Genomic DNA, 72,089 nt, shown 5'->3' with positions numbered 1-72,089 from the left:
TGTAACTGCTTCTTTACCTAGTTTGCCACAAAATATCCATGCCCAGCATGGATTTAGCACATAGTAGGAACCCAATGACCGTTTCTGAGTAAAGATATCAATCCTAGTTTATCTCAATTTAAATAACCCATACATAGTTTTCATTCTGAAATTTTTCTAAATCACAAGTTTTTCATTGGAAATTTGAGAAAGGTAAATACAACCTTGAGATTCAATATCTGTTCTACAGGCACTGTTACAATATAATATATTCACCTACTAATTGACTTCATAGAGTCCTACTAACTCAAAAGGGATTTTTCTGCATGCACACAATGCACATTTCATTATGTCTTTTCCTGTACTTTGAAAGTGTGCACTATTTTTTCTTAATAGCTTAGATTTCCTCTTTTAAAATGCCACAGGAAATCTTGAATAAGGAAATTACATATTTTTATGTTGAATACAAAAAAATGTTTCCGAATTTTATTCTCTGCAATTTGGAATATGTTATTCCTAAAGGCAAACAAGGTCAAGCTTATAATTTTCATAAATTTGATTTTGCAAATCTCATAAAAACTAAAACTCTTTTTACTTAATGTAATGAACAGGTGACATGCATAATGCAATTTTCACAAATGAAGGTAAATGCGAGTTCATATTTCTGTATTCAAGAAAATATGAACTAACTCAATAAAGATGAGCAATATTAACCTTAAGGAGTTAATCACCAGAGTGAATGCGGGAAAATAGTATAATTAGCAATATATAAAGGTAGTCATTAAGGTGAACCAAGGCACATAATATAGTTTGCAAAATAATGTAAACAAAAGCCAAAGTTCCCATAGCAACACAAACTTTTCTCCACTGTATACATACTGTATCTTGGATTACAGGTTACAGTTCTAAATTTATGATTTCTTAAGTATATGTGCAATAAAGGTAAATTAGCATGGCTTTAGAACAAAAAGATTTATATATTCAGATTCAGGCAAGTTTACATTTGTAAGCTTCACACTTAATTTTCTATATAATGGACATCACGTAACATTTCACTGGCATTTCAGGTCGATGCCCTGAAATTATATTTATCGTATTTGTGGCAATGTTTGTAAGCATCTTTATTGTTTTAAGCTTGTATGTTTTAGTATGCATATATTACATCCTGGGCAAAATTCAGTTTAGGAAAACTTTGATGATTAAACCTAGTGGTGTTAAAATTTAAGGCTATCTAAAGATTAGGAAATCTAATAGCCACTCCTAAATTATTTCACATAAGCTGTAAAATAGTAGCTACCATAAAATGGCATTCCTTGCTCAACATGGATGATTGCATTGAGTTATTGTTTCCGCCAGGAAAAATTTGTTTCATCTACAATTTTAGCTCAAAGAATCCACCTCATTATAACTATATTTTTACTCTGGATTTCTCCTTTATAAAATAAAACAGGACCGTTTAAATGTTTACATGTAAAATATGCTTTACATTCATTTGTTCTCCTAAGATTGTTGTGAATGTGCCAGGTGCGTGATAACAATTACTTCTATTTTACATATGGAAAAAGAGGCAAACACTCAAGGACATAAAACAGTGACAAATTGGCAATGCAGTAGTTCCTCAGAACACCAATTTTAAAGTCTTACATTATTTATAGTAGGTGGGGAAACCAAGGGGAAAATATCTTGCATTTTATTTCATATTCACATATTTTATTCATCTACATATAAACCCTTATTCATTTTGATTAAGAATCAACAATGGAACGTTTAGTATATCCTAGAGAATCCTGTTGGCTCTCTATTTCAAAGAGAATTTAAATTTTTAGAGGTTGAAATAATTGGCAGATTTTGTTCATTGTAAAACAGAGAAAGGTTAAAAAGAGGCCTTCATTTTATTAATCTTTCCATCCTCAATTTCAATTCCCTAAAATATTTATCTCTTTTGGAATTATCATAATGAAAGAATCATCAATCTTTAAGTAAAGTTAGTGTGAAGTTTCAAAATTAAACCATTTAAGAATTTAAATTCTCAATGCCATGTAACAGAACATCTGATATATGGGAGATAATAGTATTTTCTTATAATTTGAAAAGGCAGAAGAAAAATGTAAAATGTATTATAAAAATATAAAATATACTTATTTGATAAGAACATATATAAGTCAGAGAAGCTAAAAATTAGGCTAGAGGTTGAAATTCCTCTTCAATTAAAAATAAGCAAAATAAATCATGATAGAACAAATTGAGATGATATTAATATTTTAGAATTTTTTGCACCTAGAGATGTTCTCATTTTGGTATGAATATAAATGGCTTCATTCATGTTGCTATTAAAATGAAAAATACATATGTCAGGATATAAATTTTAAAACAAAGATGTCCAATTTCAGGGGGAAAAAAATCACCCCTTTTGAAAATAATGATAAATATTAAAGTTTTTCTCCATGAAGGTAATATTTTTTGTCTAAATCAACATACTTTACCATTTTTAAACTTTTCTCATCATATTTTTGACAGCAGGTTTTCCAATTTTGACAGCTCTTTAAAAGTAATTTTAACAGCCGAGTGATTTCTCTTCTAAGCAAAGTCAGATTATGTGAAATGTCAATGTAAAAACTATACACTCTGACACATAATCATTTTTAGTTGAATTTACTTATTAATTTTGCTTGCTATTACTAATAAAACATAAGTGCTTAGCTAATTGTATTGCTTTTTGAAATCTTTTTAAGGTATTTAAAACTGCATCCTTTTTACTACAAAATGTCTCACTTTATCACATTAGTTGCCCTTCCAAAAATGGAAAGGAGGGGGGAGTAGCAGTGCTAGATAGATAAAAATCAATTGGGAGACTGAGTAAAATGGCTACTGTAAAGCAAAAGTACAGACCTGCATTGGCCAAAACTAAGATGAAGACATAGCTGTTGCCCTGGGGAACTCTTGAAAATATATGCATGTCTGTTATCCTCTTAAACACACAGCCCTATCCTCTCCTCTCCAATCTCTGAGATTCTGATATACTTTCAGGATAGGAGGATAATCTCTCTTACCTACCCAACCTGGTTGAAAACCACTAGAAGCAATTTAAATAAAATCTGACAATTTTGTCTCACTTAATCCATTTAATTTCCTCAAACCTTTACTTCACAAACAAAGGAGGTGAAGTAATTATCTCATAAATATAAATAAATAGGTTATCAGTTCAAAAATTATCTTCTTTTTATAATACTTTACTTGGGAGTTGAAAGCTTGTTTCTGCCATAGAGCGACTATAATAATTTTGAAGAGGAAAAAATGTTTCACAGAGAAGGGTTTTATTTTAGTTGTTGATCTACCATCTGACTACTATTCTAAGTAGCATAAAAATTCCAGTAAACCTAGCAAAATTTAGAAAAGTCAGATTAGTTTTATTGGGTAAATTCATTCAGTAATATACATTGTCTAGATAATTATATTGGATTCTTAAATTATCCTTTTTCCAATCATTGTAGAAATACTGCATTTTACTTTGAATTAATAGACTTGCCCTAGGGGAACATTAATTACACTTTGCAGTATAAACTAGTAAATTAAAAAGTCAAAATAACAAAATTAAGGAATTGGAAGTTCATTTAAGCCAATTAGTCCAACTTCTAGTACACAACATCCCTGAGAGGTTGTGTCCCATCTTCTATTGATTCCTTCTACTGATGGGGATGAGATTACAACCATCCAAGGTAACACATTCAATTTTTCTGTGCACCTCTTTGTTTTAGAAAATTCTTCTTTATATTACAGAACTACCACTTACAACCAAACCATTTCCATGGTTCAAGTACCAGTCCTGCCATTCACTTTCTGTGTTACTCTGTTCAAGCCTTTTTGCTTCTCTGGGTTCATTCTTCATTCTTGAAGTCGATATTTCTGGCCCCAGTCTCTTAGCACTCTAACTTATCCTGAAACCTATATTATCTTGCTTCCCTCTTCAGAAACCTTTAATGCCTCCCCATTTTCTAAATGAATTAAGTATGAACTCCTCAATTTAAGAGAAAGTTCTTTATAGATGAAACTGGTAACACTGCTTGTCTCTGATGAGGGAAACTGGTGGCTTGGTAGTAGTAGGGGAAGATATTTTCAGTGTATTCTAAGTCTCAAACTATTTGGTAGATTTCTGAAAAGCTTGGAAGCCCTAGGTCCTGTGCCTTATAAGACTAATATAGTTTTAAAATGTTTTGCTCAAGTTATTCTGGTTTAAACAACCAGCTCTGTCCTCTACCCTACCTACCACTCTAATGTAATGTCTTTAGTTAGGTCACCCATGACATCCAAAACACTAAATCACTAGACTACACCACTCTTGACCTCTCTAAGGTCGAGCTACTTACTACTCTTGAAATTCTTCACTGACCTCAAGATATAGAACTTTTCTGGTTTTGCTCCTACTATTCTGACTTCTTTCCTAGTCTCCTTCATAATCTCTTCTTTGCCTTCCTGCAAAGTGCTTCCCAAATTCCATCTCCTTATAACTCTATACACTCTCCTCTTGTGTCTTAAGTTAGGTTTCACCAGAGCAGTCTCTAAGTCAAGTGCTTAAATGTAGGATAATTTATTTTGTAGGTAATCCCAGGAAGCCAAAGTGAGGAAGTGGAAAAAGTGAAACATGAAAGAGTATGTTAATGTATAACCTACCATTGGGGAAGAGTGAAGCTGAATATATTGGAAACCCTTTGAGATATCATGTAGAATGTGCCTCACAATTATTAAACTGGGAGATAGGGAACATGGATATTTTTCCCCTGACTCCCTCTCATCTTAATGGCTGCCCCTAAGAACATTAAATCCATGCTACCCTATACACTGGCTGAGCAAGCTCTTATGGCATTGTAGAAAGTTCTCAGGCACTGAAGCAGAGAGTCTCAGGAGCTTGAGGCAGAAACTCACCAGGGATAAGAGCTATCTACTGTGGATGCCAGTGAACTGCAAAATGGGATTAGAGATTATGGGTTGGGCATTACAGAGTCTGCCTACTGAAAGACCTTATCCACACTCCCTGTATGCTAAGAGCTACCAAATATTCATTGCCAGTCATCACCTCTCTTTTGAGTCCAATTGCTTATTGGACTTCTAAATCTGAATGCCATACAAGCTTCTCAAAATCAACATAACAAAGCGGAGTTCATCATACTTCACTCAAAATATTTAACCTCTCTAAAATAACCTAGAAATCATCCAGGATTTCTTCCTCTCCTTTACTCCCTATGTCTAAAATCATACACGTCATTAGGTCAACTCCAAAAAAAAATTTAAAGTACTTTCCAACATCTCCATTGCCAGTGACTCAGTTTGGGTCCTCATAAAAATGTTCAGCCTAGACTATTACAATAACTATGTAGCTTGTCTCCCTTCTTTGAATCACTTCCAAGCAAATACCCTCACGATCACCAGATCATTTGTGTTTCTAGCGTGCAAGTTTGATGGTGTCATTTCAAGTCAAAATACTTTAGTAGCTCATCATCCCTCCCAGGAAGTCCAAACCCTTTATAATGGTCCTTATTGCTCTTCATTATGTTGCCTTTGCCAACTTCTCCAGCTTCATCTCTTGTCAAAAGCTCCTACATTCTGTAACTTTGTATGTGCAAGGACATATATCTGGAGGCTTCTTAGCCACCTTGCTCACCTTACTAACTTCTAAACTCAGATTTTAAGAATGTATTCATGTCATTTTCTCTAGGAAGCATTCCTTGATTCTACCAAGTAGAATAAAGTATATTAAGCATTAGGGCAAAAGTTGCATGTTAAGGATATTTGAATGGAAAATCCCAAAATAATCTGTTTTTAGTACCCAGCACTATTTCCACATTCCAGGCAAGAAAAAGGGGAAGGGAAAGGGAAGGGAAAGGGAAGGGAAGAGTGTGCATGTCAGCTGGTCCTTCCTGCTTTAACAAACTTTTCTAGAAGTCCCACCCAATGTCTTAAACTCAAGGTTTATTGGCCAAAACTATCACATGAGACCAGACAAGGTTTTTTAGTGTGCACATTTCCATACAGAAGAAAATCAGGATTCTATTTGTAAGAAGAAGATGATGGATATTTTGTAGTCAACTATCAGTGTCTTCTGTAATAAGCGGCATTATATTATTACATTCTCATGATAAATTAGGAAATTGAGACTTGGAGAGCTTAAACAATTTGTCCAAGATCTCATAATTAATAATCAAAGATTTAGTCCAGTCAGTCTGTCTCTAGTATCACTGCTTATAGCACTCACCATATATTTACTTTTTATATATATTTAGGTTCCAGCCCTTTAGTCGCCCTAACCTCCCATAAGACAGGGATGATATATTATGCTTCTTGGTATCATCACATTGTGTAGCATAGGATTTTACTCACAGAAAATTTTTCAAACTTAGTTTTGGATGATAATGGTGCTGTTGAAGATTGTTCCATTTTTTAAAATAATTGAAAACTTCCAGATAAACACATACATGTTTCTTTGAATGCATATGTGTATCTTACTCCCTCCAAAAATTCTATTAAAATGACAGTTAAGGACATGTGTGTGTGTGTATCTGTGGCATGCACATAAAGGGACTGCATAAGAACAAGAATAATAGAGTAGGAAATAAATTAGGTAAAAGATGTTTCGGTTTGCTGAAGCTGCTGTAATTCAATACATCAGAAATGGATTGGCTTTTAAAATGGGGTTTATAGTTCACAAATTTACTGTTCTAAGGTCATGAAAATGTCCCAGTTAAGGCATCAACAGGACAATATTCTCTGAAGAAAGGCTGATGGCATCCAGGATTCCTCTGTCACATGGGAAGGTGTGTGGTATCTGCTGATCCATCTCTCCCAGCTTCTGGTTTCAATGGCTATCTCCAAAGGTCTCCGAGCATTTCTTTCTCAGCTGGTCTGGGTCCTTCTTGCTTCTCCCAGGGTTGTCTCCAAAGGTCTCTGGGTGTTTCTCTCTCAGCTGGTCTGGGTCCTTCTTGCTTCTCCTGGGGCGTTTTCTTTCTAAGCTCTCTCTCTCTCCGTGAGCTCTCTTAAAAGACTCCAGTAAAGGATCAAGACTCACCTTGAATAGGCTGGGTCACATCTCCGTGGAAACCTAATCAAAAAGTCCCACCCAATGACAATGGGATTGGGAAAGCCATAAGGACCACACTCCCCTTTGTCTAGTTTAGGGATGGATGAGTAGAAAAATAGGGGAAGGAAACAAACAAACAAACAGACAAAGACACCCAGTGTTCTTTTTTACTTTAATTGCTCTTTTTCACTTTAATTATTATTCTTGTTATTTTTGTGTGTGTGGTAATGAAGGTGTCAGGGATTGATATTGGTGATGAATGTACAACTATGTAATGGTACTGTGAGCAATCGAATGTATGATTTGTTTTGTATGACTGCATGGTATGTGAATATATCTCAATAAAATGAATATTAAAAAAAAAAAAGTTCCACCCAACAATAGGTTTTCCCCCTAAAAGAATGGATTAAAGCAACATTGTCTTTTCTGGGGGACACAACCGCTCCAAATCAGCACAGATGTCAACAAAATTTGGAAACTGCAGAGAATAGGTAATAGCCCTGACTTACTAGACTGTATGCAAGGATACCAGAGCCAAAGGCAGGGATGAGTTACTGTACTCAAAAGTGAATGATCCCTCCCCTCTACTAGGGACAGGACTCCCAAGGGTGTAAGTCTCCCTAGCAATGTCGGACATAACTCCTGGGGATGAGCCTGGCTCTGGCATCATGGGATTGAGAAAGCCTTCTTGACCAAAAGGGGCAAGAGAAATGAAACAAAATAAAGTATCAGTGGCTGAGAGATTCCAAATGGAGTCAAGGTGTCATTCTGGAGGGCATTCTTATGTGCTATACAGATATCCCTTTTAATTTTTAGTGTATTGGAATAACTAGAGGGAAATACCTGAAACAGTTGAACTGCAACCCAGTAGCCTTGATTTTTAAGATGATCGTAGAACTATGTAGCCTGCATGGTGTGACTATGTGACTGTGAAAACCTTGTGTCTCACACTCCCTTTATCTAGTGTATAGACAGATGAGTAGAAAAATGGGAGAGAAGTAAATGAATAATAGGGGGATGGGATATTTTGGGTGTTCTTCTTTACTTTTATTTTTATTCTTTTTTATATTTTCTCTATTTTTTTGGAGTAATGAAAATGTTCAAAAATTGATTTTGGTGATGAATGCACAACTATTTGATGGTACTGTGAACAACTGATTGTACACTGTGGATGATTGTAGGGTATGTGAATATATTTCAATAAAACTGAATTTTAAAAAGAGAGAGAAAATGTTTAATAAAACTTCGCATATATGCTTCCTCTTGTCTGCTCTCAGAATACTCGTAATCTGAATTATCCCCTCCTTGTAAGAGATTGCAAAATTCCTCCATGGGGAATACTAAAACTTGGGGATCTTCCCAACCCTGGTCTCTATAATCTCACCTTACAGAGAAACCCACTACAAACCCCACCCAAACAGATAATTCCCAAACAGCTTTTTGGTGCTGTTAGTTGTTATATATGAATGCAAAGCCCCTAATAGTAAACAAAGTCAATGCAGGGAGCTGAATATCTCACAATAGCTGTAATTAATATCTTGGGAAGATAAGAGAGGGTATGTGCACCCATGAAAGAAGATCACAACATTCAAGAAAGAGTTCTTGGAAAATTTAAGTATGAGAGCCAAAATAGGCTAACATAAATTAAAGTTGGACTGTATGCTGAAGTTGAAGTAATCTCTTAGAAAGTAGACAAAAAAGGTAGAGAGAGAAAAGTGTAAAAAAAAAAAAATTGAGAGCCACAAAATTAGGAAGTCAATCCAGGAAGGTCAAAAGCAAATAACATGAATTCCAAAAAAGGAGAACAGAAAAAAATGTGAGGGAGAAATTTATCAAAGCTATATTGTAAGTATATTAACACTTAGGATTCCAGATTGAAAGGCACAATGAAGCACCCAGAAAAATTAATGAAAAGACCCACACCAAAGCACATCATCATGGAATTTCAAAACGGGGATTAAGATACAATCCTAAAAAGGAAAAAGAGAGACAGAAAGAGAGAGAGAGAGAGAGAAAGGTCACAGACAAAGGATCAAGAATCAGAATAGGATCTGACATCTCAAAAGCATCACTCTTGGTAGAAAGTGGAAAACAATGGAGCAATACCTTTAAAAATTCTGAGAGGAAATTATTTCTAACCAGGCTATCAATCAAGTGTGAGAGTTGAATAGAATCATTATTAGGTAGGCAATACCTAAAATAATTTATCTTCTAAGTAACCTTTATTGGGAAGCTATTAAAAGATGTATTCCACTAACTCGAAGTAGTAAATCAATAAAATAAGATCCAGCAAATAGGGAATATAACCCAGAAAAGAGACAAAGGTAATCTCCAGAAAGATGAAAACATGTTTGAAAAAATACAGCTAAGCAGTAGGCTTAAAGTCTGGACAATGCCTTCTGGATCAGATGAAAAGACATACCCAAGGAAAAAATAAGAGGAAATTAATAGGATATGTTTCAATATACAGAAATGAGTTTTACCGTTTTGGTGGAAAGTTGGCTCTGAAATAACAATGGCCACATAAAATAACCAAACAAATAGTAAAGCAATTTATGAACCAAACTCTAGGAAAGACAAAAAGTTTCATAAGAAAGGAAATGTAATCACAGGAAATATATGCCTTGGCTGTGAACAATATTTATATAGTCAAAAACATATAATCAAAGATCATGTTTTTAATAGCTTTATTGAGATATAATTCACATGCCATTGAATTCACCCTTTTAAAGTGTACCATTCAGTGGTTTTTTTAGCATACTCACAGTTATCCAAACACCACCACAATTTAAACAGTCATTCTCTAACCCCCCAACCCCTAACTCCTGTATCCACGACTCTGTTTGGTGCCTATATAGATTTGCCTATTCTGAACATTACGTATAAATGGAAACATATAATATATGAATTTCTGTAACTGACTTCTTTAACTTAGCACAATGTCTTCATGGTTCATCCATGTTGTAGCATATACTCCATTCCGTTCTGTGGCCAAATAAAAGTCCATTGTCTGGATATACCACATTTTATTTATCCATTTATCAGTTGATGGACATGTGGGTTGTTTCCACCTTTTGGCTATTATGAATAATGCTGCTCTAAATATTCATGTGCATGCTTTTGTGTGAATGTATGTTTTTATTTCTCTTGCATATATACCTAGAAATGAAATTGCTGGATTATATAGTAACTCTATTTTTAACATTTTGAGGAACTCCCAAACTCTTTTACAAAGTGGCTGCACTATTTTACAATCCAGCTAGCAATGTATGAGTGTTCCAATTTCTCCACATCCTTAACAACATTTATTATTGTCTGTCTTTTCTATTTTAGCCATCCTAGTGGCTATGAAGTGCTATCTCAGTATGGTTTTGATTTCCATAATGACTAATGATGTTGAATATCTTTTCTTGTGCTTACTGGCCATTTGTGTATCTTCTTTGGAGAAATGGCTATTTAAAACTTTTAACCATATTTTAATAGTCCTTTTATTTTTGAGTTGTAAGAGATCATTACATATTCTGGACACAAGTCCCCTATCAGATAAGTGATTTACAAATATTTTCTCCCATTCTGTGGGTCATAATGCTGTTTTAACTTTAAATTTTAATACAATTATATTTTCAAGATAGAAATATGGGAAGTGGTGTGTGTGTGTGTTTATGTGTTTGAAGAAGGAAATTGATTCACCCAGCAATTATCTAGAACTTGAGAATAGAACAACAGTAAATCCAGTTCCTGCCATTGAGTAATATAGATTATTTTCATACCATGCAAATAATATGCAGTTGGTGAAATGAATTTTTAATGCCCCTCAGTTTCTCCACTGTCTCTACTTTGTCTCCACCACTCTCTACCCCTTAGTCTGAAGTTTTTTTTTGCATAGCAGAGAGCTGGATAGAGAGAAACTGAACTTTTCTTAAAATACTATAATAATGACAAAATAAAAACTCATCCCCTAAAACTAAAAAATTAAAAGAAATGAGTAAATATGGCAGACATATCAGTCCTCTTCAAATTGGTTTTTGGGAAAAGGAACTTCCTTAAAATGTCTTAGAAGAGAATAACTTCATCAGGAAAGACAATCTCAGGCTTTTAGAAAGAAACAAGAATTTAGAAAAAATTAAAGATTTTTGTGAAAGAAACTATCAAAAACCTAGCTCAGTGCGATATTGTGTGTTCTGTGTCAACAGAATGCATTTATTAGGTCATGATTTGTTCTTAAAATCCCTTTGGATTTCACCATTACAGCCAGCAGTAAGCCAAGTATGTATTAACATGTGCCTACATTCATTCTTAATTTTACTATATAGAATTGCATTCATTTAACATCCATGTATTAAATACTTACTATGCAGCAGATGCAAGGAATGCGGCAATGAACAAAGCAGACACAGCCCCAGTTCCATTCTCTAAAGTGTTCCATCCCGTTCCTGGAATGCAGAAGTATCTAGCATACCAGACCTTTATTACATGTTTGTTCATATTTTGGGGACCGATTATATGATGTATATACAAATCTCCATAAGACAAAAGCCCTGCGGTCAGTAAGTTTAAATTGTAGTTATTATAAGTTGAAAAACAAACAGACATTTTCACCAAAGTGTGATGTATTATAATAGGGCTAAGTAGGGCACTAATCCAGTCTGCAGGGATGGAAGTGGTAAAGAGCAGACTTCATCAAAGACACTGAGGTCTAAACTGGGAACACAAGGACAGATGCTGGAAAGTTGAAAATGGAGTAAGAGTACCTAGGGCCAAGAAAAAGGTAAGTACCAAGGCCCAGAAAGGACAGAGGTCATCACACATTCCTTCTGATTTTAATTTTAAAAATTTTAAACTAGGTAATTTAAAATGACTCTCATTATCCACAATGAATTTTTCAAGTTGCCACTACCTAGCTTCCTTATTCAACTGGGAAGTCTAGCATATAAATTAAGTTATTAAATGCATGACATCAGAACTTTTAAATTAACTACCATATATAGCTGAGCTGGCAGACCAGGCCAGAAGAATCAGAGATGGAAAATACATTGTTAACAATCGTTTCCTTAGTCCATCAGACACAATATAGTTTGTATACAATTACAAAAAAATTAAAATCTAATAAAATGTTTTCTTTTAGACAGCCTTCCCAATATCTTTGATTTCTTTCTTCATTCATTCAACCATCTATTAATTAGATATCTATCAACTTATCTTAAATAGTATTATGGGCACTGGAGATTTATCACTGAACAAAACAAAATGAAAAAGACAAAATTGCTGCCATATGGAGCTTGCATTCTAGAGGAGTAGCCAGAAATAAGCAAGATAAGTAAAATATGTAGTATATATTATTTAGTTAAATGTTGTGGAGAAAAATTAATCAGAGGAGGGTGATAGGAAGCAAAGGGGTTAACATTTTTGAAATGTATGGCCAGAAAAGGACTTATTGACATGTGAGTAAAGGAAGTAAGGAATGAGAGATGTGTGTATATGTGTGCAGAGGAAGGGGAAGATTTCCAAACAGAGGGTGCAGGAAGTACAAAGATTCTGGCACAAGAGCAGTTTGTGTGTCTTGGAGAAGCACTGAGGCCGAAGTAGCTGGACAGAGTGATGGAGAAGAGTAAATGGATATGAAGTCAGAAAGGTAAGGAGGGATACAGCTCAAGTAGGGCCTTGTATGCCTTTATAAAGATTTTGGCTTTTAGTCTTATTGAGATAAGAAAATAGTAGGAGATTGGGCAGAAAATCAATTACTTGAATTAGATTTGAACAGGATTTCCTTGCTACTTTTTGAAGAAAGACTAAAGAAAGACAAGAGCAGAAACAGAAGCTGTTGTGATCATCAGGGTGACGTGGCCTGAGTTGTGGTGAGGGTGATGAGAAATGAATAAATTTTGAATACATTTTGAAAGTATTACCAATACAAGTTGCTGATAAAATGAATGTTGGAAGTGCAAGAAAGGTAACAGTGAAAGACAACTCCAAGGAATTTTGGTCTATGCAACTATAAGAATGGAGTTACCTTTCCCTGCCAAGGAAAAAGACTGGGAGAAAGCAGGTTGTGGGAGAATGCCAGAAGTTTGGTTTGGGCCTGTTGAATTTAAGATACATATTAGATATCCAAGTGAAGATGTCTTGTGGGCAGTTGTAAATAATGGAATTCAGAAAAGAAGTATGAGTCAATGATTTATATTTGGCAGTCATCAGCATTTCAATGGCAATTAAAGCCTTGGGATTGGATGAGTTCATAAAGTGAATACTAAAGCCTCAGAGCACTGCGATATTTAGAAGTCAGAAAGATTTAGAAGGAAACAAAAAGAAATCTGAGCTAGAGCATCCAGAGAGGTAGGAAAAACAAACTAAAAAAACCATCACTGTAAGTTTGGGGTCCTTGAAGCCAAGTGAAGGAGAGAGTGACCATTTTGTCAAATGCTAGTGAGCAGTCAGGTGAGATGAGTCCTAAAAATTGACCATTGGATTTGGCAGTTTCAGCACAGCTCTGGTGTTGAAAATCTGCTTAGAATGGGTTCAAGAAAGAATAGGAGGAGAGAATTTGGAAACAACATATGTAGAAAAACAGCTCCTTCAAGGAGATTTGTTGTAAAATAAACAAGAGAAGAGGAAAGATTTTTAAGGGAATGAGCCAGAACGGAAAGTGGAATCAAAAGCGAGTTTTTTTCTACATGCAAGAAATAGCAGCATGTTTGTGCGCTGATGTGAACGATCCAACAGAGAGGGAAATATTGATGGTGCAGAAAAGAAAGGAGAGAATTGCTAGAGCCATGTCTTAGAGTTAATGAGAGGGATAGACCCTAGTACGCAAGTAGAGGGCTGGCCTTTTCTAAAAAGCAATAAAAGTTTAATAAATTAAAGTAAAAATAACTTTGCACACATTTAGTTAGGTTAGTATATGCAGAGGTAGGTGCTCATGAAAAGTATCTTCTGTTTGTTTCAGTCTTCTTAGCAAGTTAGAAATCATGATAAACAGTTTAGGATGATGATGGGGAAAGAGGTGTTGGAGATTTAAGATTTGAGATTTGAGGGAAGAAGTATAAAATAATCATCTAAGTCTTGGTGAATGAACTAGAAAAACGCAGTATGATTGCCAGATAGCATTAAGAGCCTTCTTAAGCTAAGTGGTTTAAGCTAGATCAGTCAGCATCATCTTATATTTTTCCTCTCCAGCCACATTCACTTGCGGTGGGGGGGGGGGGGTGGTGAGGGGAGGCAGATGCAGAGTAGGTAGGAGATTTGATTTAACAAAAGTTATGCTTTATACAACTGAGCAGGAGGAAGTAAGAGTGGGCAAAGGAGTGGGTGATGTTTGCAGGGGAGTGATACAGTTGAACATAGGATTCAAGTGAGGACATGAGGGAGTGGAGGCCACAGAAAAGGTGGTAGGATCAATGGCTTGAAGGTTTGTTGGATATGATGTGCTGGAGGGAATGAGCTGCAGTGACAAAAGATGAGGATTGGAAAGTGAAATATTTGAAATTTGGTTTGTGGATGTGTTGCAGTTATCCAGGATGGAAGAAGAAGGGCATGAACAAGAGGAAACGTGTCTAAAGTGGTTTTTTCCTCTGTAAATCAAGAGAGTCATATATCAGGTATTTCCCTGATATATGGACTTTAGAAAGTCATACCAGTGTAAAGCCAAGACATATTTTAAGGATTTTTGGATTTCATCAATTGTTAAGTTTTATGGTATTCCTTGACAGTACCAAAAAAAAACCCACAAAGTTTTATGTCAAACTTCTCACCTTGGGGTTCTAGAAAAGTTGCTGTTTTTCTCCACTAGTATTAAACACTGTCATTTGAAAACTAGAGTCCTACGTCATCAACAGAAGCATTATAAGATGGGCTGCTCCAAAACAGCAGAAAGTTAAAAAATAAATAAATAAAGCAAATAACCAGTAATGCTAAATTATCCCTAAGACTGAACATAATTTAGTTCCTCGTTAACTTAATTGTTTTCCAGTAAAAGTGAAATGTGCAATATGCAAATTAAATAATATTACGTGTCAGAGTTTGAAAGAAATATTCATTTAACATTGAAAGAGGGTTGTTTTTTTCCCAGGAAATCTTGTTCATTTATTTTGCAAGAATTTTTGTTTGTCGCTATTTGTTCAAAACATAATACAATTGTGAGACCCAGTGCCTGCTGGCAAAGTTGGAATAGCTGTCAGCAGGAAATGGCAAACTAATAATAAGTGCTGGTAAAATATTTATATTATAGTTTACTGGGAAGCTGAATGTAGTTTTGTGTTTCATTAGTGCTTGAGGCAGTACATAGCAACATATTTGTGCTCCTAAATAAGTGGATAGAATTCTAAATATATAGTAACTTATCTTTCAACTATCTGCTAGGGGAAAAAAAGAATTAATAATAATAAAGCCTTTTACTAGATGAAATTCAAGAAATTTTAAACAAGGTTCATAGGGCAGTAATTCGCATCATCTCACGTTCAGTGTTATTGGACACTAGAATGCTGGATCAACCACTTCTGTATGTGGCCTAGTAATTTAGCTCTGGTTTATAATTTTCAATAACAGAGCTATTCAGGAGGGAGGGGTGCTCTTAAACCACCAGAAGACTCAGAAGTATGGTGATGTTCAAGTACAACACTGTGTTTATGTACTCCCCAAAGTGTATCAAAGCTCAGATCCAGAGAAATAAAAGAAAAGTCAAACAAAACAAGCATTAGACTGCTTAAAATAAGGTATGGACAAGGCAAACAGGTGAGGCATTGTTTAGGTGGCTAAGGTAGATCGATATCTATTCTTGCAAGCCAGGAATCCTGCCTGCTTTCCTCTGGTGCTCTGCAGATCATCTTACAGCTTGCAGACAGACTGTCGCCTAAACCCAACTGACAGGCAACCTATTTCACCCCTGTAAAAATCATACCCATCTTCTTTCTTTGTGGTTCACTGAGGGGAGAAAAAAATTTAACTGCCAAAATAAAATAACACCAGACTGGTCTAACCACACAGTAACATCATTTTTCATTAACTTAATTATAAAATACTGAGTCCATTTTGTTTTCGTATATAACTTCACTCAATAAAATGCAAGTATATTAGAAGCACAGCAATGTGTTTGTGTGTGTTGGGTGTATGGAAATATGACCAAATTTATCAAAACAGTAAACATATGTAAAGCACATATTAATTACTCAATAAATATTAACTAATGTCAATATTCTTATTATAATGATTTTTAAAACCTAACAAGGAGGTGACAAAGAAACCGAGACTGAGGAAATAGGTATTTATACCCATATTATAATTCATAGAATAGAGAAGCAATATTTCAACAACTTTGAAAACATATGTAACAAGCACATAATAGCTGAACTTTGAATAAATGACAAAAAGTCTGATTGTTTATGTTTTATGAAATAGTAACATCAATTTGCCTTGTGTGTTCTGATAAACTGCAAGTTCATGTATAACTTCTAGCAATTTTTATTTTAACTTATAATGTTTTATTCCAATGGGAAAATCAAAACCAGGAATTCTTCCCTGAAAACAAAGCATAGTAATTTAATTATATCAGAAATAACTGAAGTATAAAGCTTGTCTTCTTAGTTCTGTAGTACATTAGATGATTGGTTATTCAAACTTCCAAGCAAATTGAGCAATATGTAAATTTTTACTTCATGTATATAATTTTTATTGTTGCATTTCCACTTCATAAATTTAACTAAAAATTAGGAGACTACCTTTTAGTGTAATAAAAGCAATGGTAACTGCTATAACAACAAAAGCTCTGTATAAAGGAGAAATTACAACAAAAGCCACTTAACAAAATATAAACTATAAATTGGAAGACACAATCCTTCTTATTCTGCTTTGGCAAATGGGAATCATATCACAGTTTTTATTCTTGAGGCTTATCATTTTTCATATCTGTATGATGAGTAATAGGTTTCATTTCATCCAGATTTTTATATCAAAGGACATCCTGCTATATTTTCACCCTCTGAATTGACTAATAAAAGGAATGACAATTATAATGTAATGCTTAAAACACCAAGTCAGGATTGAAAATCATTATTTTAGTGGTTGTAGAGATTTTGCCTTAATCTTGAAAGTGGAAAGGTCATATTTTGCAGACTGATGCATATCATATCTCTAAGCAATAAATATATGTATTGTAGTCACTGCTACACTTTCCTGCTACCTCTTTATGGCAAAGGAAATGTAATTTACTTGTCAGATTCAAATATTTGATATAAATCCTTATCCTAGCTTTTGAACCAGTATTTCTGAACACTACATTATCAACAAATGGCATGTTTAATTAAACAACTACTTTACTCCTAACTGAACAAGAGGGTATGATTATATTAATTTAATAGCAAGCCATGTGACTAGAATTTAAAGAAAATATTTTCAACTCAGCAAGGAGATATGATTATACTAATTTAAAATCAAGACACATGATCCTAATGTAAACAAAATGTTTCAAGTTCCTGTCTTCACAATACTAAAAATAGTTTTCTCTTAAGAGTTAAAATTAATCTGATTCAGAAAATAATTAATCTACATTAAAATTTCATTTCCAAATTAATAATTGACATGCCAAGGCAAATTTAAAAGTCAATTAATGATTTACCATGATGCTTAGAATTTGGTTTAAATATCAACAATTATGATTTTACACAATTGAATTGTGAATTCATTTTACTTGTGTGTGTCTGACCGATTTTCACAGCTACTGGTTAGCAATTCTGAAATATGTTGCAACCTCTATTCTAATAAGAATGAAAACATGGTGAGGTAAATCCAGTTGAAGAATTAGGTATACTAGAATGTACGTTATATATTTGTGTGTATATGTATAAGATAGTATATATCATTATTTAAAAGCCAAAGATCAATTTTATTTTCAAATGTTAAAATATGAAATAACAGATTTGTTGTAATCACCCAAAGGCACTTTACACTGAAGGTCCATCTATTTTTAATAATTTATGGGAACAAAGAAAAATAAAAAATTAGGTTCTGGCCTAATCAAAGCCATAAGTTGTTTTTTAAAACATGCATTGTTAGGATACTAATTATCTTTATTTGTGTTTATTTAGTTAGGTAAACAGATGAAACATTTCTGATCCAGATGTGACAATCTCAGCGCTGTCATTTACCTTTCAAGGATCATAGAATTTTTGCTTTTAACACATTCCCTCGAGTACCTACATGTTTTCATTATAAACCAGTAGTTGAGAAAACATGCCAGATGCTAAATACAAAATCCATCATGCAGGAAACATGGGGAAATGTAACAACTGTTTGGAAGAAAATGTCTTGAAGTCAACTTACATAAAATCATAAATGATTTGCCAATGAATTTTAATTAGCACTTACATTACACGCAACTTCAAACACTTTAAACAATATCTGCTTAACTACTGTAGGACTGAAATGATTTTTGTCAAATATGCATAAAACCTTAGGCTAAAATGTCTAAAATGTCTAATATGAAAGTTTAGTGATAGAAATGTAGAATTTATAGTATCAATTTAAGTTATGAAACAAAAAGAACAAAATAGAATAAAGTCTAGAGCACTTAAGCCCTCTTAATACTTAATACATTATATGAAATCTCATACAGACTATGCAGCACTCGAGGTAATAATTTCTTATATGAATATTCAATAACTTGTATGTCCAACAGGCTGAAAACTTAGAAACTTTTAAAGAGGTTCACATTCACCAGAGTAGATGAAAATGAACATTTTAGAATGGTTGTGTAAAGGTTATAATAACTCAAATTGTTTTCTCAGTAAATGCTTCCTCATCTTCATCATTATTCTTAAATATAAGAAAATTAATTTATTTAACACAAACAATATAATCAATAAAAAGCCATTTACAAAGATAATGTAAGACAACTGAGCTTATAAATGCATACTGCCTAAATTATTTCACTATATTTTACCATACTTTATGACTACACACTTAATAATACATTTGTACTTAATAAAACTGAAAAACTGTCATTTCCTACCTTTTTAAATGCGTATTTGCAAACATTTTCTCTTACAGAATTGTTCAATTAAATCATATGCATTTCCAATTAAGTAACTAATGTATTTATGGATATTCATTTTTCTACATTTAATTATTTAATACGGCTAAAGTTGGTTAGGCTAACACAGCAACTAAAATTACGATGTTAATTATTTTGAACTCTCTAACCTCCTTTAATTTGCAAACAGGTAATTATATGAAAAAGTGTAAAGTACACTAAAAAAGCAGTCAGAAAACAACAAATATTTTAAGTAAGAATTATTAATCAGTGTTGTAACCACTCAAAACAGAAGTATGTGCATATAATATAATCGTCTAAAGAATGCCAGCCTTTAACTTCACTTAATTACTAAAATGGTCATTTCAAAATTTATCTTTGTAAGTATTTTAAACATCTATTCCGATTAAACATGGATAATAAAGGATAGTTTAATTTCTAATAAAAGATAAGAAAAATAAATACCAATTTTATATCTGCATATTAGTTGTAAGAAAATAATTAAACTATTGATTCCTTCCAAATAGTATCAGTTTAATTTAAAAGTTATGGAAAGGAAAACCTTAATATACATAACCAATTTCTAACAGATTATTAGTATTATTAAAATGTGGGTGTTTAGTGCTAGTTTTTATCATTTGTAATTTGTTAGGTAAATTGTAAAATACACAGGGAGTTTGAATCTATTTCCTTATCCATGATGAGGAAACACCATCATGAAAACATTAAAAGTCTGTCTTTTGGCTAGCCCTTGAGAATTCATGTGATAAATAAGTTTTAATACAGGGAACTTTCTCATCAATAAAGTGGAACTTTAGAAAAAGTCATATTTTGGAGTATCATAGCAAAGCTTGCACTGTCAGTAAAGTTTACCCTCATAGCAATTCGTTATAGAAAAAGAATCTCACATCTAATGTTTCAAACCACTGTTATTGAGTATTGTAGTCACTTAGAAATCTCAGTTAACAACAATAAAAAAATCTTAAAAGCATTGACTTTTATACTTCATTCTAACAAAACAGTTCACTATTTACTTATTTTACAGTTAATCTCCATGCTAAATCTAAAAGTATGTTCTCAGTAACAACTAAATAAAAGAATGTTGGGATAATGACACAAGATGATAAAAGCAAGGAAAATGTTCATTTGAGGTTATAATACTAGCTTTAAGTGGAAATGAAGTAGGATAAATGTTCCACAAAAAGTTACCCAGAGAATTTTTATAGAACAAAAACTTATCAAAAGATTGTAGAAAGCCTTCCTAGACTCTAATCCCTGTTGACAAAGGCTTTCTAATGTGAGATACATAGCTCTATAAAATTAAATGCAAATATATTTTATAGCCAGGAGTTCCTCGTCATCTTTAACTAACTGAAGAAAATTTAGAAGGATAGTAATTCAGTTTTGTTAGTGGTTGGTTGGTAAAGCAGAGATCGTGCTATATGTTCAGTGAATCTATTTCTTTTTCTTCTAAACACATGGTTAAATTACATTCCCAGACCTCCCCTGCAATTAGATTGCACCATGTAACTAACTTCTGGCTGATGAAATGAGAGCTCATTTGCAAGCTCTCTACCCAATGCAGAGAATCCAGTAGAGAACGCCAAGGCCCTAGAAGATGGCAAAACTACTTCTGGATCCCTAAATGACTGAATGGGACTGAATGGAACAAAGTCCTACCCTCAGTCTCCACCTCAACTCACACTGAAATGTGACATGAGGGAATAATAAGTTTTGATTGTATTAAGACACTGAGACTTGGGACAGGGTAGAAGACTATTTATTAATTAATTTATCTATTCCTTGAATATGATGAATAATCAAGAATTAGAAAAGGTGGAAATAACATATGATACTTCAGAGGAAGGCAAAGGTCAGTAATTGTATTGGATCTCAATATTAGAGTAAGAACAGTCTAAAGAAACTATATGATCTCAAATATTCTGCAATTGATCCCTGTTAGAGTCTGGCTTACCCAATAATATTCCAAATTTATTCATCTTATGATTATATGATTACTCTTAGTGATAAATGCTCAAAGCAGGAGCTACCATTTATTGCTTGCCACACACTCTGGGCATAGTGCTAAGCACTTTATGTGAATTATTTCATTTAATATCTATGTGACCCAATGAGGAAGTTTTCAAAATACAGTAATCATACTTGCGGATCCAAGACTGTATGGTCACGACCATGATTTTAATGTAAAATATTGAAGTATTGGTAATCTTTTGTCCCCCAAAATTATTATTTGAACAATGGCAAATCACTACAACTACTCTTCTGTCCACAAATAGAATCATGACAGTGGGTATGCATTTTGTCTGTCATAGGAAGGGCTCACAGAGCAAACCTTGGTGAATATACTATAATTCTGTGTGTGGTCCTTATACTGAAAACCATTGACCTGGCTTTATGAACATGCTAAAAGTTGATCCATATATCAAAGGTAGATATGCAGTAAAAAAAATCACTAATATTCTGACCCAAAATTCAACTTATTAATTTATGATGAATAACAAATGAAAAACTTCAATGAATGCCTGGAACATAATAATTGCTCACTAAAAAGAAACTACCTTTATAAATAACATACCTAAAATTCATGTGATTAGTATATTTTGTAAGAGCAGAACTACTTGGAAAGCTAAATCATAACCAGAATATTGTTTAAAAAGCATGGATTCAGAATTAAGGCATTTTTATGGATGGAATGTTTATTAGAATCCAGTTTAAACAGCCTGATATTCATTCACAATAGGAGGCCTTGCCACTGGGACAGAAGTCCACTGGATTGAAATTCACTCCCTCCTCTCTGAACCATATTTAAATAGGCTTTGCTTACATTGCTTCTGAATTTCCTTTATCTTTTCAGGGCTAATATTCTTTCTGAGGATATGCTAATACCTTCAGTTACTTTAAGTCAAGTCCTGCAGCACAGGAATTAATCTGTTCTTTTAAGGTAACTTTGCACATCTTGGTACTGATCCATTTTGTGTTGATCTTGAAATTTAACTTTCAAAGGACAATCTCATCTTAAGTCCTTTATTTCAGATTTCTTGCTAGTACCACTCTCATTATAGCTTATAAGAACCAGCAGCAGTATCAAGAATTGGAAGAATTGATTCTAGGCATGTTAAAAAAATCCTACCTATTTCTAAGAAATGAGTGTGAATAAATAACAGCAGCTGTGTTCTTTTCCTTTCACTTAAGGTAGGAGCAATATAGCCACAGGATTCAGTTAACCATCTTAACATACCTCTTGGTTGCTGGGTTGAAACTTGCAAAACTCTCTCCACAAGAGAGACCATGTCTCCTTCTAATGGTGGCAAACCCCATACTAAGCTAGACGGTTGCTCTGGAAGGAGGTGTGGCCTTGAACAAATTAAAGTCAGTATCCTTTGCCAGGTATACTCCATCAATCCATCAATGAAACAACTAAGATCATTCAAATTTCATGCTGCAAAGTTCAGGACCACAGTCCCAATGCTACATTTTCCAACTAGGCAAATGCCAAGAGGAGCACTTTCCCACAAACAAGTGTGTGGGAGACACTAAATGCAATAATAAGACTAATTAACCCACCAGGGTGCTTCGATACTGGAATGATTCAGTCAGACAAAAACAAACAATTTTTATTCCTTTATTATTATCTCCTCTTTATCTGTGGAGCCAGGGTATGGGAAGAGGACCAAGAATTACAGACATGGACAGATCTAGATGAACTTAGGGCCTATTTAATAGTGCAACATGAGTCTGGAGTATACCACAGAAAGAAGTATTCAAAAACATAGAATGTTGAAGTAACTTTCTCTGGAGACACGTGAGCACTGAAGGGACTGTCTTTCCACCCCAAATGACCTTCTGCCTGGATCCAGATACTTTTCTTTGAGTTGGAGACCTCACTCTTGGAAACCTCTGCTTGGTAACAGCACACGGATGAGTAAATGTCCTCTGATGTGAAGTGGATGATCATGCCATCAACCTTCATTATACTGACCAATGAAAAACCTCTGAAAATAACAACAGGAAAAGGACAAAAAAATAGATGATCAGTACAGAAAAGGCCAAGTTTCCCAGGAAGGAGAGAGAAATAGATGAAGATAAAAACTAGGTTGATAAAGCAAAGACAATTTTTAAAGTACATTAATATTGCATTTGTAATTTTTTGAATGTGGCATTACGAATTTACCAAATTTTATTTTTATTAGTAGAGCTAATTAAATTGATGATAGAACAAGAGGAAATTCCATTAAAATAAGCATTGTTAATGGCGTCGCTGTAAAAATTTGGTAAGAGCTAAATACTCAAGCTATTTCAGTACAGCAATAAAGAACACATATAAAGAAATTGTTGTGTATAATTGAGTATATCCAATGTCCTCCTGCCCCCCCCAAAAAAAATGAGTGAAGAAATAAAGAATTTAAGAAGAAAAAAAGTCAAAAGAGTGATTTTTTTAAAAAATTATTACAGATCCATAAAATTTAATTGTCTTACTCTATTCAATTCTTAGCAACTGTACCACTGTGAAAGATAAATAAGATACAACAAACCAAGCTCACCAACTATTATATGGTTTCACTTGATTCTGCTTAATAACACAGTTTCCTATAGTCAACAAGCTGAAACATATTAATAAAGAAAAATCAATGGAAACAGACAAAATTCTAAAAGAAAACAACATACATTCCAAAGGAAAAAAACTAAAGAAATAGCGAATAAAACACTCAAAGTAAGAAATAATTATGTTTAGCAGAAATAATGAATGGAAAAAATTCAAAGAGGAGTGAAAACTTTACTATGTCTCCACTATTACTGAACAATGGCTTGGGGTACCTGTTAAAAAGCACTATTTTTGGACGCCTTTTGGTTAGTTGTTTTCTCCAATACTATAATTTAATGGTATATGCATAATAAATAAATAATTGGTGTTAAGCTTTTGCTAAGACTCTTAGAATAAAAACTACTTTCAAGAAACAATTTCAATCTTGATTATAATGGTGAAGGAGGCATCCATTTTAGACAACACCTTGTCAGTCCTGGGCAGTTATATTCTGACAGACAGGATTTGACTTCCAAGCTCTAAAAAGTCATTCTCATGAGGCTCTGATTTAGTCATGTAACATCATTTGAGGGAAAAACAATGCCCTTCATCAAAAGTGTGTTCTTCGTAAAACTTCTGGGGGAAAATCTTAAAAAGCATAACCTAACTTCAAAATTAGTATTTCCATTTCTAAACAAGGGAAATCAAAAGGAATGATAACCATATTTGCAAACTTTTCTTTAGATTCCTGGGAGTCTTGGTTGCAACAATTAAATGAGGTAATACACAACGATGAAGGCCCATTCATCTTTACTTTTTTCAATAAGAACAGAAACTGCCTAGAGTCTCAATTACCTGTCCTGTTTCACAGGTAGCAACTGTACTGCTCTCACACATCTGTGGAAGCACAATATCAGCCAACTGTTAATCAAGGATCACTTCCCTTCAAAGTGACTGATGATCCACTGTTAAAACAGCTTATAAAAATAACTTCTCCTTCAAAAAGGTGCTTCAGGGTTTTCAGACACATTTCACCATTACTGCTAGCTTAATGCATGTTTGAAAGTTAATTTCTCATTAATATTTAAAGAAGAAATGGTTTCAGAACAAATTTAAATGATCCATTACATTTTAGAAATAAAATATTATTGGCATTATTTTCATTTTGATTACAGGGAATGATAATGTCCAAGGTTAGCTTTTAAAACTGTTAATGAGCCCTGGCAATGTGAAAAAGATATGGATTAGGTAGATGTAATGAGATATGATTAAAGGGTGCAGGCACTGAAGGGTGTTGGAGAAATTCTTTTCAGAAGGAGTATAATTAGTGTCTGATAAAAGTACTTAGTAGATAAGATTTTTGAAGAAGCAAGGTTAAGATAAACACATACTTTATGACAAACCTGCTTAATTCTTTCCCTTTGGTTCTCTTACATACTCAATATTATGTTGAAGTTTCATACATAAATAACGTTTGTCGAATACTTGATGCAATTCTACCAGACATTTAGAGTGTTTTAATTGCCAGACACAGAGAGCAGCAAATGTGTTGAAACATCTTATTCCATTTTCAGTGTACATTTCTTTGTTGATTTATGTAATGTAGCTAATAATATGCAACCTACTCTGGTTTTAAACAAACAAATGAACTTCTAAAAAGCAAGCTTTCCATAAGTTGCTAAGCAACTCCAAAGGCACATTTTATTAATAAATAACGTTTATATGACAAATCCTTAAGGAAGATTTCTAACTCCATTTTATGAAAAGTAGAAAATCCAAGGAGGTACAATTCCAAATTTTTTTTTTTCCAAGGCCCCAAGACTAGATAGAGACATTGCCATTTTCAACAAGTCAGACCCTGGGTCTCATGGTATAGCTCTCAAGTTAGAGCTCATGCTTCCTTCCCATAACTCCGGGTTTCTCAACCTCAGAGCTACTGACATTTGGACTGGATAATTCTTTGTTGTGAGGGGCTGTCCTCTGCATTGTAGAATGTTGAGCAGCATCTCTGGCTTCTACGCACTACATGTCAGTAAAGCACTCTTTCCCCCCACCAAACACACACAATTGTGACAACTAAAAATGTCTCTAGGCATTGCCAAATGTCTCCTGGGGTAAAAATCACCTGCAGTTGAGAACTACTGCAACTGCATAATGTGTAGTTAAGTTAAATAGAAAAGAATCTTGAGCTTACCTGGTGATGAAAATGACTTCAAGTTAGTTGCCATCCAGTCAACACCCACCATCCCCTATAACCACAAATAATGAAGAATAAGAGGAATTATTGCCTCCAGAGGAACTGTAGCACTTGTTCTAGTCAAGGCTGACCATGATGTTCATTTCACTGTAATTTTCCCTTTTATAAAAACTGAGGAGAAGGAGCCTAATGATGGCTCTTGTCTACAGCAATTCTCTAGCAGAATCACATTCCAGAGCTCCACCAATCTTTTCTCCTGCTCTTTATCCCTCAATTTTCCCTATAATCAGTGGCAGGTTAAGAATCATTTCAAAAATAAATCTCAATTTTAATCATGCCAACCTCTGCTCATAGGCCAACCATAGGTCTCTATATTTTCAAATACAAACGCCTCTGCTTGGCCTTCAAGGGCTCCCACAAATTACCACCAAACTCATCTCATCAAACATCTTTCTCATTCTCCATTTATGACACCATTGCCCCCTCATACACAAATAGTTTGCATACTCAAATCATTATTTTGACATACAAAGGGAAAACTCATTTCTTCCATGAAAGTTTTCCCAATTAATTCTTCTTTTACTTCTTATCAGTATCATATAACTATTAAAAGAATGACATGACTGTAAATTAATATGTGAAGCAATCACTGAATGCCTTCTATATGTCAGACACTGAACATTGCTTAGCAGATGTTTCTATCAACTGTTATTTACCATTATTTATACCCAACTAGATTGTAAGTTCCCAGAGGATAGGAACTGGTCTTATTTGTTGTATCCCTCTGACATTTTCTAATAATGATGCTAAACTATACTTTACATGTGATTAGCAATCATAACCTTTCCAATTTCATAGTCAATGAAAGTGGACATTAAATGCTTTAGGGACTAGTCAATGTGTAACACAATTTGTGCTCAGTAGAACATGCATTTAATACATGCTGACTAACTGAATCCAGTCTCACAGTTTCACAGCTCTAAAATCTCTCTCATAGATACAAAAAAAGATTCTTATGGCATTTAAAAATAAAAGTTATTATAAAGAACAAGAATGATACTCTGATGAAGGCGAAGATAAAATATAGACGTGACTTAAGATTGACAAGTGTTTAACTATAACATAGCAAGAAAGCAAAGAGAAACCTCTTAGTTTCTGCATAAAGTTGTCTACGAGAGATGAACTTCATTTCATAAGGCCTCAAGCTCTTACCAGGGAATGTAAATATTGTTTCAGAAGAAAGCAAGATGGAAGAAAAAGCCACAGAAAGGCTGATCTGCCTCCAAATTCTAAAATTCACATACATATGAGGAAACTCAAGAAAACATCTTCCACAACTCTTAGGACTTTTACTTGTTTTTGGAGTCCCTAGAAAAAGCAACACCAAAGTGCCTGTAGAAAAAAAATCATTTATTTATCAATATCTCACCTGAATTCAACAAAGTACCAGAAGTCAGAGATCCACTGACTTCTGGGGAAACCCACTAACTCAAAGAACAACGTGGCCCTAGAAGTGACAACATTTGTTGCAAGCCTACTGAGTGCAGACACTGGCCAAGGCCCTAAGGGGAAAACAGAGGGCCTAAATCACAGTTGGCTGGCGTGAATTTCTGTAGTGCTTTTCAAAAAGGGGCAAATGATCTGAAAAGAAATGAGAGAGGATTTTACTTCAATGGACCTTCCCCCCCACCGCTCTGCCCTTCACCCACCCAAACATAAAAAAAGTGAAGTAATGAAGTTCAAAATTAAGAGGAATGAAATGAACAGGTAAAAGTCCCACCAGACACCAAGAAGAGATAGAAAACTAGTTTCCGACGACGTTGCTCGGCCAGCTGACTGGGAAGAAGTGCAGCGCCCCGCGGGGGCCCGGAAGGGCAGGGTCTGGCAGACGCGGGAGACGCTTCCCCGGGCGGGACTCGCCTCCAGAACCGTGGTCGCACGAGGCTCTTAAGGATTTGTCCTACCACATCATAGCGGGGCTTTTGCAAAATAGGGAGTTTTGAGCTTTTCCAAAGAGATTCCTTAATGTGGCTGTAACCTGGGCGGGCGGTTCTCGGGAAAAGATCCTGCTCCCCTCCTAAAGTTTTCTCAGGCGAATCCGCGCCCCCACACCCATGCTTGGAGAGGAACCGACACCAAGGCCTTCAGCCACGCGGGGAGCGGGGACCTGCCTGACGTTTGCGGGGCGGTGCTTTATCCCTGAGGGATATACCGAGGGGGAAGGTGGGGCGGGTCCCGGCGGACGGGACTTGATAAAGGGTGCGCTCGGAGGCACCCGGGCTCAGAAGGGGGCGCTGCAAATCTGGGGAAGGGCCTTGCAGCGCGGTAGGAGAGTGGAGGTGGGGGGGCTTTGTTCCCGCCCTCCCTTCTTCCCGGAGGTCCCAGCCCCGGGCGCCGGGTGGCGAAGGGGGCCGAGGACTGGCTCCGGCGGCGCTTTGTGAGCCGCCGGGGCGGAGGGGAGGAGGGCATCCGCCGGGCTCTTGTCAAGTGAAATTGTTAACAATAAGGTTGTCTCCGTTCTTTTTTGTTTGTTGGTTGGTTGGTTGGTTTGGTTTGTTGTTTGTTTCCTTTTTTAATCGGGGGTACAGAAAGAAGATAGAAGCTCGGAGTCTGTCTTCTGTCATCCCCCGCCCCGGCCCGAAAAAAATCTGAATCTCTCACCCTCCCCTGCAAATGTGGACTCCTGAGGAAGGCGGGAGAACCTGTCTCCTCTCCTTTCTCTCTCTCTCTCTGTCTCTCTCCCTCTCTCTCTCTGTATCTCTCTCTCTCTGTCTTTCCCTCTCTCTCTCTTCCTCTCCCCACAGATCGCGTCGCGCCGCCCTTATCTTCATCCCACGCACTTAACCGGCCCCTTTCAGGTATCCCTTACACGCTCCACAAAACGGCCATAGCGCTCCACTTCAGTCTTTCCCAGCATTGGCCGATTTGCCTACACCAGAACTGGGGAGCTAGAGAGTTTCTTGCTGGTCGTAATATAATTAAAATGCACCATCCTTGTTTGTTCCCAAAGGCGTGGAAGGGAGAATGTTTGGGCTCGGCGCTGATAGTCAATAGATCTTCGCAACATGTTTTATAAAATCACTTTTAAGCTCTCCTTCACCTAGTCATCACTGAGGATTCATTTGCGGACGGCTATCGCTTTCGAAATGGCCTTTCATCAAATTAAACATATGACTTCTTCTCAACCCCCTACTCTCTTTGAAAGTCCAAAACGGAATGGAAGCTCTACGTTAATTTCCAAAGGTCTAATGACCCAGAGGAGTCTGAACTCCCCTTTCCTGCGCTGCCTGCTCCCCACCATCCTGGAGATGAAGAGAAACCCTGAGATTTGTGGCCACACAACTGTGGACCCTAATACTTCTGATTGTTGAAAGGACGACGGGGGGGCGGGGCGGGGAGGGGCAGGGGGAGAAGGAGGACGGAAAGGCATGAAGGAGAGAAATGGAAAGAGAGAAAAAAAACATTTGTGTTCATTTACACATTTCCTTTGCATAACAAAAAAGTCCCACCATCAGCAAAAGAAGTCTCTTCATCCAAAATAGCAGCCCAAGAGGGAAAATTAGAATATGCATAAATTCCTTCATTTTCATTCCCACAGAGCACGATTTCCGGCAGATTTGTATTTAAACTGCTCCGTTAATCCCAATTTCTGAACAGCATTTTACTTAACATTTTCCCAAAACTCACCTAAAGAATATTGCTCTCTTCCCACTACCCTGTTTTAGAAACTCCCACTTGCCTACTCCCCAACTGCCAATAAAAATTTCAGAGATTAGACTGTAACTCTGTTTCTCCTGTCCATTGTTTCCTCTTTAAAACTGGACTGATGCGTTGGACCACACTTTAATGCAAGCTGTCTGCTGTCTGTGAAGCCGCGACTGCAAATGAAAGCCTAGTGGAAAGAATGTTTTTGAAATGTGTATCTAATAGAGAATAAACATATTAAGACCAATAGGCTTTTGCATGTCCTCTCATGGGCACAGAATCCTTTCTATCCTACCCAGGTTATATCATCTCACAATTAGCAAGCGCTAGAATGCTTGGACTATCCACCCTCCACATCCACCGCCCCCGCCCCCCAAACCTGTTTTTTAAAAAGCATGACAGACAATTGCACAACCCTCTTCAAAGGAATATTACTCTCCATGAATATTCAAGGACTGTCATCAGTCCATTCAATACCTTCACGGCCCATTTCTAAGATATTTTGCTTTGCCACTTGTGCAACAGATCTGGCTGTATCTGCCTTGAAAAATTCTTTGTTGGAAAAAGATGTTAGCAAGCATCATTTGAAATCACTCCCTTTCTAAAATATTGCCCCTTGAATTGAGCTTACTCTCTCCTGTTTATGAAAGTGTATGTTTATTGGATTTAATATTAGAATGTGACTATTTAAAGAATGAAATAATTACACCTTAGTTTAAAAGTGTATAGATTTAATTCCACCTACCCCTAAATTCCTCATTCTTGCACACCCTAAGACAATTTATAAATCTCCATCATAATATAATCTAAGCAGAAAGTTGTGGTTCTGACTTTCCTTCAGTGTTTACACATTATATATAAATCCCAATTGTTGATGGTTAAAAGTTATATGTGCCAGTATTGTGTTTAGATTTTAGTTTCTACAAAAAAAATCAACAAACATACATGTTTGACCCACATGCAGCATGTGTATTTAATATTTATGCATATACATTTAAATATCTGGCTTGCATTGCCTAAAGATTTATTAAGGCTCTAGAATTTAGAAGTCTACTAATTTTGTTAAATCAGTGCATGAACTCTGTGCATGTATCTTCATGACTTACGACTTCATGAAATAACTGCCTTTATTGTTTCTTTTCTTTCTGTCAAATAACCCCATTACAAAAGTATCAAACTTTGTTTCTTTTAGTTATAATCTCTCCATTGACTTGGAAGTTCTCAGTTATATACAATTAAAAGCAAAGTGTTGGAAAACAAATTATCAAATGATAAATTATTAGGGAGTGTAAGTAACAGGATTGAGGGCCACTTTTACTGGCAATGCTGATTTCTTTTAATTTTCGTGTAACAAATGATAGTCTGGTTATTAATCAAAAGAACAATTTAAACAAATAAAAACCACACTAACTGGGATATTTTCCTTGAAATATTATCTTAATTAGAATTAAATTTTCTATGGAAAACTCCAGTTTGATTTCAAATTGCAAAGGAGGACTTCCAGAAGAGTTGAAGTGAATTTAATAGTCATCATTAGGGCAAGGGAGGAAATCCGGGGTACCATTTAAGAGTAGAGTGGTATGCACTCAGAGACGCTTTTCTCCCATTGCAGACTTAGAGAGGAGAGATGAGACTGAGCATCACCTCAGTGAAATAATCCCCAGAAACGAAAGCTTCATGTTCTCTGCTGATTTTTAGTGAATAATATCAGGAACTGATGTTTTTTCATACTTTTTAAAATGAAAAGATTAGAAAGAAATGAAAACTATTGTTCAGCCTCCCTGCAGTGAAAGGTGAAGCGATAGATGCATGGGAGTAATAGCAGGGAAGTTTCTTCCTTCTCTCTTTCCCTCCCTTGCTTCCTTCAAATACTGTTTGGTTTAGTGTTATGAGATCTGTGCATACGCAAGCTTGGAGCCAAGATGTAAAGAAAAAAGTTTTCTAGAGGACAAAACTGGATATTGATACTTATGCCTCTCTTTTTGTAATTTTTTTTTTTTTAAGGCATATAGATCTTGTTTTCTCATCAATTTTCAGGACTACATTAATTTGCAAGAAAACTAAATAAAGCGAAAACATTTAACAGTTACCCTTCTTCACTAACTTCCTTCTCCATTTGGCTTTGGCTGCTGGGCTGCCAGCAGCCTCTCTTCTCTCCTATAACTGCCCTTCCTCTCCTAACAAGCTTTATTTCTCCCCTCACAAACGAAGGCAATTATCAAACAACCTGGTTTAACCCCAATATCTGCCTGATATACTTTGAATATAATTCTCTGCCCACCTGCTCTTTTTATCAACTATCATTTCCTTTTGTGGGAGGGAGGGGTGCAGGAGAGGGGGAGAACGGAGAACGTTGGGCTGAGAAGAGTGTTAGATTCCTGCGGGTACAGACTCATTGGCAGATTCTTTCCAGGTTGGTCCCAGGGACTAGTGGCTGTTTTCTCACCTAGAAAAATAAACCTTACCAGGTTTACATTTGACCGAAGCACCTCTCCCCTCTCTTGAGGAGATGGGCTTAGTTTTACTCCCTAGACCAGTATCAAACACTAAAATCATCAACCTCTTCTTTACCTTCCACTTCCACTCCCTTCACTTTATTGGCTCCTTCCATTCATCTATCCCTAAAGAAATCAAGAGTTCATCCTGGGGACCTAAACCCTAGTTTTTGTACCTTGCCCTGTGGGCTGAGTTGCTCAAGACTGGTGTTCTCTATGGGTTCCCAGGAACTTCAGTTACTCTGCCCTTCTCAAATTCCTCAGCTTTGTAAACATGCTTCCCAAATATGAAGATTTAGCCACTCACCAACAGAGCTCCAGTCAGAAGACACCAAGTTCTTCTATTCAGGAATCCCTCACATGCTTGTATCTGCTCCCAACATCCTTCCCAGACTGATTTATTTGGGAATGGCTACTGCAGGGGGACATATCCATGGAAATGAAGGAGGGGGTTGGGTACAAATGTACTCAGTTTTCTCACCATTAAAAAGGACCTACCATATTACACCAAGGGAGTCTCTATTAGAGAGCTTGAGCTGGGTCGGAACAGATCATCCATCTAACCAGCAAAACAAAAAATCAGAGGAATGCCTGGCTGCAGCCATGAAACACAAATTTCAAACTGAAATGAATTCTGTCTTCATCTTGTCAGCCAGAGAGGTTATTTTATAATTGTTCCTGTTATTATTATTTGCATTATTATTATTAACACTTTATTTTTGTCATTATTGTTGCAGTTTTTATCTTTGTTGTTGTTGCAGCTATTATACTATTCAACAGAAGTTTAGGAAGATTAGTCAGTTTAATTAGTTTATTGGTAATTTAAAGCTGAAAACTAGTAATTAAGCCAAAAATTAAAAATGATCAGGGATGATTCATACCATTGTAGGATTTAGGAGGAAGAGGATCTAAATTTTGAATATAAAATTTGGCAGCTGTGAAATAAAAACGACTTGGGGATCAAAGAATATCATAATTGAGATGTTCTTAGTCACTTAGTCCACCTCCCATCCCCCCACCTGCAAAGATTGAGCTAAGAGATCATTTTGTGGTTTGCTTGGTAGAGGGGAAAATCCTACGTTTCTGTTGACAGAGAACAGAGAACAAAGGTCCCGTGTATGTTCTTCATATGATTTGCATTTCCACGTGGATACGTTCGGCTCAGGACCATCCAAACATCTAAGATCATTCCCCTCCAAGTTTGCTTCCTTTATCTCTTTGCTCTTGTTACACACCTCACTGAAGAGGGTTCATCATACAAGACAGGTATACAATTTCAGCCCTCTCTACAGACAGATTTCTATGGAATATAAATTCAATAATGCAGTTCTCTCCACAACAAGCTTTCTGTTCTCTTTCAAATATAATTAATGTTTTGATAGTGCAGTTCTTTAACTACATATATACACACAAAAACAGACGCACCCTCTAGCTTTGCTATTTGTGCACCTAAAACAGAAATGGATGCAGTTCTTCTAATGACTCCTAAAATTCCACAACCCAGTCAGCCCACAGAGAAGAAATCCGTTTCGGTAACAACTGAACAGTCTGTTGTGTGCCCAAAAATATTTAAAACACGAAGAAAATGCAAGACCCTAATTTTTGATAGTCATTTTTGGTCAAATTTCCCAGAAAATAAAGGATATTCTGAATTGATATTCTGATACAGACATTCACTAGACATCAGTCTACATATATATATGTATATATATGTGTGTGTATATATATATATATATATATATATATACACATACACACACACATATATATATAAAGTACTGTCCTAAAGTCTTGGCTGTCTTTTCCAAGTTTTGAAGAGAAGAAATCTGAATTTCAATGTCTTCCATTTTATCCAATTGAGGCTAAATAGGCACTGATACATAAAAAAATGCAATCATAATAAAACTATGCCGACTTCCAAAAGAAATTGATTATTCTGTCAAGCATTGTAGTTATATGTTTTAGGTGGATTAACCGATTTAATTGCTACCAGTTGTATATTCACATGTTTGTATGTGAAATAGAAACACAAACAGGAGATAAATAAAAATATAGACAATAGGAGTTAAGTGAGCAAATGCTGAGCTTTCATATTCCAGTGCATCATACCCCCACATTTCATTTCTCCAATCCTGTTACCATTATAGGAGAATAAATAACTTTTTAGACTTTAGGAGATCATGGTTTCATCTATAATAAAAAATAAAATCTATGATACATAATCCAATAAAATATGTTTAATCTCCTTGTATTGTTATTGAGTTAAAGAAGCTAGTTATTATTTGAAATTAATACACTGATTTCCAAGCATCTTGGCTACTCTGTTTGTTAAATGTATAGGAAATGCTGTCAGGGAAAATATTTTACACATTTGTCTTCTTCAGAAACTTTTTAGAGGGGATGTGTTAAAGAAACTTTTAAAAAAATCTTTTGAAGTTTTCTTTTCTTACTCTTTATTTTGTATTTGAAATTTGGAACTGTGGAAGAAGATAAAAGAATGAATAAGGAAAGGGGCACATGTGGCTGATTTCAAATAGATCTTTTTTTATTGGATGTGAAAGAAACAAAAATATTTCCTCCAGAGCAGTTGTGAAAAAAAGGAAGGGAGGTGATTCGCGTGGAGCTCACTTGTGATTTTTGTTATTGTTTTAGATGGTGGCCCATCAGGGTTCCTTTCCCATTACTTTCTTCCAAACTATTTTCCTTGAAAGCATAAACGTGGGATGTACTTATGCCTTCATTCTCTCACAGGTTAACGTTATAAACAGCAAATATTTTAGTTAAATTTTCAACGGAAAAAGTTGGTAGAGGTCCACAGATTCAAATCTTAGGAGAGGACCAAATTATCAACCCCAAATGTATAGATACAGTCAACCTGATATTTGCCTCTACAGAGCGATAAACAAATATACAAACGTTAAGATTTTTTTTACAATATTGATCAACAATTGATGTGCACATTATCAAAAAGGAATCTTCCCTCAGACTTTTTATATTCGCTCTGATCTTCCTACTTTTGTCTTTCTTTCGATTTGTTTTTGAGACAGTAAAACGACTGCTTCTCTGATTCTCAAATGATATTTTTGTTTGCCTCGTACTAATATTAAAGAAGATCACATACAAGGTTGGAAAATATTGTTATTTTTCTTTAATGGGGAAAATTGGACTCCCGCGAGTCCGATCTGTGGTTTTCCGAAGGACAGTGGAAATGGTACTGACATCACTTTGCACTTTAACAATCGGATTTGGTCAGGGTACAAGTTGTTTGTTTAACCCGACAGCTCGGTGCACCCCGTCGCACGCTTTGCACACTCATTAAAACGATTATTCACGACCTGTCGAGTGTTTTCGGGTTCATTCACAGGAAAGGCTTGGAGCTAGGGAGAGCAATTCAAGTCAACACTGTCCACTACCCCGATGCACGTGAGGACGAGCTGGTGCGTGCGTAAAAAGACGGAGGGAGGGGTGGGTGAGCACGCCTAAGTTCTGAATCCTGTTCATCTGATGCTCTGGAATCTCAGTCTCTACAGAATGCCAAGGGTGCTTGGTCCTACAAGGGCCATGTCGCTATGTTAACGCCAAGGGCTTCGCACAGGACAAAAGAATCAAATAAAACAGTAAACAAATAAACTACAAGCTCTTCCTTTTCTCCTCCTTTCAACATTCTGCAAAGCTCTGAGGTCCTTGGGCTAGGCCACCTTCTGCCCGGGCCGCGGGACTGCCCCGTCCCACCTCACACTGAGCGGATGCTGACGATGAATAGTTTCAAGAAAACTCACCAGGGTGAGGAAATTAATTCCTTTTCCATCCCTTTTGTTCTCAAGAAATACTTTGTTTAATTTTCGTTTTTCTATATTCCTCGCAAAAATTTGGGGGCGGGAGGGGGGCAGTGAAAGAGAGAAAAGGATAGGACTGTTACCACACATTTGGTAGATGTATTCCAAACTATTAGCAAGGGAAAATTCATACTCCAAGCTGAGAGAAAAGTCCTATTGAACGAGGAGTAAATAGCCTTTTTTTTTTTTTCCAGTTTTCAAGTCACCTTTCAGTACTTTGTAATGGCAATAGGAGAAGCAAAGCCATGAATGTTTCTCAATCTCCCACCATTGCTTGTGCTTATAAAAGACATACTCGACGGTCTCTAGCTTTCATATTTGTTCAAAAGAACCCTGGTACCTAGCATTCACATATGAGGTCTTAGTTTAAGAGAAATGCCTATATTCATAAAGGGAAACCATGCATATACGCTGTCATAGAATATATGAATACATATATGTATTTAATACGTACTCAAGAAGTTTGCAATAAGGTCTAAATACCCCTGGCATAACTTAACAGTTAACAGATGCTTTAAAAACCAATGCCTTATTTCTATATTAAAATTCCATTGGTCCTTGATATTTCATCCACAGCATTAGTAAATCCAGTGCCCACCTTATTGTTATGAGGGTAGCCTAGTCATGTCAACTGAGAAAGACAAGGTTATTTTATCAGTTTCATTCTATCGTATCTGACATCATAAAATTATCTGTTTTTCTATTTTATTGAAACATCAATACAATGTGTAAGAAAAAGAATGGAACTTTTCAAGCAGCATGAGGTTTTAATCAGAAACAGGTTTCTAATTGCTAAAAAGCAAGTATGAATAAGTAATTTCATAAACTATCACTACCAGTTTTACTTAAAATGAATCTGTCATATGCATTTCCTCTATAAGCTCTTTCATTAAAACCAATCTGTGATAATAATCAAGAGACAGATGCTGAAATATGTAAGTAAATAACTGAAAGTCTCTGCATAGATAAACACAAATCAATGTAGTAATAAGCAACACTATCGATGCAGAAATAGATTGATTTTAGTCTTCCAACCTGAAATCAGAGTTTGAAATCTATATTTAAGAGTATATATTTTCAACTCCACTACTACTACTGCTACTATTACTATGACTGCTGCTTTTGAAAAATAAACAAATAACTCCTGATGCCAGTTCTACCTGGTTGTACTTTATTCCTGTTGGAGTATTTTAGGGCAGAGGGTGGGAGGAATACTCTACCCTTTTCTAAGAAAGCTTTGCCAGTCTTTAAAAGTACATCATTAATTATAGAAATTATTAAAGTATCAAATAATAAAATTACCACCTTATCCTTGCTCTGAATTTTTCCACCTTCATCACAGCCTCTAATTATTCATTCAACACATTTTAATAGGAAAACACACAATAGTACTCGCATTACTTAAAAAGATTTTTAAACTACTGTAGTACCTTTGGATTTAAAGATTCTTTGGGCCTTTTGTTAAAGCAAATGAGAAAAATGGCATTTCCTTAATGCACAACAGAAGATCTCACACCTATGCCTGCGTATGCAATCAAAAACAAGCATGGTGAGAAAAAACATCTTCATTATTTCAGAATTGTAACATGTAATAATCACAAAGAAATGAGCGTCTGACTCCAAGAAATAAATACACTTTGGATTTCCAGAAATTCATGTCTAAAACAATGTTTCAGATTTTTAAGATTAAATGTTCTCTTGAGAAAATTTATCACTGGGAGGGCAGAATTGATTTAGATTAGCAACACTGGTATGTGACAAGTTTGTGTATTTAGGTTCTATATTTGAAAATACAGTATCCATATTTTTTCTCCATCAACAAAGATGCTTATTTGCAGTCATCCTTGGATCTAACGTGATCCTTCTGAAGCACAGACCTTTAAAAGAATATATGTATGAAATCCAGCTTCTTTGAAAGTGATTTTTTCTGACATATTATCACCATCACATAAATACCCATTTTGATTCTCCATATAATATTATGTGACCAAGCATTCTCTTTGGCTTTTCTCTTTCCCATTCATGGCCAAGAATTCAGGGGCAAGCAGACCCAAAAGGCAAATATAATCAATTGTTGTTTAGGACTAATTTAACAGATAATTTAACTGCAAGCAACAATGATCAGGTCATTAAATTTCAGAACAGTGAGAAAATGAAAGAATGGAGTTGAAAATTCTCCCTATGCCTTCTACAGTTATTGGTCTTGCAGTTCAATCAACAGAATAAAAAACGCCTTACTAGACAGGTATAGAGGAAGAAATGTTTGCACCTTAAAAGCATTCTGATTCAAAGAATGAGACAAGAGGAGGAGAAGCGGGGGAGAAAGTAAGACCTCATAAAACCGAAGCGTGAGAAAGGAAGACCTTATAAAACCGATGAAGACGACCCCAATTCGGGAAGTGCTAGCCGAGTAGGAAATTTCAACCAAGCGGGAAAATGAATATCTAAATGCGTATGGCAACTGAATACTCCTTTTCACTGGGATACGAATCTCCAAATCCCGCAACCTGCAACGTGCTTTCCTTCCCTCGAGGCTTTCCCGCAAGTCTGGAAGAGTCCGGTACCCACCAAGGCCGAGCACCAGGGAAGAACATTGCTTTCTATGCGTGTTAGGCAACAGACCACGAAAAAGACGCAGAGCATTATATCACCCCCCCACACACACACACACACAATTTTGAGTTATTTTGTTTGTTTGTTTGTTTTATTTTAAATGCCTTTTCCGATCACACTAATTTCGAAATTTCTGCCTACCTTCCATTTTGATAGAAGAGCGGGTGAGGATGGTGCTGAAGCATAGATTGGGTAAAAGAGGGTCTGATGGGAGGGGAGTCGGAAGTGGACAGACTTTGTTCTGCGTCGCCCTTTCCTTTCTGTGGTCTTCCAAAAGCAGAAGACCACCGTCTGAGAATTTCCCGCACACTCGGGGTTCTCTGTCCACCCTATTCACTCCCTCCTTTCGCCTCAACCCAGGTCTGCCTTAGCACTAAAGGAATTCCTGCCTCGAAGCTACCTTTTCCCCTTAAGACCTCTCCGCCTTGGACCACAGTCTTGGGCAGAAAAAGAGAAGGGGGTAGAAAGCGAAAGGGAAGTGGAGGAGGGATTGGAAAGGAAAGATGTCTGTTAGAGAGAAAACATAGTTCTGTCAACCAGCAGTTAAGTACTGAGATCTGAAACTGCACCGAATAAACAATAAGAACCACCTTTAAGGGGGGGAGAGGGGAAGAGGAGGGGGGCCTGGAGGAGGATCGAAAGAATAAGAAAGGAATAAAGGGTGGAAGCGCGACAGGCTAGGTTCTGGAATCAGTTTTCCTGGAGTCGGCCAGTGGCGCGCCCAAACTCAAAGCTCTGCTTGTCCTGGGCAAGAGCGCCCTCACCTTGCTGCTTCCTGCGCAGCGCTCGGCTTCACTGCGGAAATCTTGGCCTCAACACACCAAGACACTTCTCATTCCCGGCTAATGCGCCGCCAGCAGCGGTCCCCGCTCGGCAGCTTAAGTCTGTTCTCTATGTTTTTCTAAACCCCGAGTAAACAAAGCCGCTGGGTCCCTACCACAATGACTTCAAGTCCCGCCACCAGGCCTCTCTCCAACTTCACCCAGGAATTCCTTAATTGCTGGGAGGCTAAATAAGAAACCGTGGCGAGGGACCCCAATTCGCTTCCGGCCGAGCCAACCTGTGTCTGACGCGCGCTCGCAGCTACTCTCGAGACAGCGAGGCTCTCCAGCGTACACTGCTGTCTCCTAAGTGTGCATTAAGAATCAATTATTTGCCTGAGATTCCCAACGCCGGGAACTGGGATATTCCCAGTAGGGATACAGTCAAACCCATAACGGTGCTCATTTCCCGAGTCCTGCGAAGAGGCGGAAGGGAAGCCTCGCACGCCCATTCTGCGCTTCACTCTACCTGCGACAGCCAGGCTAAAGGCGGCGGGGACCCTAGCCCGACTTAAGGACAGCAGCTGGGTGCAGAGGGTCAGCTCTGCGAGAAGTTAGCGATTTAAGCATGAGAACAGGGCAGGGGAGAAGTTCGACAAAAATATATATAGTAAAGAAAAAAAAAACAACAACAGAGTGAGCCAAGTCCTTGGTTCTGGAGCAAGAGCTCGCTCTGAAAATAAGGAAAGTACATACCTCAAGGTTTGAACGTTAAGAAAGTCCCGATAGGGTATTCTCAAAAACCAAAAAGCCACATTCCCACCAAATGAACTACTTTGCATTTACGGACATATTTCAGCCTCTCACTACCCGTCCTCCATACAATTTCATCTCGTTATCTCTCCATCAACATTTGCTGTCTCCATCCTCCTAACTTAGGAAGCCACCATGAATTTTTGCGGATGTGAAAATATAATGCATTCTTTCAGCTACTTCTGTTGGTAGCGCGCCCGCTAAGGACAATTTTCCAGGAAAAGAGAAACACTTTAGCCACGGACCTCAAAGCCGCGGTTTAGCACCTCAGTCAAAAGCAGTCAATACCCCCACCCCCGCCCTCCCACCCTCCCTCCCTCCCTCCGGGTCCCCTCCGAAAAGCCCTTTCACTTACAGGTGTAGGCGAAACAGCGCTCCCAGTTCTTAAGTCTTTCGTCGGCATGGGTCGGGCAGCCTCTGGAAGAATCTTGGTAGAGGGGCAAAAAACAGATAGAAATCGAGGGAGAAAAGAGACTTAAAATATAACCCCACATATCAAGTATTTTCCAGCCCGCAGCACCCTTGGCCTACATCCTCAGGGCAAGATCTACGCGAACTGACCGTTAGAATAGGTAAAGGGCAGGTTTGGGGGCAAAACAAAAATAAAAACGTAAATCCCACTAAGAGGTGGATTATTTTAAGTGCTGGTGATTGTTTTTTTTTGGGGGGGTGGGGGCGGTGGAAGGGCACAGAAGAGGAATGATTGAGACGGAAGAAAGAAAGCTATAAAAAACGCACGCAAAAGAAAATCGAGAAAGAAGCACTAACTATGAAAGAGCCCTTTTGAACTCTTACAGGTAGGTAGCTCTTAAGAAGAACGCAGACATGTGTGAGCGCAAAAGGGAGAATCTAGATGACCCCTATTCTTTCCGTATCTCTGGAATCTGGCGCAAGGAGAAAACAAAAAGAGGGGGGATTTTAATTCAAGTTTCACCTACCCTGCTTGTTGGAATGGCTGCGAAGATTTTCATGTTTGGAGAGTTCCATCTGTCTGGCAGAAGCTGGAGTGGTGTTGGGGGCAGGTTATCTGGTGAAGTAGGAATGTACAGGAACCCCGCCCTCTAGGCACAGTTACACAACCCCAGCAACCCGTCTCAGCTAGCTGTAAAACCTCTAATGATCTTCACCTTCACCCTTTGCTAGCCTAATTTTTCAACAGGCTTTTAGTCCCAAACACAACCAGCCAATTTAACCATTCATAAAATTATTCTCCAAAGCAAAATCATTTCTATGCATGCAAATTCCTTAACAACATTGTGGAAAACATTTAAAAACCATACTTAGATATTTAAAGTTCTGAATATATTAGATTATCCAGCCATCTTGGGTGAAATGTACAATTTAAATATATATTTAAGTCAGGACACTGCTAGAGTCTTTTTTTTTTTTTTTTTTTAACTCTGTCTACCCCAGAAGCTATACATGTAATAAAAGCCACACGAACTTCTCTATGAGTATACTGACATTTGTACTAAAACTTGTTAGTTCTGGACTTCATGTTCACTCTACTTCCAATTTTGTAACAGGAACAAGAAATCCTTTCACTATGGCAGTTTACATAAATTTCTCATGTTTTATGTATTAACTTTTGTCAAACTTTATTATCAGACAAATTCAAGTAAAATACCTTAAACTTGGAAATAAACTATAATTTGGGATTTCAAACTTCAGTTTTGAGTTGTCATCTCTCTCAGTTCAAAAAATGCAACTGTGGCCTCATGTAAAACAATAATAAACACATAAGTGCTTCAAAAGTTTTGAAGTTTTTTTTTTTTTGGCATAAGCTAATTTTAACTGGCAAATGTTGGTAACAACAAATATCAACACAACATTACAACCAATTTGATGTAAAATTGTATTAAATGCCATGCCAGACTGTCAATTTCTTTTTTGAAAAGATAACTTGAGAGATGATATATCGGGGAAAATGGAATGTTCATATCGGGCCTCAGGAGGCCTTTACAAAGTTTTCTCTTTCCATATATCCCTCTTTAGTTCTAGTATAGCTGTTAAACAAGCTATTCTTACTTCTAACCACATCCATTCTATATGTATCTGTACAAGCAGAACTTCCACCACAGTCTTTAGTTCCTATGAATTCAAAGAACCAATTTTACTCTTGATCTCAAAGCATGAAGTTTGCCATTGAAATTCTATTTCTTGATCCTCCAAATAAATTATTGTAACAAATAAGGATAGAAAAAAAAGGAAAAAGAAAAATACCCATGGAGAAAAATCTTCCTTGCATATCTATATAACTTTACCTCAATATAAGAGCTTAACTTTCTTTTTTGACTTTTGGTATGCAAAAGACTGTATTACCCATGTGCTATTACATTCTCATTCCACAAATAAAATCCATGGCAAAAGCAAACAATACATCATCACCTTTGTCAGCCTAAACACATGCCTTTCTTTGAGCTATTTTAGTTCTCAAATGTGTTGTAATGGGGATTTCCTTTGCCTACCCCTATTCAGTTGGATTCTATTACAATTTTAAGTACTATTTTTAATTCAGCCAAAGCCATAAATTTGGCTTTTAAAACAATCATTTAATTATTTGGAGAATTTTATTCATGATTCTTTCTGGAGAACTGTGAAATTACAAGAAACTTGGGACTCTGGTGAAAATTGTTCACACATTAAGAAAACAGAACTATTTCCAGTCTGTTTAAAGGAGATAATTTAAGTGAGCCGACTTGCTATATTTTGGTCCATTCCCCATTTGTGCATATTTTGGCTCCAGATCTTTTAAATTTCCTGGCCTTTATTTTTCTCTTTCTAAGACCTCTCTCTCTCTCCCTCTCTCTCTCTGTCTCTCTCTGTCTCTCTCTCTCTCTCTTTCTCCTCTCATCTCCCTTTCTCTCCCTTATTCTTTTTCTTTTCATTTTGGTGGTGCTGGAATTTTTCAGAATAAAGAACCTCCTTTTCTCTATGCTTTCTCTGTCCACTCAACACCCCCCTCCCCAATTTTCCCATATTAACCATTCGGTTTTTCAATTTCAAATTTACTTGAGTTTGTTTGTTTCTCCCCTAGGCTCCCCCTCCCCCTTCCCCTGAGCAGCTTTCTAAATGTTTGCCGATAACATCTTGGGGACAGATTATTTTTCATTGGGCCCATTGTAAGAAGTAGCCAGCTTATTGCATTACTGCAGAACACATTTCAGACTATACAAATTGTAACAAATGAACAACTTGTGCTCCAAGACTCACCACAGGATCCAATTAGTTAGTAAACCCTTTACTCAGATTTTCTAATTATTTTCTGAGGTTATTGCAATTGGGCTGCCAGAAACAATTCAAAAAAATGTTTTCATTCTTATATATCTTATATACCATATATATGTATGTATATATATGATATATATGGCAAGTTAAAACAAAATTGACTGAGTAAGCAAAGGGAACAAATCTCTAGGTTAAACTATACAGACATATTTAAAAGGAAATTAAATAAATACCTCTACATAGTTAAAACGGGGGGAGGGGGATAGGAGAGAGAGGCATCTTCTTCTGAACACCTAGAACTTCAAGTTGTTATAAATTAAAACGTTTATCTGCAAGTCATTACAACAGGTGATCACTTCAGCAAAATCTATATTGCAACTTCAGCACATCTTTATTAGAACTCTTTCATTGTGGGTAAACAGCCACAAAAATAAATGCTGACTTAGAAAGTATAAATACAAATATTTTGAACAAAAATGTTTGCAGCATTCATAGCGCAAATTGTACCTGAACTGAAGGGCTCTGTGTGTCTATATATATATTACATATGTGTGCATTATATTCACTTCTATCTAACCATATACATATATATTTATTATTTATAATTTGCCAAATGCTATACAAGATACCTGAAACAAAATATATAAAAAGTAAGCATTCTATTAACTGATTTGAAAATAAACACAAATAGCTAAACACATAAAATTAAATTATATCTTTTTTGCTGTATATCTGCAGAAACATAAAAGATACCAGCTGAAAAGCTTATACCATTTTTTAAGCTAGTCTTATCAAATAGTCTGCTCCTTGTAAAATTTGATTCCGCAACGGGAAAAAAAAAAATACTATCTTCATTTTAAAATCTCAGTTCAAATCAAAGGAGCAGTTTAAATCTTAGGTTGGCTGAAAAAGCCTTTGAATTCCCTATAACTTTAATGGGCTTTTAAAAATTAGCTTTATTTAATAAAAGAGACAAAAGTATCAAGATATATATGAATTTAGCCTATTTTTTATTTCTGTGTGTTCATAGTAAACATTTTTGTAAGTGACAAACACGGGCATATGACCACAGTATCACAATCAAGAAATTTTAAGACAACATTAACAATCACTCAAATTTATGCGGCATTTGCGCAACACAGGTTACATATTTGCAAGGTTTACCTATAAGTACAATAGGTATTAACATTTCACTACATTTAGAAAAAATAAAAGTGACCTGTTAGTGACCACGTACATCAAAATATACACAACACAAACTGAAGGCAATCATTAATTTTGTCCCCTTCCAATTCGTTTGAATGGGCAGTGCTGCCAACTGAAACAACTTTCCTTTTTTTGTTGTTATTGTTGTTTGTTTGTTTGTTAATACTTAGTATACCAAGTGCATTTTCTAGAACCCAATCTTTGGTCTAAAAGTAAACAAAAGAAAAACAGTTCTTTAAAGAAAAGGACAAAACAATAAATGGCCAAAATAATTTCTTGGGCACCTTTACTATGAATGCTTCTTAAATACAAATTACAGTTTAACATTTTAAAACTCTCCCCATAATTTAGGTTGTTCTCAAGGTCTGCGTCCACCATATAGATCCATGATAACTTATAATACTGCACACATGGAAATCTGGCGGCTTAAAGATAGACTTGTCAGGTTTGAATGAAATGGCAAAGCAGTCACTATTTAGATACACATTCTACTATAATTTTGACTTCCAAACCTTATATTCTACAATGTATTCTCCTCACATTGCACCTCGCTGACACTCCACACCTTGTTAGAATAATAAACAACCCTAAAGACTGAACAAACGTACAGAAATGGGGGCGGGGGCGCTTAATAAAAAATACCTGGACTTATTTTTTAATTATCATTTACAATGCAAATGTGTGTAAAACGTTCACTTACAGTCTGGTCCCAGGGATGTTAATGTATTAAAGGGTTGGAAGAAGACCCCTGATTTTGATGTGTGAAATAATCAGACAGTCCTCCGGACAGTCCCGTCGTGAAACTTGGCAAAGAGGGTCTTAAAGACTCACAGGGCAGGGTCGAGGGGGCCTGCGGCGACGTGGAGGAGGACGCAGCCCGGGCGCTCATGGACGTGCTGCTCTGCGAAGTCATTGACGGGTGCGGGACGTGTGGGAAAAAGTAACTGGTCTGGCCCGCGAGCAGATTCACCGAGCAGGGGTTGAGGGAGTAGGTCCCGGAGCAGGGCACCGACAGGCCGCAGGGCACCGAGGCAGCGAGCGCGGCGGCCGTGAGGTGGTGCGTGGCGTACGGGATCTCCCCGTTGACCAGCCGGTCCACGCTCAGGCCGTTGGCCGTGGAGAAGGAGTGATTGTTGCCCAGCGAGTTCTGAGTCAACACGGAGCTGTAGGGCATGGGGTGGCTGGGGTAGGCCGACGTGGTGCCGTTGTAACTCAAAGTGCTGCTGGCGCGGGGGTGGTGCAGGGACAGGAAAGGCGACATGGGCCAGTAGAGGGAGCCGGCGCGGTCCATGAAGGTGAGGCCGGTGGAGGTGAGGCGCGCCCCGCGCTTGAAGGCCAGCTTGGCCCGCGAGGTGGTGGAGCGGCGCCGCAGCTTGCCCGTGGTGCCGCCGATGAACACGTCGTCGCTCGACGGGTCCAGCATCCAGTAGTTGCCCTTGCCCGGGTCGTCGTAGTGGCGTGGCACCTTCACGAAGCACTTGTTGAGGGACAGGTTGTGGCGGATGGAGTTCTGCCAGCCCTGCTTGTTCTCGCGGTAGTAGGGGAAGTTCTTCATGATGAACTCGTAGATGCCGTTGAGCGTGAGTCGCTTCTCGGGACTCTGCCGGATGGCCATCATGATGAGCGCGTTGTAGCTGAACGGCGGCTTCTCGTACTTGCCGTTCTTCTTCTCGCCCTCCTTGCCCCCCTCCCCGTCCTTGCCGCCCTCGCCCGCCCCCTTTTTCTCCTCCCCCCCAGCCGCGGCGCCCTTCTCCTTCTCGTCCGGCCCGACGGGCGCCAGCTCCCCGGGCCCGCCGCCCGGCTCGCCCTTGCCGCCCAGCCCGTCCGCTTTGGCCCCGTCCAGGGCGGCGGCAGGCGGCGGCGGCGGCGGCGGGAGCAGCAGCTGCTGGGGGCCCTTGTCGTCGTCGGCGGCCGGGGCGCCGCGCGCCTGGGGGGGCTGCGGCGCCGGGGGCGGCGGCGGCGGCGGCTGCTGCTGCTGCGGCGGCGGCGGTTGCGGGGCGGGCGGCGGAGGGTGGTGGTGATGGTGGTGGTGGTGGTGGTGGTGCGGGGGGTGGTGGCTGTTGTGGTGGCCGTGACTCGCGTGGTGGTTGTCGTTCTGGACTGCCTCGGGCACCAGGCTGTTGATGCTGAACGAGGACTTGGGAATCATTTTCACCTCTTTCCTATCTCCCATGTCCAGCATCACCCAGTCGTCGGGGGGAAACGGCGGCGGCGGCGGCGGCACGGGAACGGGAGCGGGGTAGCGGCGCGGCGGGCGGCGGCGACCGGTGGGTGCCGAGCGGAGCTCGGGCGGCGCGGGCTGCGCGGGCGGCGGCGGCGGCACTGAGCGCTCCGGCAGCAGCGCAGTTGGACCGCAGGCTCGGGCGCTGGCAAGTCATGTAGCAAAAGCAGCAACCACCCCTCAGGAATTAGGAAAAAAAAAAGGGGGGAAAGAAAAAAAGAAAGAAAGAGAAAAAAAGAAACAACCACCGCCCCGGGGGTGAAGCTCCCTCGCTCCCAACTCTACTTCATGGTCTCCCCCCCACCCCCCGGTCCCCCCCCCGCGCTGCTTCCTCCTCCTCCTCCTCTCGCAGCAGCAGTCACAGCAGCAGCAGCAGCAGCCCAAAGGGGGGGAGAGCCGGGCGGCGGGCGGGCGCGTCCCGGAGCGGCCGCGGCAAGGCTGGGGAAGACAGCGATCGAGGCGGCTATAGCCACAATTAATTTTCCGAGCTACAGGCGCACACTAGGGCTGTAAAAAAATTTTTGGTTTAACCTTTCCTATCACTGGGCCAATCAGAGCCGGCGGCGTGCGGGTGCGTCTCTCTTGCGGTCGGCCAATCGGCGTGGCTGGACCCTCCCCCCTCCGCCCCGCCCGCCGGCTCCCGCCCCCTCGGGCGCTCGCCTCCCCCCTCTCCGCAGGCCTCGAACCCCGCGGCCGCGCTGAACTGCGCAGGGATACGCCGGCGGGAGCACGCTGCGCCGCGGCCCTTCTCCGCGCCCCCCCACCCCTTCCATCCCGCTGGCTCTGCTCAACCGAAATCCCCCTCTTAGGGCAAATAGCTCATGTTTCCGGGTTCCTTCGCATTGTATTCGGTCATTTTCGTTTGAGCGTCAGTATTTTTTCCTTACTGATTAAAGTTTATATCCAATTTTATTTTATTTTTTTAAAGCGGGGGTTGGGGTGGGGGGAAGGCCGAGAGTGGAAGCTCCGGGAAAGGATGCAAGGAAAGGGCAGGAAATGGAGGAGGAAGAGGCGAGGCGCTATCTGGAGTCGGCTCTGCTGGCCCGGGTCTGTTATTTTTAAGCTCGTAGGGAAAGTGCCCTTGTAGGTAACATTCGAATGAGGCTTTTGATGGTTGGGAAGGGAAAGCCCACCTCTGGTGGGTGGGTGTGTGTGTGTGTGTGTGTGTGTGTGTGTGTGTGTGTGTGTGTGTGTGTGTGTGTGTGTGTGTTGGGGGGGTGTCCTATACCTTGGGGGAGGAGAGTCTAGGAGAGGTTTGGGAACGATGGGATGAGGAGGAGGAAGTAGGCAGGCGAGCGCGGGGCCAAGCAAGGGTTACTTACTCGGTTCCTGCGGCCGGGCGGCGGCGAACTCCGGGCTCAGGCGGTAGGGGAAAGCCAGGCCTGTGGCTTCTGGCGCTGCGGCAGCGGCGGGCGGGGGCGGCTCAGTGGTGGGCGTCTCTGATGGTCTTCCGAAATGAGAGGTTCGCAGAGAGAAAACAAAACCAAACAATCTCGAAATAAACCAGGTAACACATGTTATACATGGTGTCTATTTCTTTCCCTTCTCTCCTGCTTCTGATCGTCGTTCACGCGCGGGGTGACTCGGTGTCTTTTCTCTCGCCGCTCCAGCTTCTCTTCAGCTTCTAATCCGAATTGGAAGCAAGTAGCCGCGAGCTATCACCCTGGAAATATTTTCATTTTGCTTGTTGACATTAGACGGAAAATAAGAGTGGGCGATAATTCTTTTCTTTCTTTCTTTCTTTCTTTCTTTTTTTTTTTTTTTAGGCCTTCTTATTTTCACACTCTCTTTTTTCTTTCCGGTTCTCAAATGCCTTTATTTTTCGTGGGCCTCAATCCTGAAGCAACAGCATCCTGAAACCAACTCCTTCCCACCCTGGGTGCTGCTGGAAGGCTCCTTGGAGCCATGGGAACGTGGGTCTCACAATTTAGGCCTTTGGGGCTGGGAAGGTTCGGTTGAAGGCTGAAATGAGTGGGGAACTTGCGAATCGGGGGCTTTAAAAGGATCCCGTGGCCAGGGGCAGGGCTAAGGCCCAGCATTTCCCAGGGATTGGAATTTGGTGCCGAGCACACTGATCAAAGGCTGTTTCATCCCACATGGGCACGAAACACATCACATTTTACGGAGGGTGTAGCCTGGGAGATGAGGGAGGTGGGTAAAAGAAAAGCACCTTTTCCCTCCTCCCTAAGGTAAATACTCATAAAATGCAAGCGCTTCTTCATTTTGATAAACTCTCAGTTGAAGTATTTGACAGGATTGGTATTTAAGAAAACCAAGGAAGTGGTGCTAATGTGCGATGTTTAAAATTAAAGTTCAATTCCAATATAAAGAATGCAGTTGATGACTACTCAGATCATTAGGGGCTTATTCTACCCCACCCCCATACACACACCTGAAATTCTAAGAGAGAAATAATAAATAGGGAATTGCAAATGGCTAGTGACTTTTTAATATGTATTTTAGGAATGCCACAGAAGAGCTTTGACTATTGGACTAATCTTAAGCAACCTTCCACTGTATGCATTTTTTTTTTCTGCCCACACATTTCCTTACTTTAAAACAAACTATTTACTTATGGAAAAATTCAAGGGTTCCAGCAATCAACTTTGATAGTGACATGGCCCCCCAAACATTGACTCCTATGCTCCAGGTTTCTCACCGAGCCCGGTGAGCTGAAGGTTTTTGCTGACCCGTCTGGAGAGATCTGTGAGTCTTCCTCTTCCTGCTCAGCTCCACTCCTCCCACTCTTCTCCCCTCCCCAGACCTGTTCTTCCTACTTTTCCTAAACTCTCTTTCCTCCCTCCTCCCCTCTTCCTCCCTTCTTTCCCCCTCCCTCCCTCCACCCCTTTCCCTCCCTACATTACACTCCCTCTCTCTCCATTCCTCCACCTACTCCTCCTCATTCCCCCCCACCCACCCCCCTTCTCACCATCACTTATAATGGCACGCAGGGCTCCCTCTGAGGTGGACGGCCCGGTACGTTTTCGTAGTCGGTCTAGCGTGAAATGATTCGGTGTAACCGGATTCTTGGGAAAGGACAGGTTACGTAAACATTTACTGATGTGGAGTAACTATACTATTTGTACTCTGATATGCAGGAAGGAAAGTGTTGATTAACACAGAAGAAAAAAAAGCGAAATTAGCTGATTGCATGCTCATAAGTGCAAGCTGTCATTGAACTGCTTTTAAAATAGACACAGCTGGGTGTTTGTGTTGAAAAATTTCTTGTGTTTTTGCTAATACTGAAATAAGCATGATTTTGTATACCAAACATTTTCAGATCATTAAAATTTGTAATCTGTGCTGGTTTTAAACACAAAGAAAAGAAACAGAATCATTTCGATGTAAAATTTGCTGATATTATATTAACTCAATCAGGTCTGTACAAATTGTGCATTGTGCCTCCTAAAATCTGTTTGATCAATTTAATACACAAAGTGCCAAACGTGGGTATTGTTTGTTAACATTGGACATTTTATTCAAATCCAAGCTCAGCAGCAAACTGGAGCAGCATTCCTTGAATACAACACCAGCTCTGACTGATGAATTTTTAATGTTTTAAGGTGTTTCTTAGGTCAGAGCTCAGTGGGCATTGTTTTGTAATCCTGTATAAAATTTTAGCACGTGAAAATAAGTTTTTCTTCTGTTTACTTTCAAATAGCAAAAACGAGGGTCTGCTAATGAGAGCTGTAATAATCTGATTTTATGTGCCAGGAGCTTATATTGAATGTGAAACGTTTTCATGCAAATTAAGAATGTGCCATATTATTTTAAGGATTGCAAGGATGCAAGACTCTCAAAACAGAATATGTGTGTAAGAATAAATAATACATAGTTTAATATAATCATTTTAGGAATCTATTCTCCCTAATGACAAAGGTCATTTGCAGTGTTAGGGGAACTGGGTTTGAATTCCTCCTATTAATTTAAATGCCTTTTATGGTGAGATAGGGTGATATATATATTGGGTTGGGTTGTTCAACAAAAGATGCACTGTTTACTCAGCGGTCCACGTTTGTCTCACCAATAGCTTCTTTTTAGAAATGCTACTAGTTGAAATAGAGGGGGAAGGGTTCTGTGACAGAGTATTGTGCAAGTTGAAAGTCCTTGGACAGGGCTTTGTACATCCTACCAGCCAATTTGGGGTGCAAATTGGATTTGAAGGCCTGCCCACATCCACATAGGGCCTCTTTGCAAAGCAAAGGAAGCCCCAACTGTGTATTTCTGTCTACACTCAGTCTGTATGATTACCTTCAGAAGACATCTAGTTATCTCAGACCCGAAAAAAAATTCTCTTTTATTGCTTATGATCAATTTAATCTTGACCCCCCCACACACCCATGCACACACATCTACAAATGTGCCTCGTTAATGAATAAAAGCAGAAGTCAGAGAAAATACGATTTTCTGGTATCCTGGTAAACTTTTCTCCTTCCCTGCGGTCCTCCTTCCCTTCCCCCTCCCCTCCCAAAACAGGGGAGGCCTTGTAAAGAGTGAACAGTTCCAACGGAAGGACTGATTGTGAAATGAATTAGATTATTCCCTCTCGCCTATTAATTAATAACAGAGGCTCCACGGCATTCTGTGTCTGAGTAGTGTACAGAAAATTTCCTCTTTCCATTGGGTGGTGTTACACTCTCTTCCTTAGGGGCTAATTCCCACTTCTGGTCTGTTCTTCACTTATTTTCTCCTTTTTACCTGCTGGTTAAAGGAGGGCCAGCCTTATTTACCTAAAATCCATCCCGTTTTCGGCTCCCTGGACAGGGTGTCCTCGGAGCAGTGCCCAGTGCCAAGCTCTGGCTAAAGCTCTTTTCCTGTAGATGCACAGGGAGTCCCTGACTCCTTGACGTTTGGGAGCCAGTGGAATCCCTGAAGAGGCATCCAGGTATTTCCAGAGTAATTCTGTAAGGAGTGAGGCCTGCCCTCGCTGGAGCCAACTTTTCTGTAATCCCTTTCTAACAGCAGGTAATGGTGCTAACATTTAGTGATTAGAAGTTACTCTTTAGCGTGTTGTATCCTTGTTCTGTGGGTTTTGGTTACAGGTTATACGATTAGGTTTGCGAGAACAGTAGTGAACTAAACTTCCCAGTAAGAGGTCTTCACACCAGGGAAGTGTTACTTTTCTGCAGCAGCCCTGCCTCGTCACTCATTAGGGAGCTGCAGGTTGTCAGCGGCTGCTCTCAGCACGCGCGCTTGTGCACCCTCAACATCCCCGGGGGCGCGCGCATTCGCGCGCGTACACACACACACACACACACACACACACACACAACGCACTAAAACTAAATTAAGAAGCCGATGATTAAGACAAGCGTCTACTAGGCCTGTCATTTCAGCATCCTTCCATCATAACATTGTGGCACCGGCAATTTTGCTTGAGAACCTCGGGAAAAAAAAAAAATCTACGGGAGAGCCTCGTATTTGAGAGTCGAAATGTTTAACTTGTATAAGCTAGGGAACCACTTCGGAAGCAAGGAAGTCCAATGTAAAATGAGAAGGCCAAATAGAGACCTATGGGACTCCCCAGACAGGTCACTGTGACTCTGCCAGGGGTTCCAAGCTCTCTGAAGGCAGGAACATGCACATCCAAAGGATGTACCAAAATTTGCGAGGGGAGAGGCTTCTTCCCAACACTTCCCGGCCGAAAGCCAGGTGTGCAGAGATTCATGACCAAATATTACTGCCTCTTTAAGTGCCTCCAAGGAAGCTCTCAGTCTAATCCTCTGCACATCTCTTATAAAAGTAAAATGCCCACCACCTTTTACTTGTTTCTCATTATTTGCCGGCTTGCTCGGGAACTTCGAGGGTGGACGATTTGCTGAAGGGATTGAGTCCCTGAGAGTGTGAGGGGAGGCCTGTTCCATTCCTTCACAGGATCCAGTCGGGACAAATGATCCCATGCAAGTGTGCCCTGAGAGACCAATTACTATTTTGTCTCTGGATGTCCAAGGAGGAAAAGGCTCAGACTATCCTTCAAAGCGGTCAGGAATAGCCTGAGAGAAAGACAAAGAGGTGGAGGGGTAGTGGTGAAGGAGAATGAGGGAAGCTAGACCTCAGGTCCTTAGCTTTAACCCTCCAGTTTATCTGAAAAGGGAATGAGACTTGATAAAAGTCGTCATTCAAGAAAATGCTATCTTGGATTTTCCACCAGTGGGGCACTGAGGGAGAAAAATTATGACTTAATAAAAACGTATCAGGCAGGAAGAAAAGCTTACAGACCTCAGGATGCCCAGAGTCTGGACTACTAACTGTCCCATCATAGTTCTCCTTAATTAGTTGGCACTTCAATTTGATTTCTAGTATAAGCTTGAATAGTCTGATTTGGGAAGGTCTTTGTGGCCCTTCGGAGAATGTGGGACGTCAAGTCCCGCTATTTTGAAGCAAACTTCCAAATGGCACTCAAACTCCAGTCCTTGTGAGGAATGATATGGGAAGCAACCGTTCCTCCGCCGGTTCTGAACTAGTCACCCTCTCAATAGTTAAAAGTAAACGGAGCCCACAGAACAGCCCCAGGTTCCTGGGTGGAATTGATGAGTAGGTTTCAGAAATGCTTTCACCGCTGACGATCTGTAAAGGAATGAGGGAGAGAAAACTGCGAAAATGGGGGTGAGCAGGTCAAGAGGAATGTTGAGAACCCTCCATGCGAAAGTTCCCCTTCACATGAGAAAGTCATAAGAGATAAAGTAAATTATGTAAATTATTTACTAATCACATAATCTGCTTCCTTTTTGAAAACACGTGTGGACAAACGAGTAGGTTAGTTTTTACCTCTTGGATCTCTCTTCTCTCTCACTCTCTCTCTCGTTCCTCTCCTCTCCTCTCCATTCCTGTAGATCTCCCCCCGCCCCCAACTCAATATAGTGAAAAACCTTTGGGAGCAGCGTTTCCTGCCAGGTCCCCCCCCCCCCCCATTGCTCTCCTCTGACTAGCCCCTCTGAGCGCTAACAGCCGCGGTTCCTCGCGACGAATGTCCCGGAGCCAGGGCTCCCGGTCCCGCGCACCACTTCTCTCAGTGCACACCCGCGCGCTCGCCCTGTGCTCCTTTGTCGCCAGCGCTTGCGGAGCGCAATCAAGCCAGAGGCCTTGCTTTCAGGTTTCATTTCCAGACCCCCCTCCCCTTAAAATTGCCTTTACAGCCTAGATGTCTCATGTTTGCACATCAGACCGAAAGCACACACACACAAATCAATATTTTTGGGCTAAGAGGTCATCTGCCACCGTAAACAGGAAAAAATGGAGACCAGTTTAATGTTTTAAGTTCCTATTGGAATTAAGCACAGCTCAGAGTTAAATGGGGTGCAATGCAGACAAAGCTAATTCGAGTATTCATTTACATCTAAGGGGGTGTCGAACTCAGTGGAGGAGAACACTTATACGTCTCTATCTCTCCTGCCCTTTGAAAGGAGCCACGTACTGGGAGGAGAGAAACGGTCAGGGCAAGCTAGATGGAGAACCGCTCCAGGAACAAGTTACCGTTATCTTGTGAAAACAAAGCAACTCGACTCACCCGCTTCAGAATCTACAACAAAGGTGGTGGTGGTGGCGGTGGAGGGGTGTGAACTTTTATTTAAAAAAAATCCTATATAGATTCTTGTTTACCCGTTTTAATATCTTCCTTCTGGTTTGTCTTAAGGCACGCAGGAGAGAAAGTAACATTCAAGAAGAAAGCACGGTCAGCAAGTTTGGCTCTCGAGTGTGTGAATCACCACGGTGAAGAGGTTTTCTTCTTCTCTTCCTCTCTCCCCCTTCGCCCCCTCCTTCCTTTTCTTTTCTCCTGGAGCGTGAACTTGCCAGATAAGATAGATAAGGCCATGAGGAAACCGTAGCGCTCATTTCGAAATCATCCAGTGCTGCTTGCAGGCGGCAGTGGCGCGGTTTCGGAGCTGAGAGGCGCGGGGCTCGCTCCGGAGCTGTCCCAACTTAAGCCGCGTGGCGCTCAGATCACTGTGTTAGGCAGCCTACCCTTGGGTCTTAAGCGCTCCAAAAGACGAATGAATGGCCAATAAATAGGCTGAATATCTGCTCGTGGCCCCGCAAAACCGGGCCCGCAGGTTTTCCTGGAGGATGTTCTAAGTCCTGACCACTAAATAATCACAGGGTGGGAGACGCTAGATATTAAGGAAGTGTGGAATCATACCTGAAACTCGTTTTTTTTTTTTTTTTTTTTTTATTAATCAGAAGAAATTCCCTTTCTCTATTTACACGCATGAATACGCTATTGATTACGTGCCCCCATTTATTTGAAAAAATGTTTTCGAGTATCTTTAGCACACTTTGTCCCTTCGAAAATTTTCAGCTGATAGTGTGGCTGGTTGGGATCAATTAGCATTGGATTTTGCCACAGGATTGCTCCCCAGGGCGGACAAATGGAGCCAACTCATCTCCAGCTACTTTCTTCGCCTACGTGCGTATCCACGCCGGGGCTTTAGAAGCAGTTCAAAACCCCCAGCCTTGGTTTCACTTGATTCTGTTGCTGGTGTTATTGATAAATATTGGGTTATACACAAGCCACTTGTCAGAGCCTTTGGCTCTACTTTGGCTCCATCTCGCAGCTGTAGTTCCTAGCGGGGCGTTTGAGCCGTGCCCTAGGAAATGGAGGGATTTACTGGGAAAAGAAGTGCATGTTCTCTGCCCCTTTAGTTGCAGATACGGTCTCTTAAAATCCTACGTCCTGCCTGTCTGCTGTCACGTTTATTTCTTGATTTGTTCCATTATGTGAACATTGGAGTAAGTATGGGTACCTCTCTCTTCCCGTGTCCTTTTTTGTTGAAGTGGTCTAAAAAAAAAACTATTGATCCAGTTCTCTACGTAAGTGTATCTGAAACTAAAATGAACATAAGCAAGTAGACAGATAATTGTTGTAATTGCGGGGGTGGGGTGGCCAGGTAGGGCTTTTGGGGGTTGTGTAATTGGAGTAATATATACAGTTCATCTTTCGGCTGCGCTGTGTATACACTTTCCCTTGATACATACTGTGCATGAACTGAACCCATGGTCTGCTTGCCTTGGCATGTTTGAAGCCCCAGACACCCAGCAGTATCATTACAGGAAAGAAACAAAGCCACGGTGACTTGATGCAAGGAGGCGGCTGCCTTTGGGGTGGGGACTGGGGAGTTTATCTGGGCGCTGGATTTTTGGGGACGCGCACCCACTCTCTTCGACCCCCTCACAGAGCAGAGTTCAGGTCTTCAACTGGCGGTGAAGTGCAGGGAGAGGGTGGGAAAGGGGGTGGGAGAAAAAACAGATGATTTTCGGCATTTCAAAGGGACTCTTTCTATTTATCAGTGTTACCGAAGTGTAAGTTACTGGAGAAACAACAAAACAAGCACAGAGCTGCAATTTTCAAGAAAATAGGATCCCCAAATATAAAAATAAAAAAGTAGCAGATAAGATGTATAATTCAATCAAATTACACAAAATTGCTTGAAAATCCAGAACAGTAGCGATCCATTATGCCTCTGTTTTATTAGTGACAAGTACAATTACTCTAAAATAAAGAACACTGGTGAATATATAATTGGCTGTAATCATGTTAGTGTTTGAATAAAAATGACGGGAACATTTAACACTTTGACAACAAAATGTTCAGAAATAACTTATTTATTCAAACAGTTTTTATTTTCCACCAAGTGAAGGAGAAACACAGTTTGCTTAGGAAAATCAATGACTTTTCCCTGCAATAAATAAATATCCAAAAGGGGAAAAAACAGCCCCGCACCTCAATATTATTACTATTATTATTTTTAACCAGCAAGAGGCTTAATCCGGTGCTTTGAGTCAGCCCTCGCTCAGGGATTGTTCGGTACTGAAGCCCGCCCCCTAGAGGAAGAGTTTTGCAGCTCACCCAATGCCAACCCCTTTTCTCGCGATGACCTCGGGAATCAAAGTTAATATTTCTTTGCAAATTGCTCTTCAAACTAACTCCCTCCCCACACCCCCTCACATCCCCTTCAGCCCTACAACATCGTCACAATATTTTCTTAGTAATTGCTCTGTGCGAGTCTTTCGCTTTGGCAATTGACAGAAGCGCCGAGCCTCCGGCAGCTCCGCGCTCTCCCAGGAAAGTCGAGGGCGTCTTAGGCAAGCAGGGTCAGGGAATATTTGGGTCTGGAGAGATAATCCACTGTCGTCCAAAACTTGTTCAGAGCAGTCTGAATTCGGGTCTCATACAGGAATGACTGATGCCAGAACCACCACATTTCGCATGCTTTGTTCGGACTTTCCTAGAGAAAACACAGCTCGGATCCCTCTACCGGATGGATAGGGTGTACTGCGGAGGCTTTTTCCGACTTCTCCCAAGTCCACCTACCTCCCCCACCCCCAATGCGAAAATGTAAGATCCCGGCATTCTCTAATCAGTTCTCAAAGCCCCATGGGTTCTTTGGTTGTCCTTGGTGGGTTGCTTGAAATACCGAGTTAAAGGCATTAGGGGGAGGCCATATCTGGGTGAGTCCCCCCTGTCGTCAGGGGGACCTACCGAGGAGAATCCGCAGGTCTTTGCACTGAGTCCGGAGTTTGGAGAAATTCTCGCAGTGCGCAGGGGAACTTGGGGCTCGGGCTGGAGGGACTGGGCGACTTTCGCATTTTAGTGTGGATGGAGCCCCACCGCTCCTCGCGCAGAAAAAAGCCAGACTCACTCTCCAATCTCGCTTGATTCCTTTAAACCTTCTTAGGGAAAGAAAATGCTAAACGAGGCTGAAGGGGCTTTGGAAAGAGAAGTAACAGTACTGAGTACGCTAAATGTCTGGTTAATACATCTGTATTAAAGGCTCGGTGGAAACCAGCCCGCCGGCCCTCCAGTCGCTTTCCTCGGTCCCACCGTCCAAACTTTTGCTTTGTTTTGCTTAAATGTAACTAAAACACGGCTCAGGCTGAAAGTTTGCTAAAAAGACGAGGGCTGAACCAGAAAGTTTAATTAGTTTTGGAAAAACACTATAGTAAATAATTGAACTTCAGTTGGGTTCCATTCCTCCCTCCCTCCCCTCCTCGCTTTCTTACTTTTCCCTCCCTCTTCTCTCCTCCTTCGCACACTCTCTTTCTCTCTCTGTCAAGTGTAAGGTGAAAAGAAGCAGCGTGGAGGTGGTGGCCTTTTTTTTTTTTTAATGCTGAGTTTTGGAACTTCCTTATTTGTCACTTTTCAGTCGCGACGATCGAGTTTGAAGGAGACATCCTGAAGGTGACTCTTCCTCTCGACCCTCCCAGAGGCCACCTCAAAACCACTAAGAAGCTCGTTCCATACTGTAGAAATTATTTTTTTGATAGTCAAAAGAAGTACATATTTAAAAAAATAACCGAGCCTCTAAAACTGTTATCCCAGTACATGCCTTCACTCCACCCAACCCCCTTAGAGCTTGAGTCCTGCTCAGAAATGTTGTTTTGTTTTATGCAAAACTAGAGCTTCCACTATCAACATCCAGGTCTGTCATTCCTCAGCCACATGACATTAACGGGCGATGTTAGCCTTCCCCTACGTGTTTAGACTGCTAATGCGGGCTACTTAACGGAACAAAAATGCTCATCTGTGGAGATTTTTTCAAAGCTAGCCGCGAGGTTGGCTCCTTTTCTTTCCAGAGCACTTCCATTCTCTCACCCGTTTCCTCTTTTCCGGAGGTAGGGGTTGGAAAAGGGGTTCATCATCTTTGAGCAAGTGTGAGAAAGCTCTCCCCTCTTTCTCCTGCCTGCCAACCCACCTGGAGGGGTGATGAATTTTTGGTTTTCTTTTGTGAGCAAGAAAAGCTGGAAGCTAGGATAGTGGACTCCTGGATGCGTTTTGGTTAACTTGCCTTCATCCTTCCTTCCAGTCCAGGCCTTGCCTTTCTTCTACCCTCAGTCTGTGAAAATAGTTCAGGATTGCTCTCAGAGCCACATCTGCATCCTTCTTAGCTCCAGCCTTCTGAAGAAACTCCACTGACTTTCATTACTGTTGGCAGGGAAGCTAGATTGGAGATGCTGTCTGTTGGGTTGTGTGTGCATTGTGCATGTTTGTCTACTTTTAATAACTTCATAGAGGAGACTTTCCTGTGCTAGCTGGTATCTCTCCCATGGGGAAGACTTTCCAGAGCAAGGAATTACCGAAATTTGGATGATAGCCTTTTGTCAGGTCGTCTTCCCCTTTTTCAGTCTGGCCTGGGAAAGCCATGTGTCCTCATGATTCATATGTACCCAGTTTCAAGGACATCAGGGATAAAGCAAAGTAAAAATAATTTAATGTGTAATAAATATTATTCAGTGGACTTTGGTTTAAAAAGATGATTGCCGTCCTTGTTCATACCTGGAACACTAGCTTTTTTCAAAGCCCGTGAATTGTAGACATGGAGATCTGTAGACATGGAGAACTGAAAAGACGGAGAACTGTTTTTCTAGCTCTGGCTCTACCATTGCTACCTATGGATCTTTAGGCAAATTACTTCAGTTTTCCAGGTCTTCATTCTTCATGTGAAAAATAAGTGATCTGCATTCATTAATATATAAAATATTCACCACAAATATTCACAACAATAAGAATTAAAAAAATTCTAAAAACCTCAAGAATATTTTCTTTCTTTTTTTGGGGGAGCCAGGCAGGAAAACCTCATTCAAATGGCAGCAGCGACATCTGGTGACCAAGATGCTCAATAGCTGCAGTAAAGGTATGGGATAGTTGACTGAGGACTAGATTTTCAGAGAAGAGGGCTGTGATTGTTTTTCAAAATTGTGATTGTCTCTCTTGCAAACAGTGCTCTTTTGGTATCAAAGGATATTGTACTGAATTTATCTTATGGTAATAAGAAAGAGAAAGGAAAACATTTTTACCTCATATCTGCAAAATTTACTAATTTTAATAACATCTTCCGATGTGATCTATCTTGTATCTATACCACCATTGCTCAAAATATTTTGATATGTGAGGAAATGGGATTCCCATTCATGGATGGCCTCCATCTCTTTTTCCTGGAAAACTTCAGTGGAATATGTCTGGGCACAGGTGAAGTCTTAGCAATGTCAGAGAGACTACACAGCACAAGTTTTTTAAATATGACAATTTTAGCATTTGATTGGCATTTAACACTCTGGGAAGAGGTAGTAGAATGAATTCATCTCATCTCCTGTGAATTTATAAACTGACTATTTGTGTGGGTGCAGTTTGTGTGTGTACTTACTCTAGCATGATTGTGTTTCATTTCCTATTAGGAAAAATCTGATAAATCTGATAAATACTGGGCTATATGGATCCATTTTATAACTTTAAAGGTGGCCAAATTTGTTTATCTAATTTTATTTTATTATGGAGTTTAGCTTCTGATTGGCATGCTAACTAGCCTGACCAGGTAGGAGTTCAGGGTGATACATAACTGGACAAGTTGTTAATACCTGGGAGAACTTAAGCTAGTCACATCACTTCTCTAGACCTTAGTTTACTAGTTCTTAAAATGAGGAGGTTGGATACTTTATGATCCCTTATAATGCAAAAGATATATGAATCACTAAATCACAGATCTTTAAAATTTTTTAAAGCCTTCATGTGGGAAGACCTCCTTCAGGTGCCTCTTTATTTGTGACTCTTGAGTGTCAATTCTGAACCTTCCAGTTAGGCATCCCATTAGAAGTCAGGATTGATGAGCCCTCCTTCTTCTCTACGTCCTGCCCATATGCTCATTTCCTGATTTCAAAAATGATAAAAATCTTAGGTTCTCTGGTAACCATTTACTAACTTATTGGAATGCGCTCAGCTCTGTCTTGCTGTTTGTCAGAAAAAATCATAGCGTGGGAGCAAGACTGAACTGAACACAAAGCTGAAGCAGCTGTATTTGAGTTTTTCTAACACGTTCCCATATTCTCATGGTGATGGTTTTTTATTAAGATGATGATGTTGATGATGATGATGATGAAGAATAAGAAGAACCACAGCCAGAATATTCTGGCTGTAAATAGCCCGCTTTCCTTGCTACTTTTGTGGCCCTATAAACAAATTCCTTCAGGAGGCAGTGGTAAAATACCTCCAAATTCTCTGTGTTGGAACATTGCTACACACATTTAGCAAGGAGAAGACTGTTCAAGGGATGAAAATATCACTCTGTGATGCAAATATTCTCAGTATTAATATGGACCCCAGTGAGTCACATAGGAGAATCATATCTGTCCTGAGGAATGTTCTGAGTCTGTCAAAGGTTTATTTCTGAGGCACTCTTCTGTTGTTCTCTAGATATCTTCCTGTTATTTCTACAATTCAGACCAGTATACAAATGTCTTATGTTTGTATGACTCTCTTTGTGGTGGGTTGAATTATTTACCCCAGAAGAACATGTTCCTAATCTTAATCCATTCCTGTGGGTGTGGATCCATTGTAAATAGGACCTTTGGAAGATGTTACTTTAGTTAAGATTGGGCCAACTGAAACAGGATGAGTCTTAATCTGGATTACAGGAGTACTTTATAAGCAGAGGAAATTCAATAAGAGTAGAGAAAGCCACATGTAGGAGCAGAAGCTGAGAGTCACTGGAGTCAGGAAGAGAAAGGAAAAGACATTGCCACATGTTGGAAAATTCAAGGAAGAAAGTCAACGAACCCCAGCAGCCAGTAGATACCAACCTTGGAAGGAAGTAAAACTTCTACTCTCTGAAATCATGAGCCAATAAATTTCTGTTGTTAAGCCAACTCATTTTATGGTATTTGTTTTAGCAGTTGGGAAATTAAGATACTCTACATGACATGACTTCTCCCCCCCTTCTGTGAATTCATTTCAGACTACATACAGGCAAATTTTATTTTATTTTAGAAGTGAAGAAACTGACTTAGAGAGGCTAAATGACTCACCTAAGGTCACACCACTAGGAAGACACAGAAAAGAAGTGTGAACACTGGTTTATGGATAGGTGGCAACTTGCTCCCCATCACCCTAGGGCTTGGGACTGGTATGACTGGAAATCCAGGTTATTGACTGACACTGCTGTTCATTAGGTCTCGCCAAGATTCCACCACACTGATTTGAGAAGTCTCAACTTTTAGAGGATTCTAGGGAACCTTTGTAATATGATAGAATCTGTGCTTGCTACTCTTCATTGGTACATTATTTTCTCCTCTCTTTTTTTCTTTATTAGAGAAGCTGTGAGTTTATAGAACAACAATTTTCTCCTCTTTAATGTTAACAATTTCATATTCTTTATCCAGGAGCAATAATCTTTGCAAAAAGAATACATTCAAAGCATGTTTTCTCCTGTTGGGACCCAAGAGTTTGGAGTTGGAAGGAACCTAAATCATCATGTGATTCAGCAGCTCTTTAGAGAGATTACTATCTGAATAAATGGTTCCTGGGAACTGTGCTGAGCCAGAGTCTGGATTATTCCGGGTATCATGGCATTTCCTCCTGCCCATCTCCCTTGCTTCTTGGCTTCATGTCTTAATGTATTTGGGAACTCCATTCCTGCTGACTACCCCATGGACTGGCTTTCTAAATGGGCTACCTCTTTAACCATATGTAGTAAATCACCTTCTTCCCAGCTAGAAGCTGTTAAATCTTCCTCCTGAATGCATTTTATCTCAGGTAGCTCTTTGCTGTTCTCAACTGGCTTTCAGTCACCAGAATTAGCTCATGTTCTTCCCAATCTTTGCTAACCCATTGCATCCCTGGCTCCAAAAAAGATACAGAGGCATTGTTAACCACCACATACTTATGGTTTTTATGAACTGAAAAATGGAACCCAGGCCTCACTGTGTCTACTTATACCCTATGTTCTCCCTGACTTCCTTCAAGTTTGCTGATGGCCCATGAAGGAAGATACTTGGCTTTCTATATTTTAAGCATTTGTGCTAGAGTGTTGAGCAGGACTTACCTCAAAGTGAAAACCTTCTATTTAATTTTTAAGTTGAGATACACTTCAACTAACATGATACAAGGCCACAAATTTCTGAACTTGCTGGGCTTCCTCACTCTTAAGAATATTAAACATTTAATTTTAATGTTATAAAGATATAGAGAATTATATGAAGTACCTAAATAATGTGTAAACTTTCTCATTTATTGAACAAATATGTATCAGGAACATATTATATACTGTTCTCAGTCCTGAGGATACAGCATTGGATAACGGGGACAAACAAACAATGCAAAAAAACCTCTACCTTTATTGAGCTTGCTTTCTAGTCAGGGAAGAAACGCATTAAACAAAGAATAAGAAAAATATCCTTTGAAGGCATATTGTTTATCCCCATGTCTATTTCTTACCATAAATACTCTGCAAAGATTCTATGTCTTTAAGACTGTAGATTTTAAGGTTAAGAGAGGCATACTCAGAGGTTAGATAGGGACTGTGTATGTTATAAATGTTCAATGTATTATTATACCTTCCTTCCTTTCTTCCTAGATTTATTGTGAATATAGTATGGACTTATAAAAAGTGATTGATCAGATGAGGTTTGAATCTCTTAGCTGTATAGATGCTTTATCTCTTGATTCAATCACAGTCTTTTCTCTTGTTAGGATGTGGTGATTGCCACTGTGTCACTCCTCGATTGGTGTCCTGGGAGACCCTGCTATTGCTGACAATGATGAAGGTCTCTCTTTCCTGTCCTCTTTGTTCTTATTCTGTTCTCTATCCATGTCTTTTGCTTTTCTCACAGATGAACTCTAATAGATATGACTGGCCAAATGGAATAAGTGTTTTCTTTTGTATATGGCAGGGCTCCCAATCTTAACTAAGCGGATATAATCACCTGGCCCCTCTTCTTTACCAGGTCTGTTCCAAATGGGTGCTTGTCCCAAGGTGAAAGGCAATAGGTTTGGAATAAACCCAAACAAAAACAAAATAACAAAGAAGTAATGGCATTACTTACAGGCACTTTTTCTTTTTAAAGGCTATTTGGGGGAAGAGTTCTTATGAGTGGGATATTAGGGCCACAGCAAGCTGTCTGCCCTTCCTCAGGAGTAAGCCCAGGTTCCAACCCATCTACCAGACATGTAGAAACTACTTGTCAGAAAAGTAGTTTGAAACTCTCCCAATTGGGTATGAAACTTAGATTATTTTATACCCTTGTTTCTGTGTGAGCTTGCAGAGTGAGTTGATTGCTACTGAGTGCCTCACAGGAACACAGGCTCAGGGCGCAACAGAGCTTTCAGCAATTGACTGCTTTACTACTTACACAGCAATAAGGGTCCAAAAGAACAGGGGAAGAAAACCCATCGTGGTCGGCCTCCCAGGGTGGCCAAAACTGCTCAGGTAGGGATTGGTAGCTGGCAGCTCCACACGCCCCACTTCACATCAGAGAAGAGAAACAGATCTGTACTGTTTGAGTGCAGTATTTATCCACTTGGAGGGAGGGGGCCCTGACACTGAGAATTCCTGCCTTGATGAGCATCTGGGGTTGCTTGTTCCAGCTTCTAGGTTTAAGATCTGGTTGGGCTTTTTCATTAGACTTAACAACTCCCCCTGGTTGCGGCATGGAAACAGACTGAAACATCATTGCACAACAGGATAGGAGGCAGGAAGTAGGTGAAGGCCGGGAGACGGCCACTGAATGTGTGTCCATGACTTCCCAGCAGTTTACCCCCTGGCCTCTCGATCAGGCCTAACCTACTCCTCCATGTTCTCTCCCACAGCATAAGTCCACCTCCCACCTCAGACATGAAGGTGGAGATGGGTCGGGCTTGCCAACCTGTGGCTCTCAACAATGTCAGCATAAAGATTTGGGAACACCGGTGGCTGCAGCACATTATGAGGGCTCCACCTATGCATAATACCATTACTCAAAGAAGGGTGAACAGGCCTATTTGAAGTAGTGGTGGCATCCATACTCCCCTGCCTTCTGAAGAGGTCCCACAGAACATCTGTTTGTAGCCAGTGAGATTGTCATTGGATTGCAGTCAACTTGTGCTCCACTTCCCCTGAGATATTAACCCACAAATAGCAGGATGTGCTAGCAATAGCACATAACACCTCTTTTTGGGCTAGGAGGAACTCTAATGCAATGTGATTATCAGACACTACTTTGACTAGAAAGTCTAAAGACTTTTGCTGACCTGAAAGTCTTGTGTTCTAAACTCAGCTAAGGTGGCTGATAGATTGTGAATCATGTGTTCATTGGTGAATAGATTGGAAAGATGACTAAGGCATTTGCCAGTTTTGTTACTTTGGGAGTTGTTGCATCCTAACAGGTTGTCCAGGGACATGGTAAAGAAGAATGCACAGCCAATGGCTGTGCCATCTTTGTCACAGGGTGTAAACAAAGGACTTCCTGGTGCTAGTTCAAAAGTGAAACAGGGAAGATTAGCTCCTTGTCAATCTGGACTCAGCAAAGAGGTGAGAAAGAGCGAAGGATCTGATGACACATTCAACAATTGGCCACATTCCCTGTGCCACAGTGGCCTGGGTCAGTTGGACGAAGGTGTCTTCCTTCCAAGTTGCTGCCAGGTAAAATAGAAATACCAGAGAAGGGAGCAGTAACAACTCATGACAGGGTGGATGGGCAACCATTTCCTGTGGGGACGCTTTTTTCAGCCTATTTGCAATAACTTATTTTTTCCTTCTAAGGTCACTCAGTCTATCTGCCCCTTGCCCTGAACTATAACCTCACCCGTCTCCCATTCATTTGAGTGCCTTATCCACATCTTCCAGCCCACTTCACCCCTTCTTGATAGATGGGAATTGTCAGGACTCCTTAAAGTAGTCTCCTTACTGTTTCCAAAGGGACTGGTGGCCCAACCAGGGGTAGGTGTTGCTCACTGACTTCTGGTTTGTGCATTTCAGGCCCTGCAGCTCCCACCACTGGGTGTCACCCCATGTGTGCTAAGTACTTCTAGGCCTGCTTCTATCATCCCACCCCTCCACCTGGTGGACATAACTTCCCACCCATCCTGGGAATTGTGTAGAGGGTTTAATGGGGTGTTGGAAAGGAGAGCTCCAAGTGGTGTGTCCTTGGTCCCCCTTTCAGGGCCAGCCCTCATCCTGATGGGTGTAAAGGTGGACGCACAGGAAAGCCTGGGCCCCTCATCCACCCTTGCCCCCTCCAGGTGCTAGGAAGTGGGAAAAGGCTGTGTTTCTTTTCTGGGGAACTGCTGAGTTCAGCTTCTAGAGGGCCTGAATAAACTGGACAGTCCATCCAGTAAGAGAGTTGTCAGGGTGTGGATGTCAAAGCTCCTTCTTCAGGCAGCTATTAAAATTCTCCACCATGCTGGCTACCTGGGGATGGCTGATCTCTTGGAAGGTCCATCTAATTCCATGAGTCTGGGCCCATTGTTGAGTGGATTGTGTAGTAAACTGGGGTCCTTGGTCAGAGGGGATGTCATCTGTGTACTCAAAGGGGCGGCAGATGCGCTTCTCCAAGGTATCCCGATTATGTACTACGTTTGCATGGTGAACCAGAAAGGCATGACCATAGCCCAAATAGGTGTCTACGATGACCAAGACATGGGGCATACCTCAGAATGGTGGAAGAAGGCTGATGTAGTCCACTTACCATGAATAGTCCAGTACAGCCCCTCTGGGAAAACCAATTAAATGCCTTTTTCAGGCTCTGGCTGTGTTTAACATCTTTCATATTGGTAAATGGCAGATTGGGCCTCTTCTAATGAAACAAGTATTATGTGTTCCTGAGACCATAATTTCATGGTGTCAGAATTTCCATGTCCAGTTTAGTAGTGAATCCACCAAGTGGTGGAAGCATCTATGGGAAATTCAGCTATTTCATGGATGTCACCGAGGGTAAGTTCGTTGTCCTCACCGTCTGGGCAGAGTTCATCTTCCGCCTTTCTCCCAGGAGGATCTCCAGCCTCAATGGGTGTGAAAAGCAGCTTGGTGCAACTGGTGTTTATGGAGAGAGTATAAATCATTTGCAATGGGTGGAGGTGACCTAAGGGTACATCGTCTGAGGAACAGAATGGTGAACTGTTTTGTGTGCAGACAAGGAAATGTTGAGCAGCTGCAAGAAGGAGTGAAGCTGTGAGACATGCAACAAGGTGAATGGAACCCGTAGACAGTATTTTGAGTGAACTATGCCAGAAACAAAGGCAAACAGTATAGTGCCTCACCAACATGGACTAACTACAATGTATAAACTCAGAATTGAATCTTAGAGCACAGCTTATCAGGGGAATGCTTATTGTAACAGTCCCTAGATTATAAGCTCTTAGAGCAGTCACATCTATTCCTGAATTCTAATGGCTATCTCCAAATTCTGAGATGCTGATCCCCTTGTGTATAATGTGATTGATCCCTGGAACTTTGGGTATCTGTCTGACACCTGAAACTCAGAGCTAGAACTCGGGAGATATGAATGTCAGTATTAGCATGTATAGCAACTGTTAAAAAAGCTGAAAAAGAATCCAGACTTCAACTAGAGATATGAGTGAAACAGATGTGGTTTGGACTAGGGCAAATCAGGCCAAAGGGTAAAGGACAATAATGACTGTGTTTTAAAACTTCAAATTTCATGCCAGACCAATGGGATAGATGTTTAGTTGGTGCAAGATCTATATTACCTAAACAATTTAATTCGCACAGTTCATTCAAATACCATAATTACATGAAACTTTTAATAGGAAGTGAGACGTAGTAGGTTTGCATAGGTTAGTGTGAAATCATGACACATCTCAAAGTAGTTTGGACAGAGAATAAAAATATATATGCAGGGCCTCCCTGAGGAGTTGGGAGAAAATGCAGAGGTGTTGGGCTTTGTGCCGGTTTGAATGTATTGTGTCCCCCAAATGCCATTATCTTTGTGGTCTTGTGTGGGGCAGACGCTTGGGTGCTGGTTAGATTTGCTTGGAGTGTGCCCCACCCAGCTGTCAGTGATAATTTTGATGAGATGTTCCCATGGAGGCATGGCCCCACCCATTCGGGGTGGGCCTTGATCGATGGAGCTATATAAATGAGCTGACTCAAAGAGAGGAACTGAGTGCAGCTGGGAGTGATGTTTTGAAGAGGAGCAAGCTTGCTAGAGAGGAACATCCTGGGAGAAAGCCGTTTTGAGGCCGGAGCTTTGGAGCAGATGCCAGCTGCCTTCCTAGCTAGCAGAGGCTTTCCGGACGCCATTGGCCATCCTCCGGTGAAGGTACCCGATTGCTGAGGTGTTACCTTGGACGCTTTGTGGCCTTAAGACTGTAACTGTGTAGCAAAATAAACCCCCATTTTTATAAAAGCCTATCCATCTCCGGTGTTTTGCATTCTGCAGCATTAGCAAACTAAAACAGGCTTCCTCACCTGGATTGTTCTAATGTTCTCACAAACATTGAGGACTGACAGTTTGATGTGCTAAGACCTCTATCATGAGACTTGCCCTTATGAGGCTTGTTATTGCAAAGGAGAGGCTAAACCTGCTTATAATTTTAAACTCTGAGTAGCTCTTTGTTGCTTAGATGTTGCCTTCTCTCTCTAGCTAAGCCAATTCGGCAAGTGAACTCACTGCCCTCTCCCCTATGTGGGATCTGACTCCTAGGGGTGTAAATCTCCCTGGCAATGTGGAATATGACTCCCAGGGATGAATCTGGACCCAGCATCATGGGATTGAGAACATCTTCTTGACCAAAAGGGAGATGCGAAATGAAATGAAATAAAGTTTCAGGGGCTGAGAGATTCCAAATGGAGTCGAGAGGTCACTCTGGTGGGCACTCTTATGCACTATATAGATAACCCTTTTTAGGTTTTAATGCATTGGAATAGCTAGAAGTAAATATCTGAAGCTATCAAACTGCAACCCAGTAGCCTTGACTCTTGAAGACGATTGTATAACAATGTAGCTTATAAGAGGTGACAGTGTGATTATGAAAGTCTTATTATCACACTCCCTTTATCCAATGTGCGGATGGATGAGTAGAAAAATGGGGGCAAAACACTAAATGAAAAATAGGGTGGGGGGATGGTTTGGGTGTTCTTCTTTACTTTTATCTTTTATACTTATTTTCACTTTCACAAGGAAAATGTTCAAAAAATAGATTGGGGTGATGAATGCACAACTGTATGATGGTACTGTGAACAATTGGATGATTGTATGATATGTGAATATATCTCAATAAAACTGAATAAAAAATAGCATGTAAAAAAAAGAAAAAGCAGCTTGGTGCAGACTTTATCAGCTGGGTCATTCCAATGATGTTCATCATGATACAGACCCATGCCATGTATATCAACATAGATGGCATATTTCCACACAACCAATTGTTTCCAAAGGTCTCTTCCCTACACTGGGGAACCTTTATTTCTCCTATATCATTCCCTGCATGAACCTGATGAGACTGCTAAGCTGTTGGGGATGGTCCGTAAGTCAATAAACAGGTATGTGGAGGTGTTTGGGTACAAGTGTTCCAGGGCTAAGAGGATGACAGCTCACAGTGGACACTTCCAGTGCCAGAGATGGTATACGGTCTGCCTGAAGCAAGGCAAACAGCAGCTGCTGCCCATTGGGTGCCAGATGGCTTCGTTTTGGTGGATCTATCAGTGAACCTGTGCTGAGCATCTGGTGGGGTATCCTGAGTCAGCGTCTCCAAGATACCTATCCAGGGAGGGAAGGGCCCTTATTTGATGTTGCAACAGGATCTTTGTTGAGGGGGCCTCTACCACACACTCATGCAGGTGAGTCACTCCCTGGGTGCCTGGGAGAACATGATCCTGAATGTACCACTTCTATTAATGATGATCTGGTGTTGGGCACTGCCTGGCTGAGTGTTCTCATTACCCAGGACCCAGGACATGATGGAGATTTCTGACCTTAAGAGGACATAAGAGCTCTCAATGACCCTCTCCCTTTCCACCAAGCCCCAATATCATGTCAGAAGTTGCCTCTTGAAGGGGGAGTAATGCTTGGCTGTGTCCAGGAACTTCTTGGTCCAAAAGCCCAGGGGTCTGTGAATTCCTGTTGTTCCCTCCTTGGCAGGCAGCCTTGTGGATCCACCTGAGATATATGTTCATGAATTTAAATGAGACCAGTTTACATGCTGAGGATTTTCTCCAGTTATGTTAGTTGCAGGGTTCCAGTACTAGTAAGGCAAAAATAATAGTAAAAAAAAGGCATAGTGGTATTTTATATGCAACATAAAAATTTTCATTTTCAAGTATACAATTCAGTTGTATTACTTACATTCATAATGCTGTGCTATTATCACCAATATCCATTACCATTCCAAATAGAAACTCTATACAATTAAACAATAACTCCCCGTCTCTCTCCACTCCCAGCCTCTGGTAACCTGTAATCTACTTTCTGTCTTTATAAATTTGCATATTCTAGGTATCACAAAAAAGTGCGATCATACAATATCTGTCCTTTGTGTCTGGCTATTTCACTGAGCATAATGTTTTCAAGGTTCATTGATGTTGTTGCATGTATCAGAACTTTATTCCTTTTTATGGCTGAATAATATTCTATTATACATACTTAGCCCCCCGAGGTACTGCCAAACTGTTTTCCACAGTGACTGCAGCATTTAAGATTCCCACCAGCAATGAGTGAGTGTTCCTATTTGTCCACATCCTCCCCAACACTTGCAGTTTTCTGTTTTTTTAATAACATCCATTCTAGTGGGGGTAAAATGATATCTCACTGTGGTTTTGATTTGCATTTCCCTAATAGCAAGTGATGTTGAGCATCTTTTCATGTACTTTTTATCCACTTGTATGTCTTCTTTGGAAAAATGTCTATTCAAGTCTTTTGAACATTTTTTAGTTGGTTTGTTTGTCTTTTTATTGTTGAATTGTAGGATTTCTTTATGTATTCTTGATATTAAACCCTTATTGGATATGTAGCTTCCAAATATTTTCTCCTATTTAGTAGGTTGTCTTTTCATTTTCTTGACAAAGTCTTTTGATGCACTGAAGCTTTTAATTTTGCGGAGGTCCCATTTATCTATTTTTTCTTCTGTTGCTTGTTCTTTGTGTGTAAAGTCTTAGAAACCACTGCCTAACCCAAGATCCTGAAGATGCTTTCACACATATTCTTCTAGGAGTTTTATAGTCCTCGTTCTTATATTTAGGACTTTGATCCATTTTGAGTTAATTTTTGCATATGGTGTGAGATAGGGGTCCTTTTTCACTCTTTTGCATATGATATCCAGTCTCCCAGCACCATTTGTTGAAGAGACTATTCTTTACTAGTTGAGAGGACTTGGCAGCACTGTCAAAAGTCAATTGGCAAACATAAAGTGCGAAGGTGGCAGACTGGTGAGCTGTATGTTTTAGTTACTCCTCCAGGAAAGTAGGTAAAAAGCCAGGAACTGCGTGGACTGGACACCACAGAGCAATCTGTCTTTGGGCATACTTCATACAACACTCATGAAAACGTGGAACTGCTGAGATCAGCGAAATCTGTAAGTTTTTGCGGCCAGGGGACCCGCGCCCCTCCCTGCCAGGCTCAGTCCCGGGGGAGGAGGGGCTGTCAGCTCCAGGAAGGAGAAGGGAGAATTGCAGTGGCTGCTCTTATCGGAAACTCATTCTACTGATTCAAACTCCAACCATAGATAGACTGAGGCCAGACACCAGAGACTCTGAGAGCAGCCAGCCCAGCAGAGAGGAGACGGGCATAGAAGGAAAACAACACGAGAAGCTCCAAAGTAAAAGCAGAGGATTTTTGGAGTTCTGGTGAACACAGAAAGGGGAAGGGCGGAGATCAGGCCTTGAGGCGCATATGCAAATCCCGAAGCAAGGCTGATCTCTCTGCCCTGTGCACCTTTCCTTAATGGCTCTGGTTGCTTTGTCTATTAGCATATCAATAACCCATTAGATCTCTGAGGAGGGCCGTTTTTTTTTTTTTTTTTTTAAATCCTTTTTGCTTTTTCTAAAACAATTACTCTAAGAAGCTCAATACAGAAAGCTTCAAAGAATTGAAATTTGGGCACGTCAAGTCAAGAGCAGAACTAAGAGAGCTCTGAGACAAAAGGCAATAATCCAGTGGCTGAGAAAATTCACTAAACAACACAACTTCCCAAGAAAAGGGGGGTGTCCGCTCACAGCCACCATCCTGGTGGACAGGAAACACTCCTGCCCATCGCCAGCCCCATAGCCCAGAGCTGCCCCAGACAACCCAGTGTGACGGAAGTGCTTCAAATAACAGGCACACACCACAAAACTGGGCGTGGACATTAGCCTTCCCTGCAACCTCAGCTGAATGTCCCAGAGCTGGGAAGGGGGAGCAGTGTGAATTAACAGAGCCCCATTCAGCCATCATTTGAGCAGACTGGGAGCCTCCCAACACAGCCCAGCAGCCCAGAACTGCCCTGGGGGGACGGCACTCACCTGTGACATAGCAGTCATCCCTCAACAGAGGACCCGGGGTGCACAGCCTGGAAGAGGGGCCCACTTGCAAGTCTCAGGAGCCATACGCCAATACCAAAGACTTGTGGGTCAGTGGCAGAGACAAACTGTGGCAGGACTGAACTGAAGGATTAGACTATTGCAGTAGCTTTAAAACTCTAGGATCATCAGGGAGATTTGATTGTTAGGGCCA

General features: G+C 39.8%; 1 protein-coding gene across 3 annotated transcripts; it reads right to left on the bottom strand.

The window, feature by feature from the left end:
- Positions 1 to 22,696: 22,696 nt before the first annotated feature.
- Positions 22,697 to 48,773, bottom strand: FOXG1 (forkhead box G1). Of its 3 annotated transcripts, none has more exons than XR_005216524.1 (5): positions 48,008 to 48,748; positions 40,969 to 41,057; positions 40,386 to 40,457; positions 25,805 to 25,859; positions 22,697 to 23,080 (listed from the first exon to the last, which is right to left on the bottom strand). XR_005216524.1 is itself a non-coding variant. In XM_037834716.1 (2 exons), the coding sequence occupies exon 2, from the start codon at positions 46,644 to 46,646 to the stop codon at positions 45,183 to 45,185; it is 1,464 nt and encodes a 487-aa protein (XP_037690644.1). In that variant the 5' UTR covers positions 46,647 to 46,830; positions 48,008 to 48,773; the 3' UTR covers positions 44,246 to 45,182. The 3 variants fall into 3 exon arrangements, 1 of the variants encoding a protein (XP_037690644.1); XR_005216525.1 differs by having other exon boundaries at positions 40,969 to 41,031; positions 48,008 to 48,745; XM_037834716.1 differs by lacking the exons at positions 22,697 to 23,080; positions 25,805 to 25,859; positions 40,386 to 40,457; positions 40,969 to 41,057 and adding an exon at positions 44,246 to 46,830 and having other exon boundaries at positions 48,008 to 48,773.
- Between the last annotated feature and the right edge of the window lie 23,316 nt (positions 48,774 to 72,089).

The sequence above is a fragment of the Choloepus didactylus genome, chromosome 4 (genome assembly GCF_015220235.1).
Source record: "Choloepus didactylus isolate mChoDid1 chromosome 4, mChoDid1.pri, whole genome shotgun sequence".
Classification (NCBI taxonomy): Eukaryota; Metazoa; Chordata; class Mammalia; order Pilosa; family Megalonychidae; genus Choloepus; species Choloepus didactylus.
Note: the sequence above shows the minus strand (reverse complement) of the source record. Positions and strands in the feature narration are given on the sequence as shown.

Bases quoted from the DNA above. Each gene is read 5' to 3' on its own strand.
- FOXG1 (XM_037834716.1), bottom strand. From the start codon at position 46,646: ATGCTGGACATGGGAGATAGGAAAGAGGTGAAAATGATTCCCAAGTCC.